At 44.8% G+C, this 72,089-nt stretch overlaps 1 protein-coding gene across 1 annotated transcript; it reads left to right on the top strand.

Moving 5' to 3' along the window:
• The first annotated feature begins 15,047 nt into the window (after positions 1–15,047).
• LOC120018388 (latent-transforming growth factor beta-binding protein 4-like) lies at positions 15,048–64,584 on the top strand. Its single transcript, XM_038961560.1, has 36 exons — positions 15,048–15,751; positions 28,586–28,822; positions 32,859–33,148; positions 33,579–33,681; positions 35,685–35,747; positions 38,042–38,164; positions 41,677–41,853; positions 45,333–45,695; positions 46,796–46,912; positions 49,272–49,400; positions 49,709–49,834; positions 50,086–50,211; positions 50,398–50,517; positions 50,685–50,804; positions 50,888–51,007; positions 51,141–51,260; positions 51,402–51,641; positions 51,917–52,036; positions 52,200–52,319; positions 52,440–52,559; positions 52,648–52,767; positions 53,947–54,072; positions 54,205–54,330; positions 54,728–54,856; positions 55,066–55,191; positions 55,798–55,923; positions 56,143–56,286; positions 56,587–56,844; positions 57,207–57,275; positions 57,505–57,633; positions 57,759–57,905; positions 58,179–58,331; positions 58,545–58,839; positions 60,544–60,827; positions 61,072–61,221; positions 63,091–64,584. The coding sequence occupies exons 1-36, from the start codon at positions 15,472–15,474 to the stop codon at positions 63,222–63,224; spliced, it is 5,730 nt and encodes a 1,909-aa protein (XP_038817488.1). The 5' UTR covers positions 15,048–15,471; the 3' UTR covers positions 63,225–64,584.
• Positions 64,585–72,089: the final 7,505 nt, after the last annotated feature.

The raw sequence follows: 72,089 nt of genomic DNA, 5'->3' as shown, positions 1-72,089 counted from the left end.
GTGTCTCTATACAATAAAACCATGTCTTCTAGAGAGGAAAAAAACACACAGTGGAGAAGTTAAGTCCAGCAGTGATTTAATGAGTCTTGGAAAGGACGGAGAGTTTTCTCTCGTCTTTGGCTCTGCTCCTCGTCTCATTCCTGAGTTCACATTTCACTAACCCTGCTTCCTCATCCATGTAAACAGTTTGATCTCTGCAGGCTTCAACACCACAGTATGTTGGATTTAAACTAATCACTTCTCTATGGTTGTGTCCCAAATGGCACCCTATTCCCTGTGTAGTGCACTACCTTTGACCACAGCCCTATGGCCCCTGGTCAAAAGTAGTGTACTACATAGGGAGCCATTTTGGGAAGCAGACTATGTGGAGGAATTAGTACACTGCTTTGACTCAAACCATGGAATGGGAGCACGTTTGTGTTTACTGTGAACCAAAGTAGTCTAATAATGTACAGTATGTATGCATTACTATGGCCATTCTATAGGATTACATGTACTCTGCTAGACTGTGCTGCTGTAGGTCAGATTGATGGAATAGGTACAACCACTGTCCATTGACCATCTATCTCTGCTCTGTTTGCTGTCCAGTCTAAGTCAAGTTAAATGCCTCAGACCACCAGGCCGGCTCCCTGTCATCACACACGGACACGCACACACTCGTCTAGGTTTAGTCTGGTCCCGAGACAGTTAGACATAAGCCCTATTTCTTCTTAGAGTATGACCCCAGTGCCTCTGCATAGTTTGACTTCTCCTTATCTCTATTCCCTTGTCTCTTAATGATTCTGCCCAGCAACAACACCCTTGGATCAGGTTATTAGATTGAATTTTAGCGACGTGTCCAAATAGTTTCATAATGTTTTTAAGTAAACAAATTCACTGTCCAAAGCTTTTAAACCTCTTATGGTGGCACGTTGCTCCAACTTGGTTTCAAGTTACTCTGAGTTGATTTAGGCATGTTTTTGGAACACTCTTAAAGGGGTCCTACTCCAACTATTCTCATTGTTTTTCACTCAACGATGCTAATGCTAAACTGTAACTAAGTAAATATCTTGGGTCACTGATTCACCAGGTCCATGGTACTCAACAGGTATCCATAAGAAGGTAAATGCATCATGTAGTGTAGGTGAATACTCCTAACAGGCCCATGCAGTGCTGTGCTTGTCTCAGAATTCCACAGAATGATATAGGCATCTGAAATGATGCCGAACCGCGAGCCGTCAAAAAAAAAAAAGTGCTGTAACCTGGGGACGGCATTGCGCAAGACATGAGTGGTGTGTTAAGTAAACAGTGATCGCATCAAAACATAGGGATTTGGTGGATATCCTTATTAAGTAAACATGGGAGGAGAATGTATTAACTTGGTATGGTGGAGCCTGTAACAGACTGAGGTCTGTCACCCCAATTATGATTTCCCAGGCTTGAATGAGCTGGCCTCCCATTTGTTTGGTTTTCATTCACCACACTCCTCACTGTAATGAAGAACACTGGCTTTATCCCTACTCCCACTATGCACCTCCGCTGCAGCTGTTTGATGTTGGATGTTTGTTTCAAGTTCTGTTTCCCCCCACACAAGTTATGGTCGGTCAAGTGCAGGTCAGGGTTACATGTTCAGCTGGGGAATATCGAAATGATGCTATCACCACAACATTTCCAACTTCAACGTTCAAGTGTCTCTACTACGAGAGATTCTTACATGGCTGACCAAACTGGCTCCTTTCGTGCACAGTTGATTTTGTCTATCTTCACCAGAGAGGTTCATGACACGCAGGTTAAAATACCAAAACCAACTGTGAACCAACTATATTAATTTGGGGACAGGTCAAAACACACATGAAACATTCAAATTCTATTTTAGCGCATGGCTATGCAGACGCCCGCAAGCAGTTTGAAGGAAATAATTGAATAAGATGTATGTGTAAATTGATTGCAACGCAAGTGGTTTGTTCAGCATGTTAGTGATTCACTTAGTTTTTTATTTGTATTTCCACAAGGGACATGTATAATCTATTGGTTCACTGGAGTTTGTCAAACTAATTTGGGTACTAGGATTAAATCAAGGCTTCAGTGCTGTTATTCATTTTACAAAACCAAATGGTTTTTCAAGGGTCAGCACTTGAGATGGTAGAGAGTAGTCTTGGGCCGTATACCATATATTGTATACCGGGGTATTTGGAAATAGCCACGGGATGGTTTTTCCATCCTGTGACTTTTTTAACTTTGAAGTTTTTTAATGAATTGTCATATTTGTATCTACTTTTTAAGTAAATACCTGCAGTCAACTTGTGCAATACGTTAGGAGGTAAAGCAGATCGCGTTCTTCATTTCACCTGTCACATTATTTTACATTGAGGCTGACCGTAGTTCCCCAGAACAGTTGAGCCAGCTGTCTATCTGGTTTAACTTGCTAGTTAGCTAAGTAAGTGGCTGAATTAATAAGGAGACGGGGCATCATATAGTGTTAGCTATCTGCCGTGTTTGAGAAGTCAAAGCTCTTTGGATGAGTTATCTGTACAGCTGCCATGGCTATCTTGATTTCCTAGAGTTTTTTTTTTCTCCTCTCCTTCTCGTCCCCCATCTTCTCTGAGCAGAGCAGGCAGGTCGTTGCCCTACTGTCACGTTGTGTAATGATAGAAGACAGGCGCAGGAATACAAAAATAGGGGCTTTTATTTCTCTACCCAAAATAGCGTACATCATAAAAATGACCGGGACGAATCCCAAAACAAACGTGTGCGTGTGTATATACAGTTGAAGACGGAAGTTTACATACACCTTAGCCAAATACATTTAAATTTTTACAATTCCTGACATTTAATCCTAGTAAAAATGCTCTGTCTTAGGTCAGTTAGGATCACCACTTTCTTTTAAGAATGTGAACTGTCAGAATAATAGTAGAGAGTGTAACGGCTGTCGAAGTCGTTCTCCTCCTCAGACCTCAGACGAGGAGGAGCATGGATCGGACCAACACGCAGCGAGGTATGTAGACATGATGATTTTAATAATAATAACGAAGACGAAAATACACTTGAACAAACTACAAAACAACAAACAACGTTAAACAGACCTGAACATGAGAACTTACATAACACGAAGAACGCACGAACAGGAACAGACTAAACAAACGAAACAGTCCCGTGTGGTGACGAACACAAACACGGAAGACAATCACCCACAAACAAACAGTGAGAACAGCCTACCTTAATATGGTTCTCAATCAGAGGAAACGTCAAACACCTGCCTCTAATTGAGAACCATATCAGGCAACACATTTAACCCAACATAGAAACACATAACATAGAATGCCCACCCCAACTCACGCCCTGACCAACTAAACACATACAAAAACAATGGAAAACAGGTCAGGAACGTGACAGAGAGAATGATTTATTTCAGCTTTTCTTTCATTACATTCCCAGTGAGTCAGAAGTTTACATACACTCAGTTAGTATTTGGTAGCATTGCCTTTAAATTGTTTAACTTAGGTCAAATGTTTCCGGTAGCCTTCCACAAGCTTCCCACAATACGTTGGGTGAATTTTGGCCCATTCCTCCTGACAGAGCTGGTGTAACTGAGTCAGATTTGTAGGCCTCCTTGCTCTCACACGCTTCTTCAGTTCTGCCCACAAATGTTCTATAGGATTGAGGTCAGGGCTTTGTGATGGCCACTCCAATACCTTGACTTTGTTGTCCTTAGCCATTTTGCCACAACTTTGGAAGTATGCTTGGGGTCATTGTCCATTTGGAAGACCCATTTGCGACCAAGCTTTAACCTCCTGACTGATGTCTTGAGATGTTGCTTCAATATATCCACATAATTTTCCTACCTCATGATGCCATCTATCTTGTGAAGTGCACCTGTCCCTCCTGCAGCAAAGCACCCCCACAACATGATGCTGCCACCCCCGTTCTTCACGGTTGGGATGGTGTTCTTCGGCTTACAAGCCTCCCCCTTTTTCCTCCAAACATAACGATGGTTATTATGGCCAAACAGTTCTATTTTTTTTTCATCAGACCAGAGAACATTTTTCCAAAAAGTACAATCTTTGTCCCCATGTGCAGTTGCAAACCGTAGTCTGGCTTTTTTATGGCGGTTTTGGAGCAGCGGCTTTTTCAATAATGAGTGGCCTTTCAGGTTATGTCAGTATAGGACTTGTTTTACTGTGGATATAGATACTTTTGTACCTGTTTCCTCCAGCATCTTCACAAGGTCCTTTGCTGTTGTTCTGGGATTGATTTGCACTTTTCGCACCAAAGTACATACAGTGGGGAGAACAAGTATTTGATACACTGCCGATTTTGCAGGTTTTCCTACTTACAAAGCATGTAGAGGTCTGTAATTTTTATCATAGGTACACTTCAACTGTGAGAGACGGAATCTAAAACAAAAATCCAGAAAATCACATTGTATGATTTTTAAGTTATTAATTTGCATTTTATTGCATGACATAAGTATTTGATACATCAGAAAAGCAGAACTAATATTTGGTACAGAAACCTTTGTTTGCAATTACAGAGATCATACGTTTCCTGTAGTTCTTGACCAGGTTTGCATACACTGCAGCAGGGATTTTGGCCCACTCCTCCATACAGACCTTCTCCAGATCCTTCAGGTTTCGGGGCTGTCGCTGGGCAATACGGACTTTCAGCTCCCTTCAAAGATTTTCTATTGGGTCAGGTCTGGAGACTGGCTAGGCCACTCCAGGACCTTGAGATGCTTCTTACGGAGCCACTCCTTAGTTGCCCTGGCTGTGTGTTTCGGGTCGTTGTCATGCTGGAAGACCCAGCCACGACCCATCTTCAATGCTCTTACTGAGGGAAGGAGGTTGTTGGCCAAGATCTCGCGATACATGGCCCCATCCATCCTCCCCTCAATACGGTGCAGTCGTCCTGTCCCATTTGCAGAAAGCATCCCCAAAGAATGATGTTTCCACCTCCATGCTTCACGGTTGGGATGGTGTTCTTGGGGTTGTACTCATCCTTCTTCTTCCTCCAAACACGGCGAGTGGAGTTTAGACCAAAAAGCTCTATTTTTGTCTCATCAGACCACATGACCTTCTCCCATTCCTCCTCTGGACCATCCAGATGGTCATTGGCAAACTTCAGACGGGCCTGGACATGCGCTGGCTTGAGCAGGGGGACCTTGCGTGCACTGCAGGATTTTAATCCATGACGGCGTAGTGTGTTACTAATGGTTTTCTTTGAGACTGTGGTCCCAGCTCTCTTCAGGTCATTGACCAGGTCCTGCCGTGTAGTTCTGGGCTGATCCCTCACCTTCCTCATGATCATTGATGCCCCACGAGGTGAGATCTTGTATGGAGCCCCAGACCGAGGGTGATTGACCGTCATCTTGAACTTCTTCCAATTTCTAATAATTGCGCCAACAGTTGTTGCCTTCTCACCAAGCTGCTTGCCTATTGTCCTGTAGCCCATCCCAGCCTTGTGCAGGTCTACAATTTTATCCCTGATGTCCTTACACAGCTCTCTGGTCTTGGCCATTGTGGAGAGGTTGGAGTCTGTTTGATTGAGTGTGTGGACAGGTGTATTTTATACAGGTAACGAGTTCAAACAGGTGCAGTTAATACAGGTAATGAGTGGAGAACAGGATGGCTTCTTAAAGAAAAACGAACAGGTCTGTGAGAGTCGGAATTCTTACTGGTTGGTAGGTGATCAAATACTTATGTCATGCAATAAAATGCAAATTAATTACTTAAAAATCATACAATGTGATTTTCTGGATTTTTAGATTCCGTCTCTCACAGTTGAAGTGTACCTATGATAAAAATTACAAACCTCTACATGCTTTGTAAGTAGGAAAACCTGCAAAATCGGCAGTGTATCAAATACTTGTTCTCCCCACTGTACATCTCTAGGTCTCCTTCCTGAGCGGTATGACTGCTGCGTGGTCCCATGGTGTTTATACTTGCGTACTATTATTTGTACAGATGAACGTGGTACATTCAGCTATTTGACAATTGCTCCCAAGGATGAACCAGACTTGTGGATGTCTACAATTGTTTTTCTGAAGTCTTGGCTGATTTCTTTTGATTTTCCCATGATGTCAAGCAAAGAGGCACTGAGTTTGAAGGTAGGCCTTGAAATACATCTACAGGTACACCTCCAATTGACTCCAATGATGTCAATTAGCCTATCAGAAGCTTCTAAAGCCATGACATAATTTTCTGGAATTTTCCAAAGCTGTTTAAAGGCACAGTCAACGTAGTGTATGTAAACTTCTGACCCACTGGAATTGTGATACAGTGAAATAATCTCTGTTAACATTTGTTGGAAAAATTACTTGTGTCATGCACAAAGTAGATGTCCTAACCGACTTGCCAAAACTATAGTTTGTTAACAAGAAATTTGTGGAGTGGTTGAAAAATTAGTTTTAATGACTCCAACCTAGGTGTATGTTAACTTCTGACTTCAACTGTATACATACTGTATACATGTACACATACTAATCAGGGTAAATAGGAACCAGATGTGTGTAATGAGACAAGACGGTTGGTGGTAATGAATCCAGTTCAGTGACGCCTAGAAGGCCGGTGACGTAGACCTCCGGAGCTGGTGAACGGAATGAGCAGCAGTCCTGGGGGAATCCATGACACCTACCGACTCCATACTCCACACAGACGCAGTTTGTACACATGCTGCTCCAGTGTTGTTCCTTCAGACAAGCATTCATCAAAACCTTGTTCATTAGCACAATGTCTCTCGTTCACATTTGCTTATAAATTACCAAACTCATCAAAAATGACATTTGGTAGCTACTTCCTATATTCAGTACCAGTCGAACGTTTGGACAAACCTACTTATTTTTCTTTATTTTTACTTTTTTCTACACTGTGTATTAATAGTGATGACATCAAAACTATGAAATAACACATGGAATCATGTAGTAACCAAAAAAGTGTTAAACAAATCAAAATGTATTTTATATTTGACATTCTTCAAAGTAGCAACCCTTTGCCTTGACAGCTTTGCACACTCTTGGTATTCTCTCAACCAGCTTCATGAGGTAGTCACATGGAATGCATTTCAATTAACAGGTGTGTCTTGTTAAAAGTTAATTTGTGTAATTTCTTTCTTTCCTTAATGCGTTTGAACCAATCAGTTGTGTTGTGACAAGGTAGGGGTGGTATACAGAAGATAGCCCTATTTGGTTAAAGACCTAGTCCATATTATGGCAAGAACAGCTCAAATAAGCAAAGAGAAATGACAGTCCATCATTACTTTAAGACATGGTCAGTCAATCTGGAACATTTCAAGAACTTTGAAAGTTTCTTCAAGTGCAGTCGCAAAAACCATCAAGCGCTATGATGAAACTGGCTCTCATGAGGACCGCCACAGGAAAGGAAGACCCAGAGTTACCTCTGCTGCAGAGGATAAGTTCATTAGAGTTACTACCAGTCTCTGAAATTGCAGCCCAAATAAATGCTTCACAGAGTTCAAGTAACACATCTCAACATCATCTGTTCAGAGGAGACTGCGTGAATCAGACCTTGCTTGGGCCAAAAAACACGAGCAATGGACATTAGGCCGGTGGAAATGTGTCCTTTGGTCTGCTGAGTGAACGGATGATCTCCGCATGTGTGGTTCCCACAGGAAGCATGGAGGTGTGATGGTGGGAGGGTGATTTGCTGGTGACACTGTGATTTATTTAGAATTCAAGACACACTTAACCAGCATGGCTACCACAGCGTTCTGCAGCGATTTGCCGATCATTAGTTTTTTTTTAACAGGACAATGACCCAACACACCTCCAGGCTGTGTAAGGGCTATTTGACGGAGAGTGATGGAGTGCTGCTTCAGATGACCTGGCCTCCACAATCACCCGACCTCAACCCAATTGAGATGGTTTGGGATGAGTTGAGTCATCTAAAGTGACTGGCCACCCCTCAGAGCCTGGTTTCTTCCTTGGTTCCAGCCTTTCTAGGGAGTTTTTACTAGCCACCATGCTTCTACATCTGCATTGCTTGCTGTTTGGGGTTTTAGGCTGGGTTTCTGTATAGCACTTTGTGACATCTGCTGATGTGAAAAGGGCTTTATAAATACATTTGATTGATTGATTGAGTTGTACCGCAGAGTAAGGGAAAAGCAGCCAACAAGTGCTCAGCATATTTTGGAACTCTTTCAAGACTGTTGGAAAAGCATTCCAGGAGAAGCTGGTTGAGAGAATGCCAAGAGTGTGCAAAGCTGTCATCAAGGCAAAGGGTGGCTGCTTTGAAGAATCTCATGTATAAAATATATTTTGATTGGTTTATCACTTCTTAGGTTACTAAACTCAGCAAAAAAGAAACATCCCTTTTTCAGGACATTGTCTTTCAAAGATAATTTGTAAAAATCCAATTAACTTCACAGATCTTCCATTTATGTTAGTCACATGTCTGTGGAACTTGTTCAGTTTATGTCTCAGTTGTTGAATCTTGGTATGTTCATACAAATATTTACACATGTTAAGTTTGCTGAAAATAAATGCAGTTGACAGTGAGAGGACGTTTCTTTTTTTGCTGATTTTACATGATTCCTTTGTGTTATTTCATAGTTGTGATGTCTTCACTATTGTCCTACAATGTATAAGCCCTTTGTGTACTAAACAGGTAATAACGAAAATCCTGGGATGTCAGTCCTCGGCCTAGTCAGTGTGTCTGCCCCATCAAGCTAATAAACTGATAACTGTGTATAAAAAAAATAATAACATGGATGAACATGTCATGGGATTTCTTTCATTTCTTGGCAGATGCTGTAGGAGAGTTGATGCTGATCAAATAAGTATCTAATTGAATGAACAGGCTGTTGTTGCTTGCTTAATACACTACAATAGTGTATCTGATGTACCCCCATGTAATAATACAGTGAGTAAATCTTTAGGCCAGGGATTTTAGCTGGCTGGCAGTCTACTGTAATAAATTACTGTCAGTATTAACAGACGCACAGCACACACTCTTAGTTACCGTACTTGTTGACGTTCTCTGTAGTCTCCCCTGCCCAGTCTGAAGTAGGCCCAGTCTGCTGACTGTCTGTTCTGTCTCCTGTCCAGTCTGAAGGAGGCCCAGTCTGTTCACTGTCTGTTCTGTCTCCTGTCCAGTCTGCAGGAGGCCCAGTCTGTTGACTGTCTGTTGCGTCCCCTGTTCAGTCTGAAGGAGGCCCAGTCTGTTGACTGTCTGTTTTGTCTCCTGTTCAGTCTGCAGGAGGCTCAGTCAGTGCTGCTAAAGAAGGCATTGGCCCGTGGGGGCCGAGGCGACAAGATGACCTCCATCCTGATGAAACACATCGAGACAGAGCGGAAGAAGCTTCAGTCAGCCTCACCGTCAGACCTACAGGACACCCGGACCACCAGTGTCAAGAGCTTCCACACCCAGAAGGGCCAGTACACCATCCACGTGAGCCCACCTGCAGGTGAGTACAGACAGGCCCTTCACTTAGACACCCAGCCTCTCTTACTTTGACCACCCTATGTGCTGATAATGTAGGTTGTTGTGATGAGTAATATGATAATGGTCAAGGCAGCAAATGATCAGATATCATATTGTGTCAGGTTCCTGCTTGTTGTGATTAACAGGGTGTTGATATGGAATGCTTTGCTCCCAGTGGTCTGGTGGTGACAAAGTAATGTGTTCTAGAATGGATATCGTGTTGGTACACCTATGAACATAACATGGAATTTTCCATGAAAATGTACCACATCATGAACAAAACGCCCTGATGTTATTTGAATGATTTAGCCCATTTCCTAGTTGTTTACACTTAGGGAATGGGATAAGGTTTATCGGGGAGTAGATGCGAGTTTCAGACCAGTACGGACCCTGATAACCCATTGTGACCAATCCCTGCCATTGTTTTCCTTGGCCCACTGGCATAGGTACAGTAATGGCCCAGATGATAGACGATGTTTAACTAATGGGATCCCCCAAATCTCCTGCCCCTATGACCTCATGGCATGTTGAAATGGCTTTCTGTGGTGGTGGATGGGAACCAACCTAATCTAAAGGGTGAAACTGGCATATTATTCACGAGGGCGGACACAATCTCCCACAACGTCTGTGGCACCAGTGACCTATAAGATGTTCCAGTCCCTTTAGCTCAGATTTTAACTCCATAGTACTGGAATCTAACAGGAGAAAATTACCTGTTTGCAACTGGCATTAGTTTGCCTGCCATAATATGTAGAACCATGCTTTAGTTTATGTACTGAATGTACTTCAAGTTGTCTGGTGTGGTATTCATTTTTAGATGCGACACTAAGCTCTGACAACTTTACACTACTGATTTGTAGGGTAGTGTAATGGTCACTCAGTGCTATTCAAGACATGATCCCATAGCAAAATAGCACATTAGTTGCACTTACCCAACACCACAAGCAAGAGCACTATATTTCTCTCAGCAACCTGGTTTGCTTTTAACAGTGTAAGGCCCATTCTAAGTATTGTACAGTTGTGTCTATATACCACTACCTTGCCCTACTCTCTTTTAATATCCAATAGGTGACCGTCACTCGAACAGAGCATGTTGTCTCGCATGGAAAGAGAGAGTATGACTCTATAATGCTTGATTTTCCCCTCAAAACCCAATTTAAATGTCTGCTATAAAGCTTTAATCCAAGTTTCCAAGTCAGAGGAGTAAGGGTCAGGTTTGACATTTTTTCCTATTTTCCAGAAGTGAGACAATGCCTTGAACATTTGGAGTAATCTGTCATTCCACAAGAGCTGAGGGTCCTGTTTTTTTGTATCCCCTGACCTCTTTAAGTACCCAGGCACTTTTAGTTTTTTTTTCCTGCAAATGTTTGTGTCAGAGGTCCTTCTCTAAATTCCTCCATCGGTTTAATAGCGTTAGTACTTTCCCCCCCTCGTCTCTTGCGTGGCAAGCAGGAGCATTGTGTATGAATAAAGCCATTGTAAGCACAAGAGAAATAATTAATTCCCCCTCCCTTTGCAATCCCCTATAGGCTAAGATTTGACCGGGCCATTGACCAATGAAGTGATCTTCTTTTAAATTGTATTTTTACCTTTATTTAACTAGGCAAGTCAGTTAAAGAACAAATTCTTATTTGCAATGACCCGTTTTGTCCTCCCTGTCATTTCAGTTTTCGCACCTGTCAATCACACTTGGTAATCTCACTAAAGAAACTTAATTTTAAAACAAACAAAGAATTAGCACACCCCATTTAAGGGCCAAAGTCTGCTATGTAATGTGGACAGTTATTTCCAATCGTTCAATCTCTTCATAATGTTGATCTGCTGTTTCGCCTTGAACCTGATTAAACCAAGTCTGGAGAAAAACCCTGCAAACATAAAGGCCCTCCAGGACCAACTTTAAAGGCCATTGCCAAAGGCCACCATCTCTCACGCAGACGTATACACACTCAACCTAAAAATAAAGAAATGTAATAATTTATCTGAGCAAACCAGAAACCTTTCAATATATAAATTCAAACAATACTTTAAAAGCATTTAAATATAATACATAGGAAAGTTGTGCTGGACTATGGTAGATGAAGAATCAATCTATCTTTTTAGACTGTTAGAGTATTTACCTGGTCAATATGTCAGTGTATTATTTGTCTGTAACAGTGTGTGTGAAAATGTGATTGTATTTTAATGTTTAAGGACTCTTGGAAGGTTAGTCCAAATGAGGACTAAAATAAATCCAAATCAAATCAATCCTCCATAAAGATAAACCACACACACACACACACACAGAGTATAACACTTCAGTTCCATTCTTGATACTTTACAGAGCCACTAGACTGATTGATAGTATTTTGGTAGCTGTTGCTTCCATGCGTGGAGGGGCAATCTGTTGTAATACTCCTATCTGTAGAAAATGTGGATGCGTGTGTGTGTGTGAGTAGGACAGGACTGGTCTTGACAACTGGCAGAGGGATTGAGTGCACTGAGACAGAGACTCAGGCTGCACTAAACGTCCTGCACGGTGATATGTTGCGTTCGGATTCGTACAATTTACTGGCTATTTAACAGCTTTTTACTACAGTTCCAGACAAAGGTTTGGACACACCTATTCATTCAAGGGTTTTTCTTTATTTTTACTATTTTATACATTTTAGAATAATAGTGAAGACATCAAAACTATGAAATAACACATATGGAATCATGTAGTAACCAAAAAAGTGTTAAACGAATCAAAATATATTTGAGATTTGAGATTCTTCAAAGTAGCCACCCTTTGCCTTGATGACAGCTTTGCACACTCTTGGCATTCTCTCAATCAGCTTCATAAGATAGTCACCTGGAATGCATTTCAATTAACAGGTGTGTCTTGTTAAAAGATCATTTGTGATCATCTCATGAGGACCGCCACAGGAAAGGAAGACCCACAGTTAACTCTGCTCCAGAGGATAAGTTCATTAGAGTTACCAGCCTCAGAAATTGCAGCCCAAATAAATGCTTCAGAGTTCAAGTAACAGACACATCTCAACATCAACTGTTCAGAGGAGACTGCGTGAATCAGACCTTCGTGGTCGAATTGCTGCAAGAAAAACACTACTAAAGGACACCAATAAGAAGAAGAGACTTGCTTGGGCCAAGAAACACGAGCAATTAACACTAGACCGGTGGAAATCTGTCCTTTGGTCTGATGAGTACAAATATGAGATTTTTGGTTCCAACCGCCATGTCTTTGTGAGACGCAGAGTAGGTGAACGGATGATCTCCCCATGTGTGGTTCCCATCGTGAATCATGGAGGAGGAGGTGTGATGGTGTGGGGGTGCTTTGCTGGTAACACTGTCAGTGGTTTTTTTAACTAACATGGCTACCATAGCATTCTGCTGCGATACGCCATCCCATCTGGTTTGAGCTTAGTGGGACTATCATTTGTTTTTCAACAGGACAATGACCCAAAACACACCAAGAGGCTTTGTAAGGGCTATTTGATCAAGAAGGAGAGTGATGGAGTGCTGCATCAGATGACCTGGCCTCCACAATCACCCTACCTCAACCTAATTGAGATGGTTTGGGATGAGTTGGACCGCAGAATGAAGGAAATGCAGCCAACTAGTGCTCAGCATATGTGGAAACTCCTTTAAGACTGTTGGGAAAGCATTTCAGGTGAAGCTGGTTGAGAGAATTCCAAAAGTGTGCAAAGCTGTCATCAAGGCAAAATTTGGCTACTTTGAGGAATCTAAAATCTAAAATATACTTTGAATTGTTTAACACTTTTTTTTGTTTACTACTTGATTCCATATGTGTTATTTTGTCATTTTGATGTCTTCACTATTATTCTACAATGTAGAAAATAGTAAAAAATAAAGAAAAACCCTTGAATGAGTAGGTGTTTCCAAACTTTTGACTGGTACTGTATAGCTAATAAGTACCAACCTTGGAGCATTTTTATGGCAGTATTTGAAAGGTTATAAGTGAATACTAATTGGACTACAGTTTTTCCACTGGCTAATATCCCTAATAAAACACTCAAAAAGGAGGCAAAACAACCTGCTGTGACCTCATTGACCCGTACTAGAAAACTTTGTGAACACCTGTCCTGAGCAGACACCAATACCTCCTCCTCCTCCCCCAGCAAGACAGGAACACACAGTCCAGACCCAGACGGCTCATCCCAGCGGTAGCATGGTAATTTACTGTTTGTCCTAGCCTACACCAAGGCCCTCCCCTCTCTCTCTCTTTCTGGCAGTGTATCCCAGCCTCCAAGTCCTGGCCCAGAATGACGCACCATGTTGCGCTACAGGTGCGGATCAGACCAGTGGTGCAATGCCTCCACAGGTGGTTCAGACACTTCATATAAGGGATGACCATTGACCACAGTACCAATGTACCTGTAGTTTCTTTCATATTTTTTTGTTTGTAGCAGACGCTCTTATCCATAACGACTTACAGGAGCAATTAGGGTTAAGTGCCTTGCTCAAGGGCACGTCGACAGAACCTCGAGGATTCAAATCAGCAACCTTTCAGTTACTGGCCCAACGCTCTAACCACTAGGCTACCAGTTCTCTCTGGGTTCTAGTTTGGTCCATTCCCATGAGCTATATTACGTCATTCTCCCAGATTTGTTGATGACCCATATAAGCTTCAAGTCAAACATAACCCTTTCAGTACTTAACCTTACCAAGCCTTTGATGTGGTCTAGGGCCTTTTGTGAAGTTGACTGGCGCATGCCTCGCTCGCTGTCCTCACATGTCTTACAGGTTTTATACTGATGTAGTAATACTGGTGAAACTGGAGATATGGTCTGTAATGGGGCACCTGTGTTTGAGCCCAGTCCAACGCAGCTGTTTGTCTTCTAAACTCAACAAGGAATTTCTGCTTAGCTTTGTTTCGGGGTTAATTATAAGTGAATATAAAGAACACGTCATGTTTGTAAATCTAACGACCATACAGTTTTAGCTAATAACTTTTTGACATTACAATGAATTTCTTTGTCAATTGGTTTTATATTTTCCATTCTTTACCATTCCTTTCCTAGCTAAATAATGAGGTGTTTCCATCAACCTCCTTTTTTCAAATGGGGTTGGGATGTTTCCGGGGTTTATATTCATGAATGACCATAAAAGGATGATTTAACATTTGTCTCCTATAGTTTTCTCAGGTAGTGAAAGTGATGTGATTTCACCCTTGATGGCCTACAGGTCCAAGTGCTTACAGCGGTAAGAGTGATGTGAGCCAGTGCAACGTGGATGCACGTGGATGGCACGTGCACGTTTCTTTCCACTGTTGCTCAGGCGTGAGCTGGCTCGGTAGGGCAACAGGTTTAATGCACATTGTGTATGTCACAGAAGAGCCTGTGGGGCTTGTGAAATGACATCTCTGAAAATGTGTAGCAAAAGGAAAATAATTTCCCTCCTCTTCCCCCCTGCCTTATGAGCAGAAAGAGAGAGATGACTTCACCACCACAGTTTACAATGCCAGCGAGGACCTGAAACTCAAACCTTGCCTCACCCCCCCAAGCCCTCCTTGTGGTCTCTTCCTCAGATGACAGGACGGTCCATGTTATGAAACTAGAGGGGGGAGTGGGGAGTATAAGGAAAAGGAGGGAAACAAAACAGATTACGGTTACAGCATAACGGTAGGGCACAGAGACATGATCAGGGGCTGCAGTGAAGAGTTAACAGTACAGGGTGATGGATTGGATCCCTTATAAACATTGTGTTTGGAGGCTCGACCAGAGCATTCTCGCTATACTGCTTCCAATTAAGTGGACAGGCACTAAGAAAGCTTAAAAAAAACACACTGTGCTTCTCTCGTCAAAGTTCCTCATTTCTTGGGTTGGTGTGTTTAGGAAAAAAGGAAAGGAAGCGTTGGGTCTGTTCTTTTTTTTTCTTCCTTTCCCTCCTCGTCCTGCGCCAGTTGCAAGAGAGAGTGTGATTGAACAAAGCGTACGAATAAGCGTGGAGTTCACTGGCCTTCTCTCACATCTCTTCCTGCCGTACTTGGCAGCTCTTCTCCTGGATCTCTGTGGTGTCTCTTCTCCGTGGGATGCATTGACAGTAATCGGAAGGCACCATGCTCCAGCTCAGACCCAGGTTCAGGCTCCTACCGCTGCTCTACCTCTGCTTCGTCTTCTTCCCCCTTCCAGCCAGAAACCAGACCGCCGGCCACCGAGGAGGAACAGCAGCAGGAAGGAGAGGAGCTGAGCGCATCAAGGTGCTCTTCACCCCGACCGTCTGCAAGGTGCGCTGCACCCAGGGACGCTGCACCAACTTTTGCGAGCAGGGCAATGTGACCGCTCTCTACATCAGTGAACAGGGGGACCGGGCTGCGGTGGGACCGGGCTTCAGAGTCTGTAAGTTATCTCATTTCTTACCTCTGTTTACCATCTCTCTCTGTACGCATGCAGTATACTGTAGTCTCTCCTAGTCATATAAGTAGCAAGAGGAGTCACTGAGACCTCCCACTCTGGGGTCCAGACAGAGTGACATTAGGAGTAAGCCACTGGGACTGATGAGCTGGAGGTGTGGTTGTAGCATCACTGTGATTTTTAGGTCAGTGGTGGAGACAGGTTTGGGAGAATGGTATGGGTTAGACCTTAAATGTGGACAGGTTGGAGGAATGAGAGAGTAGCCCCTTGGCTCTGCTGGCCTCCTTTACAGGTATTCACACCGTCTTGAGAGGCGACCATCCAGACATGTGCATACAGTGTATATTTACCAAGGCTCAGAGCCCATCCTTACATGAGATCCACCTCAAATAGTGACGTGTGTGTGTGAGGGGGATAGGCAAAAACAGAGATTGTCTCCCTTCCAGCACCTTGAAAAATATATGACCAAACATCAGGGTTAATGTACTCTTTGATGGATCCATTCTACATGCCAGCGAATCTCTGTCTCCTCTGACTGTGTGTGTGAATGTGTGATCTTATGACAGTGAATAATTTGTTCTTTGGATGTTCTTTGCGTGTATTCTGTCTGTTGCCATATTAATAGTGTTGCCATCTGTATGGGCAAGACAGACAGAGAGCTATCCGCTATCTGGTCTCAGTCCAACCATGAAACATTACGACTTGTTTTCTTTAAAGATAATGGTCCATATTTCCATAGAAATTACACTGAACAAATATAGAAACGCAACATGCAGCAATTGAAAGATTTGACTGCGTTACAGTTCATATATGGAAATCAGTCAATTTAAATAAATTCATTAGGCCCTAATCTATAGATTTTACATGACTGGGAATACAGATATGCATCTGTTGGATACAGATACCTTTAAAAAAGGTAGGGGCATGGACCAAAAAAACAGTCAGTATTTGGTGTGACCACCATTTGCCTAATGCAGCGCCACACATCTCTTTTGCATAGAGTTGATCAGGCAGTTGATTGTGGCCTGTGGAATGTTGTCCCACTCCTCTTCAATAGCTGTGCGAAGTTGCTGGATATTGGTGGGAACTGGAACACGCTGTCATACATGTCAATCCAGAGCATCCCAAACGTGCTCAATGGGTGACATGTCTGGTGAGCATGCAGGCCATGGAAGAACTGGGACATTCTCAGCTTCCAGGAATTGTGTACAGATCCTTGCGACATGGGACTGTGCATTGTCATGATGAATGGTACGATAATGGGCCTCGGGATCTTGTCACAGTATCTCTGTGCATTCAAATTGCCATCGATAAAATGCAATTGTGTTCGTTGTCTGTAGCTTATGCCTGCCCATAGCTATCCAAGTGGCTGGTCTCAGATGATCCCGCAGGTGAAGAAGCCGGATGTGGAGGTCCTGGGCTGGCGTGGCTACACTTGGTCTGAGGTTGTGAGGCCGGTTGGACGTACTGCCAAATTCTCTAAAATTACGTTGGAGGCTGCTCATGGTAGAGAAATTAACATTAAATTCTCTGACAACAGTTCTGGTGGACATTCCTGCAGTCAGCATGCCAATTGCATGCTCCATCAAAATTTGATGTGGTATTGTTGTTTGACACAACTGCATATTTTAGAGTGGCCTTTTAGTCCCCCCAGCACAAGGTGCACCTGTGTAATGTGCATGCTGTTTTAATCAGCTTCTTGATATGCCACACGTGTCAGGTGGATGGATTATCTTGGCAAAGGAGAAATGCTCACTAACAGGGATGTAAACAAATTTATTTACCAAATTTGAGAGAAATCACCTTTTTGTGCGTATGGAACATTTCTGAGATCTTTTATTTCATGGGACCAACACTTTACATGTTGTGTTTATATTTTAGTTCAGTATACATTCCATATCTGACTTTCCCTTCAAGTCATTTTGACGGAAGTTATTCAAGTGTGCCTCTAGCGACCCACATTGAGACTCTGGGCATGCCAGAGAAGACATGAGAAAAATAGTTTTGTAGGACAGTTGGATTCAGCCGATTCTCTGTTGTTTGTTGTTGCTGAGTGTCAAGAAGACGCACAAGCCCAGTCTCCTACTGTATATCACTGCTCTCACACTTAACCCCAAGCCCAGTCTCCTACTGTATATCACTGCTCTAATACTTAACCCCAATCCCAGTCTCCTACTGTATATCACTGCTCTCAACATGCAGGTGCACAGAGGAGATATATCATGTGGTCTTAAACCACATGCAGGGTTATATTCATGCTCCGTGGCAGAAAGAAAATACAGGGGAGGAAATAAAGTGGTATTCTTACCGCCCCTCCCCCTTCTCTCTCACAATCTCTCTTTATATACAGTGGGGAGAACAAGTATTTGATACACTGCCAATTTTGCAGGTTTTCCTACTTACAAAGCATGTAGAGGTCTGTAATTGTTATCATAGGTACACTTCAACTGTGCGAGACGGAATCTAAAACAAAAATCCAGAAAATCACATTGTATGATTTTTAAGTAATTAATTTGCATTTTATTGCATGACATAAGTATTTGATCACCTACCAACCAGTAAGAATTCCGGCTCTCACAGACCTGTTAGTTTTTCTTTAAGAAGCCCTCCTGTTCTCCACTCGTTACCTGTATTAACTGCACCTGTTTGAACTTGTTACCTGTATAAAAGACACCTGTCCACACACTCAATCAAACAGACGCCAACCTCTCCACAATGGCCAAGGCCAGAGAGCTGTGTAAGGACATCAGGGATAAAATTGTAGACCTGCACAAGGCTGGGATGGGCTACAGGACAATAGGTAAGCAGCTTGGTGAGAAGGCAACAACTGTTGAATTATTAGAAAATGGAAGAAGTTCAAGATGACGGTCAATCACCCTCGGTCTGGGGCTCCATGCAAGATCTCACCTCGTAGGGCATCAATGATCATGAGGAAGGTGAGGGATCAGCCCAGAACTACACCGCAGGACCTGGTCAATGACCTGAAGAGAGCTGGGACCACAGTCTCAAAGAAAACCATTAGTAACACACTACGCCGTCATGGATTAAAATCCTGCAGTGCACGCAAGGTCCCCCTGCTCAAGCCAGCGCATGTCCAGGCCCGTCTGAAGTTTGCCAATGACCATCTGGATGATCCAGAGGGGGAATGGGAGAAGGTCATGTGGTCTGATGAGACAAAAATAGAGCTTTTTGGTCTAAACTCCACTCGCCGTGTTTGGAGGAAGAAGTAGGATGAGTACAACCCCAAGAACACCATCCCAACCGTGAAGCATGGAGGTGGAAACATCATTCTTTGGGGATGCTTTTCTGCAAAGGGGACAGGACGACTGCACCGTATTGAGGGGAGGATGGATGGGGCCATGTATCGCGAGATCTTGGCCAACAACCTCCTTCCCTCAGTAAGAGCATTGAAGATGGGTCGTGGCTAGGTCTTCCAGCATGACAACGACCCAAAACACACAGCCAGGGCAACTAAGGAGTGGCTCCGTAAGAAGCATCTCAAGGTCCTGGAGTGGCCTAGCCAGTCTCCAGACCTGAACCCAATAGAAAATCTTTGGAGGGAGCTGAAAGTCCGTATTGCCCAGCGACAGCCCCGAAACCTGAAGGATCTGGAGAAGGTCTGTATGGAGGAGTGGGCCAAAATCCCTGCTGCAGTGTGTGCAAACCTGGTCAAGAACTACAGGAAACGTATGATCTCTGTAATTGCAAACAAAGGTTTCTGTACCAAATATTAAGTTCTGCTTTTCTGATGTATCAAATACTTACAGTGGGGCAAAAAAGTATTTAGTCAGCCACCAATTGTGCAAGTTCTCCCACTTAAAAATATGAGAGAGGCCTGTAATTTTCATCATAGGTACACTTCAACTATGACAGACAAAATGACAAAAACAAATCCAGAAAATCACATTGTAGGATTTTTAATGAATTTATTTGCAAATTATGGTGGAAAATAACTATTTGGTCAATAACAAAAGTTTATCTCAATACTTTGTTATATACCCTTTGTTGGCAATGACAGAGGTCAAACGTTTTCTGTAAGTCTTCACAAGGTTTTCACACACTGTTGCTGGTATTTTGGCCCATTGCTCCATGCAGATCTCCTCTAGAGCAGTGATGTTTTGGGGCTGTTGCTGGGCAACACGGACTTTCAACTCCCTCCAAAGATTTTCTATGGGGTTGAGATCTGGAGACTGGCTAGGCCACTCCAGGACCTTGAAATGCTTCTTACGAAGCCACGCCTTTGTTGCCCGGGCGGTGTGTTTGGGATCATTGTCATGCTGAAAGACCCAGCCACGTTTCATGTTCAATGCCCTTGCTGATGGAAGGAGGTTTTCACTCAAAATCTCACGATACATGGCCCCATTCATTCTTTCCTTTACACGGATCAGTCGTCCTGGTCCCTTTGCAGAAAAACAGCCCCAAAGCATGATGTTTCCACCCCCATGCTTCACAGTAGGTATGGTGTTCTTTGGATGCAACTCAGCATTCTTTGTCCTCCAAACACGACGAGTTGAGTTTTTACCAAAAAGTTCTATTTTGGTTTCATCTGACCATATGACATTCTCCCAATCTTCTTCTGGATCATCCAAATGCTCTCTAGCAAACTTCAGACGGGCCTGGACATGTACTGGCTTAAGCAGGGGGACACGTCTGGCACTGCAGGATTTGAGTCCCTGGCGGCGTAGTGTGTTACTGATGGTAGGCTTTGTTACTTTGGTCCCAGCTCTCTGCAGGTCATTCACTAGGTCCCCCCGTGTGGTTCTGGGATTTTTGCTCACCGTTCTTGTGATCATTTTGACCCCACGGGGTGAGATCTTGCGTGGAGCCCCAGATCGAGGGAGATTATCAGTGGTCTTGTATGTCTTCCATTTCCTAATAATTGCTCCCACAGTTGATTTCTTCAAACCAAGCTGCTTACCTATTGCAGATTCAGTCTTCCCAGCCTGGTCTACAATTTTGTTTCTGGTGTCCTTTGACAGCTCTTTGGTCTTGGCCATAGTGGAGTTTGGAGTGTGACTGTTTGAGGTTGTGGACAGGTATCTTTTATACTGATAACAAGTTCAAACAGGTGCCATTAATACAGGTAATGAGTGGAGGACAGAGGAGCCTCTTAAAGAAGAAGTTACAGGTCTGTGAGAGCCAGAAATCTTGCTTGTTTGTAGGTGACCAAATACTTATTTTCCACCATAATTTGCAAATAAATTCATAAAAGATCCTACAATGTGATTTTCTGGATTTTTTTCCCTCATTTTATCTGTCATAGTTGAAGTGTACCTATGATGAAAATTACAGGCCTCTCTCATCTTTTTAAGTGGGAGAACTTGCACAATTGGTGGCTGACTAAATACTTTTTTGCCCCACTGTATGTCATGCAATAAAATGCAAATGAATTACTTAAAAATCATACAATGTGATTTTCTGGATTTTTGGAAAATTACAGACCTCTACATGCTTTGTAATTAGGAAAACCTGCAAAATCGGCAGTGTATCAAATACTTGTTCTCCCCACTGTATCTCTCTCTCTCTCTCACCAGCTCTTTCTCTCTCACCAGCTCTCTCTCTCTCTCACCATCTCTCTCTCTCTCTCTCTCACCATCTCTCTCTCTCTCTCACCATCTCTCTCTCTCTCTCTCACCATCTCTCCCTCTCTCACCATCTCTCTTTCTCTCTCTCTCTCACCATCTCTCTCTCTCTCTCTCTCTCTCTCTCTCTCTCACCATCTCTCTCTCTCTCACCATCTCTCCCTCTCTCACCATCTCTCTTTCTCTCTCTCTCTCACCATCTCTCTCTCTCTCTCTCTCTCTCTCTCTCTCTCCATCTCTCTCTCTCTCCATCTCTCTCTCTCTCTCACCATCTCTCTTTCTCTCACCATCTCTCTCACCATCTCTCTCTCACCATCTCTCTCTCTCTCTCTCCCTTAGCCTCTTTATGTATTCACCCTTCCTCTTGATCTTGTTACCCAGTTTGTTGTAATCCTGCGTTAATCACTTCTGTAATTCGGAGTGCAACTTCTTTACACACTCACTACCTCCTAGACTGAGCCGTTAAGACAGACCGACACACAACTCCAAATACATCCTGGGATTAAGTGGAGATTAGCTGCATTTGTTCAGTAATAAAACTACATTTCAGTGACCAGACCACGGCTGCCTCGTGTCTGGCTAATCCGAGAGATTGTGTGTTTTTGTCTGTGTTTTGATACGCTGGGCCAGAATGATTGTACTTTCTCATAGTTTCTGAACAAGCCTTAGTTTTATGTTCTGAGCCAGAGTGCCTTAACCCTTCATGGGGGCCTTCTAGATGTTTGATAGTTGAGATGAGAGGAGTTAGTTGCATAATGTTTGGAAATTATGGACGGACACGACTAGGGCCGTTGCGCATTTTATTTTTATTGATTTATTTAACTTTTTATTTAACTAGGTAAGTCAGTTAATTAAGAACAAATTCTTATTTACAATGACGGCCTACAAAAAGGCAAAAGGCCTGCGGGGACAGGGGCTTTTTATTTATTTATTTGTATTTTATTTAACCTTTATTTAACTATGCAAATCAGTTAAGAACAAATTCTTATTTACAATGACGGCCAATCCCGGCCAAACCCGGACGACGCTGAGCCAATTGTGCGCTGCCCTATGGGACTCCCAATCATGGCCAGATGTGATGAAGACACCACAACACAGAGAGACCTAAGACAACAACATAGCATGGCATATGAAGCTAATCACAGCCACGTGTTTCCTGTACTAGCATCATGTGCATCAGTGCTGGCTTGTTACCATCATCACATCATTTATATAACAACCTCTGGTTTAGAGGGGGTGGGAATGAATGCACAAGATGACCATGTGATGTCATGCTTAAAATGACTGCCTTGAAGATGGCTCTTGAATTACCTAGATTATATAATATCGAAGTAAACTTGGAGTCACACGATGACATATTGTGTGGTCCTCCCACTACGTCGGGAAAGCATGCAATTTATCAGGCAACAGATGAAATAAGTGATGATGAACTTCACAGGGTGGTGAAAGTGCACGGTGATGAGCTTGATGCTCCTTTCCAATAAATATCCAGGGTCTTATTCTGGTGACATGATAATGACGCTTGGCTGTCGTTTGACAAATAAAAATTATCTTGTTCTTTTGTCCATAAAATCTCATCATGTAGGCTATACGTGTGCTCTAGCCAACAGCGTGCAGATAGCGCGCAACATTCTTGGTGAGAAAATCATCAGTAGAGTTGAATGCACAGAAACTCATTTAACTTTTCTTTTTTTTCTTCTCTCGGTACGTCGGAATTTAACCGCAAAATGTATTTTTACGTGCACTACGTCATCACGTACAGCCTTTTATCTGCAAAAAGTACATTTGATGGAAACACATCTCTGGTGGAAAATGTGCATATTGTTTTCATGCGGATTTTTGAATATTATCATTCAAATCTGTCGCCTATTGGATGTAAACCTAGCTAATGTAAATAGCCCGGGTAGGCATTTGATTAACTGTTCAGCAGTCTTATGACTTGGGGGTAGAAACTGTTCAGGAGCCTTTTGTTCCCAGACTTGGCGCGCCGGTACCGCTTGCCATGTGGTAGCAGAGAACTGTCTATGACTTGGTTGGCTGGAGTCTTTGACAATTTCTAGGGCCTTCCTCTGACACCACCTGGTATAGAGGTCCTGGATGGCAGGAAGTTTGGCCCCAGTGGTGTACTGGGCCGTACGCACTGCCCTCTGTAGCACCTTGCGGTCGAATGCCGAGCAGTTGCCATACCAAGCGGTGATGCAGCCAGTCATGATGCTCTCAATGGTGCAGCTGTAGATCTTTTTGAGGATCTGAGGGCCCATGCCAAATCTTTTCAGCCTTCTGAGGTGGAAGAGTCATTGCCGTGCCCTCTTCACGACCGTGTTGGTGTGTTTGGACTATGATAGGTTCTTTGTGATGTGAACACCGAGGAACTTGAAGCTCTCGACCCACTCTACTACAGCCCCGTCGATGTGAATGGGGGCGTGTTCGGCCCCTCCATTTCCTGTAGTCCACGATGAGCTCCTTTAACTTGCTGATGTTGAGGGAGAGGTTGTTGTCCTAGCACCACAATAGCCAGGCCTCTGACCTCCCTATAGGCTGTCTCATCGTCGTCGGTGATCAATCAGGCCTACTATCGTTGTGTCGTCGGCAAACTTAACGATGGTCTCGGAGTCGTGCGTCCTGTAGGCATGTTTCTCAATGCAAGCCTATGTCTACAGTCAACTTTGAACATTGCATTCATTCATAATAACCCAGACTTGGTAAGCTTTAAATAGCTGCCAACCCAGTTGTTTGTTTTCCCATCACCTGAGTAATGAGTAATACCCCATATCTTGTATAAACGGGCTCAGGGAAAGTCACCTCCCCTTTTGTCCACTTACCACACGTCTGGTCTATAGGCTTGTTCCTAGACTGAATGATGTCAGCGCGAAGTCACACTTGCGTACAAACAAGACCCCCCCCAATGCACACATACCATGTTAGTGGCCGGTAACATGTCAGGTGGGGTAGCATGAAACAGACAGACCAGGAACAATGACTCACTCTCCCCTAGCACCATGCATGTTAAATTAGACAGACAGTAGACAGTGCTCCACTGTACACTAGTGTAAATTACACTATTGTTTTGTCTTGCCATACTTACAGTATAGTCTCTCTCTCTCTCTGGTCCTATTGGCTATGACCCAGTCGATGCCCTCTATCACAGACATGTGAAAAATGTCTGGTCAGGCAGAAGTGGCCAACAGAGCCCAAAATATCTCTGTGAATATCTCAGTGCATGTTTAACCATTCAAAGAGAGACCTAACTATCCAACTATTCAAGGTGCTATGGCAAAGTTGATCTGGGGTGGTTTGGATAACTGCCATTCTGATTAGTTTTATTGTTGCAGTTGGACCTCATGATCTCATGCTGATTGCCAGCTGCACTGAGGCAAACTACATGAAACACTACAGTGAGTCTATTTGCAAGTAAGCATTTCATTGTACCGTGTACACTACGCTGTATCCTTTGAGTATGATGAATAAACTTTGATTTGATTCCAAATTCCAGCTGCTTTGTTTGAGTAAAGTTGCATTGCTGGTATTAATTCTGCGTTCACCTGATACATTACAGCAGAAAGCTGAAGAGTAATTATCTTCCTCACCCACATTGAGGAGTATTCAGGGTTGTCTTGCTAAAGGTACAGGCCGGGTGTGCATGAGGACATCATGGGTTAAGCATCTCTGTTCAAGCTGTGGAAACTATGGCCAGCTGAACCTTCCTTCTCCTGCATGCAAATAGGGAGCCCAAATGGCATGTTTCTTTGAGTTGCCTCAAAACATCTCCCTGTACACACACACACACACACACACACACACTTTATTATTCTTTCCAGGGAGGGCTAATGCGGTCAGCCTTGAAGTACATACAACATCCTCCAAGGATGTAGCTGTAAAGCCTAGCTGTAAAGCCTGGGGAGACAGGAAGTGATTTCACAGGGGGTTCCACTGGTGTCCCACCATCATTTAGACAGGTAATGTGCCTCTAAACACCAATTAAACAGCCTCTGGTGAAAACTTAATCTCTACATGGTGTGATAACCTGTTGTTCCACACTGGCCTGAGAGTTATACTGAATTACATGGATATGAGTGCAGTGAAAGACATGGGGATCTTCTTTGAGAAGAGAGGGCTGACGTCGTGGGTCTCATGGAGGGTCTGAGGGGAACTGGGTAGCTGCTCACATCACTGTTTTTCATGGGAGGCACCTGCACCTTTGTCTGGTTACCCATCCACACCGCTCTGGCCAAACGCCACGCCCACTAACATTTCTTCTCCACAATGAATCAGGTTTGCTTCCTCCCCAACGACTTCTCGAATGCGAACACATTCAAACCGTTCTGATTGGTCCCAGAAACCGATGGGTTGGACCAGAGCTGGTCTACATGAATCAGGAATCACGTCATTTTGACATCAGCACAAACGACTTCTAGGATGGTAAGTTCAGACTCATGTGTGGAGCGATTGATAGAGCAGCGGAATTAAATTCAGGATGAGTCGTCAGGCAATCTGCACCCTCCCCTCTCTCTTTCTGTCTTTCTCTCACTCTGTCTTTCTGCCTCTCTCGTTACCCATTCTGTCCCTCGCTCTGCCTGTCTTGTTTTGTCTGTTCTTCTTCTCTTGTTGTGTCTCTCTCTTTCGCTCTCTCTCTCTTTCTCTTTCGCTCTCTCTCTCTCTTTCTCTCTTTCTCTTTCGCTCTCTTTCTCTCTCTTTCTCTTTCGCGCTCTCTCTCTCTCTCTCTTTTGCTCTCTCTCTCTCTTTCGCTCTCTCGCTCTCTCTCTCTTTCGCTCTCTCTCTCTTTCGCTCTCTCTCTCTCTTTCGCTCTCTCTCTCTTTCGCTCTCTCTCTCTCTCTCTCTCTCTCTCTCTCTCTCTCTCTCTCTGTCTTTCTTGATCTCTCTATACCTAATTTCTCCTCTCCCTGTGTAAAATCTGGTGGATGTATCCGTTGCATCTGGAGGGACGCACGCGTCCGACTCGTAGCAAACAATTAGGTCACCTTCTCAGTTTGCATACTGCACATCACCACGGCTGCTCATCACCACGGCCATGCCACAGCGGGGAATACACACACTGATACACTGCATATGCTCAACTCATGATTTCTCCACCGGAAACCTACTCCACACAGCAGAACGCTGCTGCTCTAGCCCCGGAAGCCGGACACAGGCTCTCTGCGATAGGAACCTAGAGAACTCCTAAGTGACTGTACTGTAAATTCCTCTTGTAAAAAGCCTTTTCCTGACAAAAACACCAACCTTTTTCCTGTTCCTCGCCATGGCCTCTGGAACAATGGGCGAGAGCATGACAGAAACTGAGAAAAGAGACCTGTTCGGTAGTTGCTGACACGCTCACTGGAGCCCAGAGGACTTCGTATTCAGACGGAAAATCAATTCTGTGCCACCCCTAGGGAAACTCAAAATGATGGATCAGTGTGTACTTTGGACAGCCTTCAGCTGCCGTCGTCTTTCCAGGTTCCGAAAGGCTCGGGGAAAGGTGAAGGCCTATAATCAGTGTGACTGTCGGGACCTCATACAGTCCAATAGTTGTGTTTTACAGTATCCTCTCCAAACCACTCTGATGAGATGTTCACCTCAGAGGAAACCGCTTTAGCTGAACCCTCTGTCTTGATTGCAGGCTCATTTGAGTGGTAAATTACCACAGAACACAAATGCAAAGAGTGTCCTCTTAAGGAACTAACACTTTTTTTCCCAATTTTGGCCTAAAATGACATATTCAAATCTAACTTCCTGTAGCTCAGGACCTGAGTCAAGAATATACATGTTCTTGATACCATTTGAAAGAAAACACTTTGAAGTTTGTGGAAATGTGAAATTAATGTAGGATAATATAACACATTAGATCGGGTAAAAGATAATACAAAGAAAAAAACATGCGTTTCCTATATTTTTTTCTCCATCTTTGAAATGCAAGACTTAGGAGACTAGGTGCCATTTAGATTTTGGCCACTAGATGGCAGCAGTCTATGTGCACAGTTTTAGACTGATCCAATGAACCTTTGCATTACTGTTCAAAATGTTGTATCAAGTCTGCACAAGTGTGCCTAATAGTTTTTTTGAGGTACGAAACTGTGCACTCTCCTCAAACAATAGCATGGTATTATTTCACTGTAATAGCTACTGTAAATTGGACAGTGCAGTTAGATTAACAAGAATTTAAGCTTTCTGCATATATTAAACATGTCTATGTCCTGGGAAATGTTCTTGTTACTTACAACGTCATGCTAATCACATTCGCGCACGTTAGCTCAACCGTCCCGTGGGGGGGACACCGATCCTGTAGAGGTTTAAGAGAAAGCAGGTTTATATTCTACCCAATGACAATATGGATAGAAAGTCACACAAGTAGGTTCATCAGTACATTCATATTTGTCTCTTTCTCGCTCGCTCGCTCTCTTTCTCTCTCTCCCCCTCACTCTCTCACCCCTCCCTCCCTCTATCATACTGCTTCAGATATTGTTTACTCACGAGGCTGAGTTGATCCTTCTGGCCCAGTGTATGATGGACAGACAGTTGGCCAAGGAGATGCATAATGGACTGATTATAGTTGCTGGAAAGATAATTCTGTTCAGCTAACTGCCAGGCATCTCTCTCTTTCTCTCTCTCTCTGTCTAGCTGCAGTGCCATGGTCAATTATTTTCCATGGACTTGGGCATGGGCCAGGGCCAAGTTTTCCAACGTTGTTATTATTATTATTATGCGCATTAATACAGCACAGTCATGTGATATGGAAAGCATGTGCTGGTGGACAGAGTAAGCAGAGGCATGGTTTTCATCAGAGTGCTGCTTGTCTTCACTTGTTTTCCATTCATTGTGATAAAAACAGGGGAAACATTGTGTGCTCTGTTGTTTTTGAATGGCATTGTTTACAGTGTGTACAAACTGTCTATCAATTGTATCTGTCACAAGGACATGTGTTGGATGTTTTCCCTTGTTTTCTTGGTTGGCCAGGTGGGCGTAAAAGTGTTCGACCCTGCCCTTTTTGTTTTGTAATGGGATCTGAATCGTGAGTTTGTGTTGTTACATTTGAACGGCAACAGGGAGGAACTCTTGGCCCTAATGGTAACCGAACCATGGAAATCACTACAGGACATCAAACAATATGGTTATTGTTTCTCTCAGTGCCGGAGTTCTATTTCAGTTGTTGATGTCTTGGACTCCATGTTTCTCCCTCACTGAGGTCAGAGTTTACAGAGCCGTTCTGTTTCCCTCCCTCCCTCCTCTGTTTCTCCTCCAGTCCTGTGCCCCATGTTGTGTCAGAACGGAGGGGTCTGCATCCAGAAGGACCGCTGCCTCTGCCCACCAACCTTCACCGGCAAGTTCTGCCACATCCCCGTGGCCACGCCCTCCACCAATGACATTGAGAAGCCTCCGCGCAGCCCCTCGGTGCTGGCCAGTCAGCAGCTGCTGACCCAGTCGGAGTACATTCTCCCCCTGCAGAGCCAGCAGCAGAGCCACAGTCAGCCCAGCGGTGGTAAGTGTGGCAAGGCCGGCCTCATTGGTGGCAGTGGTGGGATCTGCATGGTGATGAATTAAACAACGTATACGTTAGACACAAATCTTTAAAGCAGAGTCCAATGTCTCTAGTGAAGGAGCCTCTCCTTGACAGTAAGACTGGGATAAAAACATAAAATAGAACTCTAGAATGAGCACAACGACAGCTAATTCTCTGCATTTTGATGGACTGATACTGAAATGAAAGAAAACAGTGTTTTTTTTAAATGATCAAATGAACCATCATTAATTGCCTAATAATGCATGACAAATTATGCTTACGTCTGACATTTAGTCATCTGTGGTTTGGCTTTGAGTGTGCAAAAATGGTCAACTAAGGTTCACGCGTCACACAGTTACATAAAGTGTGTCTTTCCTGTAGATGAATTACATTCAAACTGCACCGTGTGTGCTGCGCTAAAGATGACAGTTCTACATGACTGTTTTCCCTTGGCCAGTGCTCAACACTTGAATTGTACCTATTGGTGCCAATAGGTAATAAGCCTTGAAACACGGACAGCAATTCCTCGAGGTCTCTGAGACATTCACAATCACTCATTTCCCATTGTTTTAACATCATTACAATGCATATGAGAACACTCCGATTCGGCTACTTACGAATACTTGCTCTCACTGACTTTCCAAATGTGAATTTTGGGTGTTATGACATTCTGACCAAATTGAATCAGTTGACATACAGTACGCTCTTAGATGGTGAAGTATATTTGTACAACATGAAGAAAAGCCAAACACTGACGTTTCCCTGCATGGCGGTACTGAGACCCTGGAAAATGCACGTCATCATATTTGCCAATCGCAACGAACTACGCAGTCGGTGAAATCTGAAGCTTTAACAGTTACACTGCAGTTACAGATGGCACTTGTTTCAGGATACAGTATGGTTGGTAATCTTCTGCTGCCTTTGAAGATGTTATCATAAGAATGTGACGCTGAGCGTATGTGTATTTATCCATGCTCTATAAAGCTCAATGACATCAGTGTGGCTTGTTTTCGCTCCAAGGGGGGGTGGGAGGGCTGGTGAAACACAACCAAAAGTTAATGACATTGAAATCTAAGCAGTATGCTGAGCTCGTACTAACAAATGAAATGTCAGGGTCAGTTATGTTGACGAGCTGCTTCTAAAAGTCCACGCTCTATTCCAGGACTGGGAGAGTGTTTTGGGAGTGGTGATCTGAGGGCTTACGCAAACTCACTGAGGAGGCCTACGTTGAAGTGGGGTCTTAGACTTAGCTGACCTGCCAATATAGTACCACAGTATGAGTCATAATACCCATAAAGCCTAGCGGTCAAACAAGGAAATGGTTCCAATAATTTTTTTCACCATTCATTTTTCCCATAGGGGATTTTAGAAACACTTAAAATAAGGGCTGTGTTTAGTGTAGGCTTACTGTGGCATGAGGTTTTGATAACTGTGTAAATCTCTCCAGGACAAGGTGACTTTTATCAATATATTCACCTGTATTTTACCCCCCCAAAATGGAATGCTAATTAGCTGCTAATGTGGCTATCATAAAGAACAACAAATGCCATAATGATCTGGACGAGACTGACGAATCGAGGCAAAGGTAAGGATCTCTGGATTAACTATCTAATGTTAGCTAAATTTAGTGATGAATAAATTGGCTACATTTCTTTAAATTGACAATTCTGTGAACTCTCTTGTGCAAGTTTTAAATTGACACAATACCTGTTAGCAAAGGTGTCAGATAGAGAAGATGTGCAGAGCTTGCAGGGATTCTGTAGTCTTGCATGATGTCTACTTTAATGCGAATTAGCATTTTCAAATCTGAATATATTGATGTCACCTTGTCCGAGAGAGATTTACATGGTTATCAAACGTCACACCAGGGTAAGCCTTCACAAAACAAATCAATAGTGGAAAAACGATTGGAATCATGTCCATGTTTGATTGCTAGGTTTTATGGGTATTATGATACCTACACTGTGGGGCTCTACTCTGTTAGTGTTTATCATAAAACGTCTTTGTCCATGCACATCTCGCAAATCCACTTATATCAGCAATATACTGTACCTCTTTCTGATGGCAATTTTGCTACACTGATATTTGTTCTAGTGCAGCCAGACGCTTACATTCTATTTCCTTGGCAACTTGTGATGCAATTTAGCATCACAACCACAGTTTGACAACCATCAATTTTACCACCACTTAGGGCTATGCAGCCTGTGGTGAACGTCATCCAGTCATTTCCTCTCTTCGCTTTAGGAGGAGTGTTTGAATGCTCTGTTCATCTCCTTGCGGCTAAACGGCTAACTTTTCATGCGTGAACCTTGTGAGGTCACCTTTATTTTTTTAGCGTGAAAAACAGACAAAGGACACCTCAGGTGGACAAAGGACACCTCTGTTGTGCTGTCAGGACCAGCTGTGAGGACGAGGTCGGCCATTACTGCAACACTGGCCCGTATGACACAGCCAGACAGTGTGAAGTTATGAACAGGCAATTAAAAACGGGAATGAGAACCACAGTGTGAAGTAGTGAACAGGCAATTAAAAATGGTAATGAGAACCTACATAGTACATTTTGTCACAACTCAAGTGGGGTGTAGACAAGCAGTGAGTAAATTCCAAATGACCTCAGAGTTAGTCTATGAACAGTTATGGGGATACCCTGCAGGGGTGAGACAATGGGATTGCTTGTTAACCACGGAGAACTGACGCCTGAGACATGTTTGGATCCAAGTGAGCCTTGTAAAATCCACAGCACGATCATAGAACAAAAGAACCGTTTGCACTCTCATTGTTTTGGGGCAAATGAAAACACAGTCCAAACTGCATCTGTAAATGAAACATTGTGTTGGCTGCATATCTCCAGGGCCCAGTGTAAACGGTTGCGTATAGCCCTGAATAGTAAACCAGGTGCTATGGGTCTGATATTACGGATGGGTAGGAAGTAAAGACTCCCAAGGTCCTGGGTCTTGATTTTAATGAGCCTTGTTCTCCGCGTTCTCGTTTTTTTCAGCCTAGAACAAATCGTGCACAACAGTTCCTTTAGCATAAACAGATCTGGGACATTCAGTCACCCAGAGTTAACGGATTATCTCCTTGCCTTTTTTAGTCTGTAAATAAAGCCCAAGAAAAGGTTGCGGTATGAGTCAGGGTCGGGCCTTCCGCTCAGTCTGGGCCTCTTGGCAGTGTAGTAGCGACACAGTGGGGGAAACGTTGTGACAATGCAGTAATAGCATGTTTTAGGAGAACAACCACTCAATTTTCAGACATACAGGGGCGTGGATACCCCACACACACCTTCCTCCAGATCTTACGATCTGCTATAGTAACAGGGCTTCACACTAGCTTCCTAACAAGTTGAATGTTATTTATTTTTTATTTCATCTTTATTTAAACAGGTAGGCCAGTTGAGAACAAGTTCTCATTCACAACTGCGACCTGGCCAAGATAAAACAGTAAAGACCGCCATGCAATATTTACCTTTGAATTTCAACCACATCAAAGACCGTGTCACGCACCAAAGGCACCTCACATACATGGCAGCTCCCATTCATATCCACTTTCTTAGTTAGCCGTCAGCACAAAAATGCAAAGTCAATCATTCAGCGGGTGGTAAATGTGAACGACCAGGACAGCGTTCAAGTGAGAGGTCCATCATAGGATGACCTCTGACCCCTGGAGGCACAGTGGGTCAGGTCAGGTCAGCCTCTGTGCAGAGACTTTGTGGAGTCAGTAATGTTTGCTAATGCTAACCCCCACTAGCTAACCCCTAACCTCCTCCCAAGTGGCGCAGCGGTGTAAGGCACTGCATCTCAGTGCTAGAGGCATCACTACAGACCCTGGTTCGATTCCAGGCTGTATCACAGCCACTGATTGGGAGTCCCATAGGGCGGCGCACAATTGGCCCAGCGTCGACCGGGGTAGGCCGTCATTGTAAATAAGAATTTGTTCTTAACTGACTTGCCTAGTTAAATAAAGCTTAAATAAAAAATACATTAAACCCCCCACTCTTCTCTATCCCTCCCACCAGCATCTGGCTCATCCATGGTGAAGGTGCGGGTGCAGCACCCACCAGAGGCCAGCGTGAAGATCCACCAGGTGCTGAAGGTGGGCTATGGGCCAGACACGGTTCGGGAGCAGTCGGAGACGGTGACCTGGTCAGCAGGCCTCTCGGGGGCCAGCACCAGTGTTCTGCCAGGGGAGAGGGCCGCAGCCACACCACCTAAACCCAGAGTCCAGGCCCAGACCCTCCACGGTAACTCCACCTACACAGAATCTTCTGTGTTCAAGTACTGCTTCAGGGAGGTCCACAACGGCCAGGTGAGACTTCGCAGAGGAATTTCTTCTACGATTGATACCTACAGATAACTGCCAAAATAAAGGAAACACTTGAGTAAATGAGGGAAGCAAAGTATATTGCAAGCATGTGCTTTCACAAAGGTGTGGAATTAACATCTCATCATGCTTAGGGTCATGTATAAAATGCTGGGCAGGCCCAGTTGCCCATTATTTTTGACTACCATGGCTAGAAGGTGCATTAAAGCTGTTCTGGTGCCTCATGGTGGCCCAACATCCTATTAAGACACTTTATGTTGGTGTTTCCTTTATTTTGTCAGTTACCTGTATATATGTCATATGCATCAAGTGATGTAGCTAAGTCTTAAGCAATCCATTAGAAATGGGTGGCATCTCTCATTGTGGTTGTGCCAGTTTAAATCCAATGCTCTTTTCTTCTCCTCTATCCCCTCAGTGCAGATCACCTCTCCCAGGACTCAGGAGTCAGGACACCTGCTGCAGAGGGATTGGACTGGCCTGGGGCATCAACGAGTGTGTCCTATGTCCCCCTAACACAGGTAAAAGACCCCCCCCTCCGCTCTAGTAGTCACCTGTCTGACTTTGCTCTTTTGTCCATGTCCCTCTTCTCTTCCGCTACACTTGTACTCTCCTTTCAGTCTTTCTATCACAAAGTGGGTTCATCCTTTTTCTCCCATTTCTTGCGTAGATGCCCCCCCATCTTCTGTCCCCTTTGTGTACCTACCCCTCATCTCAAAGCCAATCATTGTATACCAGAAACAAATGGGGAGGTCACTGCTGATTTAGTAATCCCAGGTGCAACAATAACAAATTAGTTACACCTGTATTACACTGATCATATGTACTTTTGTTTTTTGTTTACGTATACATGTGTATAGCTGATGGAATGTATTGTAGATGACACCTGTACCATGTTTGTATTTTGTATTATTGCGGAGTGACACTTAAATACATTTTTCGAAAATGTATGTCCCATGCTACAGTATAGCGGCTAGCCTACCAGCTTGTTCTTGTTCATCTCACCTTCACTACCTTATTCACATTGACTCTGGTTTTTCAAAAGACAGGAATGCTGTAGATTGGAGTGGAATTCCTTTTCGAAACCTTAAACCAGATGGCCTTGCTCTGTTGTCTGAAATGAAATAAGAACTTCCGTAATATCACATTATTAACCAGATATACACAGCACATAAAGTTGTTTTACTCCAGACCTGACTAACCGGACTGGAATGTACTTTTCTCTTAGCCATATTTGTCCATAAGTTGGCTTTACCCTCTCGCCTCCTAGACCATATCAACATCATGTCAAAAAGTAGTGAGCTAATGTTCTGTTTTCAACTTCTTTCATCACCGCTAATCATTTTAGGAACCCAGACAGTCATTATTATTTTTTAGGTAACTCTCCTCAGCCATGCCAGTGAAAGAATGTACTTACTTGTAATTACTTGTTTTAGATAGCAAAGCCCAGAAATCAACATGGTCTTGTTTGTATCTGTTCCTGTTAGACTAACAGGGAATTCATACTATTCCAGAGTATTATTGTTGCTATCAGTAATGGACGTATTATGTAATAGATTAACTCCATGCTTAGCCGCAGCCAGTAAGAAATATATAGTATTATGTCGGGTCATTGATAAATACAGAAATAAATCACCGGGCTGTTTATCTCTCTGTTCAACAGTCTGGAAAATATCATGGTTTTCCTCATTTTGATTTAAACTACGATGAAAACCTCATCAATTGCGATGTCTCCCTCCTTGCAAACAACTTCCCCAAACATTCCCATAAATAAATGGTTGATACCGAACAATAGAGGCCTTGTCCAAAACTCTGGCCAGGGATTACGGTCGTTTGAAGCACTAAGTACTTTAAACTTTCCATTTCCTTTGAGGAATGTCCTTTGAATCTTTACTCAGCGACCTCAAGTCACTTCACAACTTCCCACTTGTCTCCCAAGCCTGTAAAGGTCCTCCGAATAGAGCTTTGTTGGATGTGAGAGGAGAGACAGCTGGGAGGGAGATTGTTAGCAGACAGGTGACCAACAGTGTGTGATTTAGGCTGCCAACAGTCCAGCAAACAACTGGGAGTAACATAGCTAGCTAACTAGCCGGAGATGGGATTGTTAGCCAATGTTAGATGAGGGAGTTTTCCACTCTAGACTGACAGTGAGTCGTCATGCTCGTATGGTAAAAACCCTTTATTTGTTTCGCTTGGTTTAATTGGCCCAGAACGCTCCGGTGTATCCCATGGCTCCTGTACGCTTGGCTCTCTCTCTCTGGTGCTATATGCTGCTCGTCTTCCATGGTGGGATCAGGGACTGTATATACAGTACACACAGATTGAGCACTAAAATAATCTGAAATCTCGTCCAGGCTCTGCAGGAGAAACATAGGCAAGAAAAGATTGACCCATCACTCTGGTTGTAGACACAGCTATTGGCACTACATGCCTAGGTATCCCCTTTCCCTTTACATCAGTAGGGCTCACATAGGGTCTCTCGAGTATTGCTATTTAATCATCATTATGTGAATTGCCTTTTCAGGAAATGGAGTCGATGGGAGCTGTCCGGCTGGATTTGAGAGGATCAACGGCACCCAGTGTGTTGGTGAGTTCCATCTGTAGAATGATGGTGGTCGTCTACAATCGTAGATAAACGCGTTCCAAAAGGGTTCTTCGGGTGTTCCCATACCTTTTTGGTTCCAGGTAGAAATCTTTTGGGTTCCATGTTGAACCCTCGGTGGAAAGGGTTCTACCTGGAACCAAATAGGGTTCTTCTTCAAATGGGGACAGCCGAAGAACCCTTTTAGGTTCTAAATAGCACTTTTTATTCTAAGTGTACTTACATCCGATTTCAGCACGTTTAATCTCTTTGTGTCTGGAACAGGAGAACTAACCGAAAGAGATGTGTGTTGAAATGTTACAACATTTTATTTGACAGTATATATTTTTAAACAAATACCAGGTCAAATAGGTGTGGAAAGAGAAGCATTGCAATGGTCCATCTTCATAATATGGCCTCTCTCATTTTCAGTTGATGTTTTGAGTGGATTAATGTACAATATCACTTCATCAAGTCAGCAGCTGCCTCCTTAGCTTGTCATATTCCATATAGACTCCGCTCACCCACACACACATCGAAAAGCTCTTTGAAGCAGCTCATTATTCAACCCAGTCTTGCCACTTGGCCCAGAGATCTAGCGCTGAATAGTCTGAGGCGATAAACTCTGAAACACGAGCCATGCCTTGATTATCTGCCGCTATGGAAGGGCCGCTTCATCCGTCTCTGTAGAGCCTGATAAGATATGAGAGGGATAGGAGAAAACAGAGCACCCATCTCCCCTGATGGTAACAAGCAAATGCTATCATGCTGGCTATGAATCATTCAGGCCCGTTCAAAAACATGGGATGGCACTCAGATGGGGACATACCAATGTGGTTGCGCTCATTCATGGTGAATCTGCTATTTATCTGAGAGGGGCACATACCCAAAGGCAGGTCACAGTGACACAATGCATGTACTGTAGTTTTAGTTGACCCACCTGTTCATGAATTGCATATTGTAAAAACATCACCTGTGATTATTTAGAATAGGATTGGGGCTACTGGGATTATATTTGCACATCAGTTAGCAGCTGAAATAAAGAGAGAAGGGGAGAGAAAAACTACATTGATCTGTAAGTTAAATTCTATAACATAAAGGAGCCTCACTAACATGCCTCAATGGAAATACGTATTACTGTTATTTGGCAGGAGGAACTTTTTCATTCCTGCATCTATATGGAAACATTTAACATACAGTTGTAACTCAAATGGATTAGGTGCTGACAGGTGATGATGCAAACCATATATGCAACGTTGCCTTTGAATGTCTATTTGTAGCAAGAAGGTCTACAGTGAATTGGGGATGAGTTCAGTTCACTGCTATTACCCAACAGTTCAGTTCACTGCTATTACCCAACAGTTCAGTTCACTGCTATTACCCAACAGTTCAGTTCACTGCTATTACCCAACAGTTCAGTTCACTGCTATTACCCAACAGTTCAGTTCACTGCTATTACCCAACAGTTCAGTTCACTGCTATTACCCAACAGTTCAGTTCACTGCTATTACCCAACAGTTCAGTTCACTGCTATTACCCAACAGTTCAGTTCACTGCTATTACCCAACAGTTCAGTTCACTGCTATTACCCAACAGTTCAGTTGACTGCTATTACCCAACAGTTCAGTTCACTGCTATTACCCAACAGATGCAGTGTAAGTTAGGCCAGACGGTTGTATAACCTGACTGCTGGAAAACCATTTCTCCAGGAAAAGCATGGAGCCAGATTGTATGAGACATAATGACAACACCAGGCCCTGTTGCATCACTCACTCAATCCCCCTAAATCCCTGAGAGTCACACCTCGTGGTGTAAGCTGCTACGATATTGATGAGGACAGGGTTGGATAAACACTGATATGTTATGGTTTTCTTTTACACTCCCGTTGAATGTCGCCAGACTTTTTAGTGTTTCTAAGATTATGATTTCAGGTTGGGGCTAGTTCTTCCAAGTTCTCAGCTAAACCTACAGTTTACAAAGAGTATTTGTTTCACAGGGAATGAACTCTAAGCACAAATGTTTGCCATGTCTAGCCACCCTCATTGGGTTTCAAGTCAGTCACTGTTAATATCCCCAGAATATGAATGTTCTCTGTGACCAGGGCCTCCCCTGCAAGTACTGTATACAGTCTGTCACTCAGTCAAGGTTCAGCTCTCACTCTCAGTGATTACTCAGTTATTATCTCCCCGGCCTTCAGGAAGAGGGTACATGACAGTTTCCTGTCTGTGGATCCTATGGATGGATGGATGGATGGATGGGGTTAGGGAATAGGGATGTGACCCTGGTGTTTCCCTTCCTAGATGTTAATGAGTGTTTGCAGCCAGGCTTCTGTGAGAACGGGAACTGTGTGAACACTCGGGGGAGCTACAGTTGTGTCTGCAGGCAAGGATACATACTGGACGCCTCTCACGGGATCTGTATCTGTAAGTAGCCTACAGGGCTCTCCGCTCGAAGGAGAGGAAGGGAATACTGTGCTCGCTGTGCCGCGGGGTCTGGAATGAGCAGGAATAACGCATGGCTGAGGTGCTATGGAGCTGAACTGTACAAAACACTATACACACAACCTCACATACAAAAACGTGTTGAGTAAAGAGACCAGGTAAAAAAAAAAAAAAAATGTTTTTATAGATAATTTCCTGCAATTCTACACATTTTGCCATGGCTTATGCCGTGTTTTAAGCTATCTGAGTGATTCAAGCATCAGAACAAAATCAATGGGGGCCCCATGTCATGACATTTTTGGAGAATTTTAGATTCTCCCCGACTGTCTAGTTTTTATTTTGGTGATTGTTAGCTCTCAAAGATGATATTATAAAAAATATATACAGTACCAGTCAGAAGTTTGGACACACCTACTCATTCAGGGGTTATTCTTTATTTGTACTATTTTCTACATTGTAGAATAATAGTGAAGACATCAAAACTATGAAATAACACATATGGGATCATGTATTAACCAGAAAAGTGTTAAACAAATATATTTTAGATTATTCAAAGTAGCCGCCCTTTGCCTTGATGACAGCTTTGCACACTCTTGTCATTCTCTCAACCAGCTTCATGAGGAATGCTTTTCCAACAGTCTTGAAGGAGTTCCCACATATACTGAGCACTTGTTGGCTGCTTTTCCTTTACTCTGCGGTCCAACTCATCCCAAACCATCTCAATTGGGTTGCGGTTGGGTGATTGTGGATTGTGGAGGCCAGGTCATCTGATGCAGCACTCATCACTCCTTCTTGGTCAAATAGCCCTTACACAGACTGGAGGTGTGTTGGGTCATTGTCCTGTTGAAAACAAATGATAGTCCCACTAAGTGCAAACCAGATGGGATGGCGTATCGCTGTAGAATGCTGTGGTTGCCATGCTGGTTAAGTGTGGTCTGAATTCTAAATAAATCACAGACGGTGTCACCAGCAAAGCACCATCACACCTCCTCCTTCATGCTTCACGGTGGGAACCACACATGCAGAGATCATCCGTTCACCTACTCTGCGTCTCACAAAGACAAGACGGTTGGAACCAAAAATCTCACATTTGGACTCATCAGATCAAAAGACAGATTTCCACCGGTCTAATGTCCATTGCTTGTGTTTCTTGGCCCAAGCAGGTCTCTTCTTCTTCTAATTGGTGTCCTTTAGTAGTGGTTTCTTTGCAGCAATTTGATCATGAAGGCCTGATTCACCCAGTCTCCTCTGAATAGTTGATGTTGAGATGTGTCTGTTTCTTGAACTCTGTGAAGCATTTATTTGGGCTGCAATTTCTGAGGCTGGTAACTAATGAACTTATCCTCTGCAGCAGAGTTAACTGTGGGTCTTCCTTTCCTCTGGTGGTCCTCATGAGAGCCAGTTTCACCATAGCGCTTAATGGATTTTGCGACTGCTTTTGAAGAAACTTTAAAAGTTCTTGACATTTTCCGGATTGACTGACCTTCCTGTCTTAAAGTAATGATGGACTGTCATTTTAGATTATTCAAAGTAGCCGCCCTTTGCCTTGATGACAGCTTTGCACACTCTTGTCATTCTCTCAACCAGCTTCATGAGGAATGCTTTTCCAACAGTCTTGAAGGAGTTCCCACATATACTGAGCACTTGTTGGCTGCTTTTCCTTTACTCTGCGGTCCAACTCATCCAGATGGACATAGTCCATCTGTTAACAGCCCACCCAATTTACCTACCTCATCCCCTTACTGTTTTTATTTATTTACTTTTCTGCTCTTTTGCACACCAGTATCTCTACTTGCACATTATCATCTGATGATTTATCACTCCAGTGTTAATCTGCTAAATTGTAATTATTCGCTCCTATGGCCTATTTATTGCCTACCTCCTCATGCCTTTTGCACACAATGTATATCGACTCATTTTTCCCCCCTACTGTGTTATTGACTTGTTTATTGTTTACTCCATGTGTAACTCTGTGTTGTTGTCTGTTCACACTGCTATGCTTTATCTTGGCCAGGTCGCAGTTGTAAATGAGAACTTGTTCTCAACTAGCCTACCTGGTTAAAAAAATAATAATAATAATAATCTTTGCTTATTTGAGCTGTTCTTGCCATATTATGGACTTGGACTTTTACCAGGGCTATGTTCTGTATACCAACCCTACCTTGTCACAACACGACTGATTGGCTCAGACGCATTAAGAAGGAACTTTTAACAATGCACACCTGTTAATTGAAATGCATTCCAGGTGACTACCTCATGAAGCCGGTTGAGAGAATGCCAAGAGTGTTCAAAGCTGTCTTCAAGGCAAAGGGTGGCTACTTGCAAGAATCTCAAAAATATAAAATCTATTTTGATTTGTTTAACACTTTTTTGGTTACTACATGATTCCATATTTTTTTTATATTTTATAGTTTTGATGTCTTCACTATTATTCTACGATGTAGAAAATAGTAAAAATAACAAAAAAATGCTATATATAGCTCCATTATCATTTCTACATACTTTTATATATGGTTTTAATCATTTAAGTTTACACTGAAAATGTTGTAGTTACCCGAAAATCATTTTCTATCTTTTGGAGTGGCGGCAACGATTTAGCAGCTAAATTAATATAGGGGAAACTCTGTAGGACAGTAGACTGCCTCATGCAATAAATATTTCCATTATCTTTATTCATGCTCTGATCCCAAAAATGAGTTCAAATTCCACACACTTTTAGATCGAACAATATTCAGTAATACTTTACATTAACTGTGCTGTATTATATCATACATAAAACATACATTGCACATCATAAACATGACATTACAGCTCCTGAAGTTCTGTGACACTTGGCCTGCTTATTCTAACCGGCATTTTACAAAGGTTAGTGCTTCTGAAATGCTGGTTGGCCTGTGACCCCTGTGTGTTGCCTTTGGATCTGACGCAGTTTGTATCTGCTTGTCTGTGGGCTCCCTCTCTATCCAGTCCGCCCCAGCACTTGGCTCTAACTGCTGGAAACTGTCTGTTTTGTGTGCGTCGTTGACTCTGAGCGGTCATCTTTAAACAATGTGTTGCCAAAACGTTAATGGGAATGCTTTGAGCTTTTCTGTTTTCTTGCTATCTGAATCGATGATTTAACAGCGATTTATTTCTGACGTTTCTTCTTTTTTCTGACGTCATGTACTTCTGCAACTCATTGTCTGTCTTCAGTTGAATATTTCTGTGTTTCTTAACCCGACTAAAGCAACAGAATGCCTACTGTTTTCTAAGCTAAGATCAAGTACCAGAAGTACCAGAGAATCATGACACAAAAAGCAAAGACGAAGAGTACACCATCGTTATATTTCAAGATAAATTACCAATCAACAATCAGCATGTGTTGACCCTGCATGTTGGGTTTGGTGTATTCTTTTGCTTGAGGCCTTTTTGGAAATGAAGCTGTTTCTGTATGGCTATAATAAATGCTATCTTCTCTCTACCATTCTCCCATTGGCATGTCCTCCTCCTTGCAGCCCATAAGGTGATCTCGGAGGATAAGGGCCAGTGCTATCGTATCCTGAGCTCTGGCTCTGGCCCTGGTAGCTGCTACGTGCCTATCCTTAGGAACATCACCAAGCAGATCTGCTGCTGCAGCCGCGTGGGCAAGGCCTGGGGCAAGAACTGTAAGAGGTGTCCCTACTTTGGATCAGGTGAGCATCCCAATTCTGATTCAAACCTCCACATCATACTCGACCGGCAATGGATAATCATAATGCAGCTAATGACCAGTGTTAACATCTGCCTATGTCACAGTATGTACATTGATCAAAAATACAAACGCAACATGTAAAGTGTTGGTCCCATATTTCATGAGCTGAAATAAAAGATCCCAGAAAATGTCCATACTCACAAAAAGCTTATTTCTCTCAAATGTTGTGCACAAATGTGTTTACATACCTGTTAGTGAGCATTTCTCCTTTGCCAAGATAATCCATCTACCTGACAGGTGTGATATATCAAGAAGCTGATTAAATAGCATGATCATTACACAGGTGCACCTTGTGTTTGGGGGCTATAAAAGGCCTCTCTCAAATGTGCAGTTTTGTCACACAACACAATGCCACAGATGTCTCAAGTTTTGAGGGAGTGTGTAATTGGCATGCTGACTGCAGGAATGTGCACCAGAGCAGTTGCCAGATAAGCCATAAGCCGCCTCCAACGTTGATCTAGAGAATTTGGCAGTACGTCCAACAGGCCTCACAACTGCAGACCACGTGTATGGTGTCATGTGGGCGAGCGGTTTGCTGATGTCAACGTTGTGAACAGAGTGCCCCATGGTGGCAGTGGGGTTATGGTATGGGCAGGCATAAGCTATGGACGACGAACACAATTGCATTTTATCGATGGCAATTTAAATACACAGAGATACTGTGACGAGATCCTGATGCCCATTGTCGTGTCATTCATCTGCTGTCATCACCTCATGTTTCAGCATGATAATACACGGCCCCATGTTGCTGGAAGCTGAAAATGTCCCAGTTCTTCCATGGCCTGCATACTCACCAGACATGTCACCCTTTGACATTGTTTGGGATGCTCTGGATCGTTGTGTACGACAGCGTGTTCCAATTCCTGCCAATATACAGCAATTTCACACAGCCATTGAAGAGGAGTGGGACAACATTCCACAGGCCACAGTTCTATGCGAAGGAGATGTGTCACACTGTATGAGGCAAATGGTGGTCACACCAGATACTGACTGGTTTTCTCTGTCCAGTGTCTGTGTTCTTTTGCCCATCTTAATCTTTTCTTTTTATTGGCCAATCTGAGATGTGGCTTTTTATTTGCAACTCTGCCTTGAAGGCCAGCATCCCGGAGTCGCCTCTTCACTGTTGACGTTGAGACTGGTGTTTTGCGGGTACTATTTAATGAAGCTGCCAGTTGAGGACTTGTGAGGTGCCTGTTTCTCAAACTAGACACTAATGTACTTCTCCTCTTGCTCAGTTGTGCACTGGGGCCTCCCACTCCTCTTTCTATTCTGGTTAGAGTCAGTTTGCGCTGTTCTGTGAAGGGAGTAGTACACAGCGTTGTACGAGATCTTCAGTTTCTTGACAATTCCTCGCATGGAATAGCCTTCATTTCTCAGAACAAGAATAGACTGACGAGTTTCAGAAGAAAGTTCTTTGTTTCTGGCCATTTTGAGCCTGTAATCGAACCCACAAATGCTGATGCTCCAGATACTCAACTAGTCTAAAAAAGGCCAGTTTTATTGCTTCTTTAATTAGAACAGTTTTCAGCTGTGCTAACATAATTGCAAAAGGGTTTTCTAATGATCAATTAGCCTTTTAAAATGATAAACTTGTATTAGCTAACACAACGTGCCATTGGAACACAGGAGTGATGGTTGCTGATAATGGACCTCTGTACGCCTATGTAGATATTCCATAAAAAAATCTGCCGTTTCCAGCTACAATAGTCATTTACAATATTAACAATGTCTACACTGTATATCTGATCAATTTGATGTTATTTTCATGGACAAAAAATGAGTTTTTCTTTCAAATTCAAGGAAATGTTTAAGTGACCCCAAACTTTTGAACAGTAGTGTATATAAACTCAGCAAAAAAAGAAACGTCCTCTCACTGTCAACTGCGTTTATTTTCAGAAAACTTAACGTGTAAATATTTGTATGATCATAACAAGATTCAACAACTGAGACATAAACTGAACAACTTCCACAGACATGTGACTAACAGAAATGTAATAATGTGTCCCTGAACAAAGGGTGGGTCAAAATCAAATTACCAGTCAGTATCTGGTGTGGCCACCTGCTGCATTAAGAACTGCAGTGCATCTCCTCCTCATGGACTGCACCAGATTTGCCTGTTCTTGCTGTGAGATGTTACCCCACTCTTCCACCAAGGCACCTGCAAGTTCCCGGACATTTCTGGGGGGAATGGCCCTAACCCTCACTCTCCGATCCAACAGGTCCCAGACGTGCTCAATGGGATTGAGATCCGGGCTCTTCGCTGGCCATGGCAGAACACTGACATTCCTGTCTTGCAGGAAATCACGCACAGAAGGAGCAGTATGGCTGGTGGCATTGTCATGCTGGAGGGTCATGTCAGGATGAGCTGATGTACCACATGAGGGAGGAGGATGTCTTCCCTGTAACGCACATCGTTGAGATTGCCTGCAATGACAACAAGCTCAGACCGATGATGCTGTGACACACCGCCCCAGACCATGACGGACCCTCCACCTCCAAATTGATCCCGCTCCAGAGTACAGGCCTCGGTGTAACGCTCATTCCTTCGACGATAAACGCGAATCCGACCATCACCCCTGGTGAGACAAAACCGCGACTCGTCAGTGAAGAGCACTTTTTGCCAGTCCTGTCTGGTCCAGCGATTGTAGGTTTGTGCCCATAGGCGATGTTGTTGCCGGTGATGTCTGGTGAGGACCTGCCTTACAACAGGCCTACAAGCCCTCAGTCCAGCCTCTCTCAACCTATTGGGGACAGTCTGAGCACTGATGGAGGGATTGTGCGTTTCTGATGTAACTCGGGCTGTTGTTGTTGCCATCCTGTACCTGTCTCACAGGTGTGATGTTTGGATGTACTGATCCTGTACAGGTGTTGTTACACGTGGTCTGCCACTGCGAGGACGATCAGCTGTCCGTCCTGTCTCCCTGTAGCGCTGTCTTCGGTGTCTCACAGTACTGACGTTGCAATTTATTGCCCTGGACACATCTGCAGTCCTCATGCCTCCTTGCAGCATGCCTAAGGCACGTTCACGCAGATGAGCAGGGACCCTGGGCATCTTTCTTTTGGTGTTTTTCTGAGTCAGTAGAAAGGCCTCTTTAGTGTCCTAAGTTTTCATAACTGTGACCTTAATTGCCTACTGTCTGTAAGCTGTTAGTGTCTTAATGACCGTTCCACAGGTGCATGTTCATTAATTGTTTATGGTTCATTGAACAAGCATGGGAAACAGTGTTTAAACCCTTTACAATGAAGATCTGTGAAGTTATTTGGATTTTTACGAATTATCGTTGAAAGACAGGGTCCTGAAAAAGGGACATTTCTTTTTTTGCTGAGTTTATATATATATTAGTGTGTATATGTCTGGGTATGAAACTAATACTAACTAATTCAATCCTGCTTGTGCCGTTCTCTGTTTGCTCGTGAAAGTTGCTTTCAAGGAGATCTGCCCAGCAGGGCCTGGCTACCACTACTCTGCCTCTGTCATCCAGTTCAACCAGAGGTTGCTGGAGCAGTACGGGACTGGAGGTCCACCTGTCATATCCCAGAGAACGGGACAGAACAGGCCACAACAACCAGCCAGTAGTGGTGCACAGACTCCCCAAACTAGTCACCAACAATCTTCAGGCTCTCTCACTCCCCAAACCAGGCCTCAACAACCAGGTATCACTACTCTGCTCACAACTCCGACCAGACCCCAACAGCCAGGTGGTGGAGGCTCCCTGTCCTCCCAGGGCAGACCACACATCCCAACCAGCTCTGTTACAGCAGGACCCACCCGGGTGGTGACAGGTGAGTAGACAGTAGCCCCTAGCCCCTAGCAACCACAAGGAGATTCCTCAATATGAAGAGTTTCATTCCAGAACGCAACATTTCCATTTTCAGAAATGTTTGTAAATTGACATTAATTAAAACCACATCTTATGAAAGAGATCTATGATTTTTTTCATTTTACCATGACATGGGCTAGTGAAAAGGAAGACATGATATATATATATATAAGGTAATTTTATTTTAGAGAGAAAAATTATCATGCTTTGTGGCCAAACGCTATATATCCGCTCCAACCAACAGAACTCCAATAGACAAAGTGTCCAGATTGGGTTTTAAACAGTTACATGTAATAAAGTATTGAAACGTAAATATACAAATTATCTATTTGTTTAAACTAAATTGTGCAAATATCATAGTCAATTTGTATTCAGAGGGTGAATAGTGTAGTGTATACTATGTGAGTTTTCTTTTTGGACATTTTAAGCAACTTTTGGAACAATTGTATTGTGGTTTTACAGGTTTTTTCATGAGGATAATTCAATGAAAAAATGTTTGAATTTGATTATATACACTTTTGGAAAGATTTAATGAATAATAAGGACAATGAAAGTCTGTCGCAATTCATTTGCAAGAATGGATTGATTCTTATTGTTGGAGTGACACAGCACGCTGTTTGCGGCCTCCGTATATGTTTGCAGCCTGTAGTCTATTGTTTCCCGTCGCTGGATCTAACTCTCTAAACACATGTCTCTGGATATAGCACATTTTGGTATGAAACAATACGGATATTTTGCGTTTTGCAACCCAAAAAAAAAACATTCTAAAGTAAATGTTTTTAAAGTATGAGAACTGCCATAATTCATACACATAGAAAAAATGCAAATATGAAAAATTAGCATTTATCGCGTTTTGGAATCAAACCCTTCATATACTCTTGTCATTTCCACATAGCAACATCAACTACTGAGACAGAATTAGAACGTTTAAAGTTTGATGTTTGTGTCCAGAAGGCTGTGAGAATGACAATTCATATCAAGCTGCCTCTTCTCAACAAGCGGAAGCTCTAATGTGTCTAGACATTCTCAGTAAATGTTTAGGTCCGGTTTTGGTTTCTCCAGCTCGGCCCCCCACTCAGACCCAATGGCCTCCAGTTGACCGACGGCCAGTATCTCCAGTGAGACCCGCCCAGCCCCTCCCATCTCTGGTCACGCCCCGCCCACCCATCCCCAGGCCAGGTACCGTAAATCATACACCACAACGCCACAGCCACAAAGTGTTTCATCTTGATACAGTAATGGCTCCAAGATTAGGTCAACTGCAGATAAATGCTGGTTCAACTTTCTGGCCTCTCACACTGCCAGCTCTATGTCATTCCCTGTTAGAACTCTTAACTATGGTACTTCACACCTGAATCAAGAACAAAGAAGTATATAGTTTGGAGTCTGTACTATGGAGTGAGAAAAGCTCAAAGTTCTCCATTGAAGTACGACAACTGGTCTTCCTGTGTCCGTTCTGCTCTCATTTTATGTGATAGCACTTGAAAGCATGAGTTCACATTTAGAATGGAACAGAATAATGAGTGCTTACGAATCACGGGTAGATGGAGTTGAATTCTCTGGTAGCGTCGATTTTTACTGCTGGTTTTATCCACCTTCAAAGACATCAGATGTGTTTCTGGCTCTGGCCTTTTCTGGCTCCACTAGAGAACTTAGCCGACCCTGTCCCACACACGCATGCACACACACACCTCCACTTCAACGTCAACAAAACAAAGGAGATGATTGTGGATTTCAGGAAACAGCAGAGGGAGCACCCCCCTATCCACATCGACGGGACAGCAGTGGAGAAGGTGGAACGTTTTATGTTTCTCGGCGTACACATCACGGACAAACTGAAATGGTCCACCCACACAGACAGTGTGGTGAAGAAGGCGTAACAGCACTTCTTCAACCTCAGGAGGCTGAAGAAATTTGGCTTGTCACCTAAAACCCTCACACTTTAACAGATGCATAATTGAGAGCATCCTGTCGGGTTGGATCACGGCAACTGCACCACCCACAACCGCAAGGCTCTCCAGAGGGTGGTACGGCCTACACAACGCATCACCGGGGGAAAACTACCTGCCCTCCAGGACACCTACAGCACCCGATGTCACAGGAAGGCCAAAAAGATCATCAAGGACAAAAACCACATGAGCCACGGCTTGTTCACCCCACTACCAAACAGAAGGCGAAGTCTGTACAGGTGCATCAAAGCTGGAACCGAGAGACTGAAAAACAGCTTCTATCTCAAGGCCATCAGACTGTTAAACAGCCATCACTAACACAGAGAAGCTGCTGCCTACATACAGACTTTATTGGCCACTTTAATAATGTTTACATATCTTGCGTTACTCATCTCATATGTATATACTGTATTTTATATCATCTATTGCATCTTGCCTATGACGCTCTGTCATTGCTCATCCATATATTTATATGTAAATATTCTTATTCCATTCCTTTACTTAGATTTGTGTGTATTAGGTAGTTGTTGTGTAATTATTAGATTACATATTAGATATTGCTGCACTGTCGGAACTAGAAGCACAAGCATTTCGCTACACTCGCAATATCATCTGCTAACCAATTGTATGTGACCAATAAAAATTTGGTTTGGATTTGATTTGACACACACACACACACACCTCAACTTCAAAACCTCAGTCGATAAAAGGCGTTTTACATTCTTTAATGCACTTTGCAATACAAAGAGAGATTCAAAGAGGGAGTACCCTCACGCAGGAACTCTGGCTCAAGATATAAGCAGTAAACAGATGGGTACAATGCTCTGTTTGTGTCGCAAAACGTTTGCCTAATGTTAGCCAACTGCTCACCACCGGACTGTTAGTTTATCACATGTTGGCAGGTTTGAATCTCAAGGAGGGGCCGTCAAAGAGCTGCTAACTATTTTTCTTGTGAGGGAGGTGACAGTTTTGTGCTGTAACCTGGAATTTAACACTGTTATGCCCACAGCCTGGAATCTGCCCCATAACAAATGAGTTCTGAGACTATAAATCCTCATAATGGTCCCTGAGAAATATATGAGCTGCACTCTTAGAAAAAAAATAAGTGCCATTTCGAACCTTAAAGGGTTGTCCCCATAAGAGAACCCTTTAAAGGACCTTTTTAGGTTCTGGGTAAAACCCTTTTGAGTTCCATGTAAAACCCTTTCCATAGAGGGTTCTACATGGAACCCAAAAGAGTTCTACCTTGAACCAAAAAGGGTTCTCCTATGGGGACAGCCGAAGAACCATTTTTTTCAAAGAGCGTGGAATGGGATGAGTGTATGTCAGAGCTTCGTTGTTCAGCTCTTCAATGTAAACAGAGATCAGGCAGCCAGATGAAATCAGAAGCTCCTCACATCATTCGCCGTGGCTGTGTCATCCCCTCTTCCCTCTCACAACCTCAGGCGGCTGATATGGATGAGATGACTACTAAGATCACACTTTGGAGTCGTTTTTGAAACGGTGACAGACAAGCTGTGTGTGTGTGTGTGTGTGTGTGTGTGTGTGTGTGTGTGTGTGTGTCTACGTGCATCTGATTGGGCGTGCAGTGCGTGGTGTGTGTGAGACCATGCCCCAGGTGTGTGGACAGGGCCGTTGTGTGGACCAGCCCGGAGGGAGACATACCTGCATCTGTAACGAGGGATACCAACTCAACGCTCAGCAGACTCGGTGTCAAGGTGAATGTCGTTTTGTTAGGGCACTGTTGCTAGTTGAACTATTTAGCTACTATTGGGAAGCATCAAACACACATACACATCCCAATGTTGGCTATTCCTGATGCTGTACTGGGCCTCAGCTGTATTTATAGTGTGCGGTCATTGAACATGTGCTAGCTATTATGGATGAGTCAGTTTCAGGCTGGTTACGGTACCACAAGCATCTCACTGCAATCCCCTCCCCTGAGGGGCCGCTTGATTACAACTTGTAGGGTTGGTCAGGCTCCTCTTGACCTCTTTAACCCCAATCATTCCCCCTTTCCTTTCAGACATAGACGAGTGCACGGCGTCTTCTCCGCCCTGCGGAAGCGGCCGCTGCCAGAACACAGAAGGGGGCTACAGGTGCAGCTGTCCCTCTGGATACCAGCCGGGACCCCAGGGCACCAGCTGTATAGGTACAGCCCCGCCCCACTGTACACACCACTCACACACACACGGTCGCTGGCCACGGCAGCTGTGCGCTTGACGTTTATTCAGACAACAGCTACTCTGTATTGTTGGGTATAGAGAGAGACCTGGCATCCCCCTGGAATGCCTTGTGATCTACTTGGAGGTCAAGGGTTAGGAAATGGGGTCTGGTACTCTGGTCAGTGTTCTCTGAGAGTCCCTCGTGGTGTTATTGTTTTCTTCTCATCTGGATCTCTAGATGTCAATGAGTGCCTCCGCACCCCCAGTCCCTGTTCCGTTGGGGAGTGTGACAATACACCAGGCGGCTACAGGTGTGTGTGTCCTGCTGGTTTCAGAGCCAACTTCAAACAGACGCAGTGTCAAGGTAAGAGGGGACGCGTACTCAACATCAGCAGTCAATAAGTATTATTTTCATGATTGTGACTGTTATAAGGAATGTTATGTCGATTGTGATAGCTGTACAGTAGTCCTTGTCATCATTCTAGACGAAAATAGACAACTGTTAACTGTCAAGTCTTTGAGTAAAGGACAAACTTTTTTGGTGGCACAGATATTGACGAGTGTCGGCAGGTTCCGAACCCCTGTAACAACGGCCGCTGTGAGAATATCCCTGGTAGCTTCAAATGTGTCTGCCGCACTGGGTACAAGCTAGAGGGCAACACATGTAAAGGTAAGGAAGCTATCTCTGCATCTATTCAACATTATTTCACTACTGAAGGTGCTGTCCTGTATATGTTGCCGTCTTCACTCACCAACGATTGTGTGATGTTTGTGAAATGATACTATTTGTCAGTTGGACATATTCAACTTCCTGTCTATCATTCTCCCTTTCCCCAGATGTGGATGAGTGTGAGGACCCCTTGAGGTGTCCTGTTCAGGCCTGTGTCAACTCTCCAGGATTATACAAGTGTGTGTCTTGCCCGCCAGGCTTTGGCCTGCTCAACGAGCAATGCTCAGGTAACACCCCTTGTCCTGAAGCAGTCATACACAAAACCAAATAATAACCTTTCACTAACGGTCTGTGTCGCCCCCTGTTGTAGATGTTGACGAGTGCCGTCAGACCCCCAGCCTTTGCACCAATGGTCGTTGTGAGAACACTCCTGGGAGCTACAGGTGTGTTTGCCACACAGGATACAAACTGCAAGGCAAGACCTGCACAGGTACCAGCGATGACTCCACCCAATGTATTTACCTACATTCCCTCTTTTTGAACCTGTCAGCGAAAGGAACAATCAATCTATGGAAAATAAAATTCTGCCCGTCTATTAATGTTCTGGCTCTTATCTGTTTCAGATGTGGATGAGTGTGAGGACCCTTTGAGGTGTCCTGGTCAGGCCTGTGTCAACTCTCAGGGTTCTTACAACTGTGTGTCCTGCAAGCCAGGCTTCAGCATGATCAATGGACAATGCTCAGGTAAAATCCCATTGCCTCTGTGTGTTCTGAGGTATGCCTGTGATTATTTTTTTTTCATCCATCCATTCATTAGTACATCCATTTAGAGTGTATTTGAAATTGGCAACTACCTTTTCAGCAATCTCCTCTCCATTCCTACAGATATAGATGAGTGTGGTCAGACCCCCAGCCCGTGCACCACCGGTCACTGTGAGAACACCCAGGGTAGCTACAGCTGTGCGTGTCTCACTGGCTACAGACTACACGGTGATACCTGTAGAGACGTGGATGAATGTGCAGACCCGTCCCAGTGCCCTGGCCAGGAGTGTGTGAACTCCCTGGGCTCATACAAGTGTGTGTCCTGCAAGCCAGGCTTTGGGCTGGTCGACAGACACTGCACAGGTAGGACACAACATGGCCTTTGTCAACGGGTCCGGGTTAGGGAGGGTTTGGCCGGTAGGGATATCCTTGTCTCAGTATGTAAAAAGAAATGTAAAAATGTAATAAAATGTATGCACTCTACTGTAAGTCGCTCTGGATAAGAGCGTCTGCTAAATGACTAAAATGTAAATGTAAATGTCAACACTCATTCATGTAGATCCGATCACTTACACAATAAGCCGTTTGTAAGCATAAGTATTTTTTTAAATCTTTCGTTCTTTTTGTTGTTGTTGCAGATGTTGACGAGTGCCTCCACATCCCCACTCCCTGTGCTTACGACCGTTGTGAGAATACGGCTGGAAGCTACAAGTGTGCGTGCCGATCTGGCTTCAGGCTACAGGGCAACACCTGCGGAGGTGAGACTGCACGTTGAACATGCACATTACTTCAGCCGATGAAGAGCAGTCAAATGTGTGACTTCCTTTAGCACGTAATCGAGTGAAACGCTACTAGATGTGGCCTTTGTTCTGTCGACTTCATTAAGAGATTGTAAAGAATAACATCTGTTGGCTTCTCCAGATGTGGATGAGTGTGAGAACGCTCTGCAGTGTCCTGGTCAGGAGTGCATCAACTCTGAGGGCTCCTTCAAATGTGTGGCATGTAGCCCAGGCTTTGAGGCTGGAAACGGACAGTGTACAGGTGAACAACCTTCTCAACCACACACACACACACAGAGAAACACAGAGACAAACACACACACACACATTTGTATTCCATATTGTTAATTGTATCAATACTGATGTTAATTCTTTCACACAGATATCGATGAGTGTCGCCAGACCTCCAACCTATGTGCCAACGGTCGCTGTGAAAACACCCCGGGTAGCTACCAGTGTGTTTGTCGCACCGGGTTCAAACTACAGGACAGCATCTGTATTGGTAAGGCTGCATGTGTCTGTCTTTTACATGATGACTCATGCTCCATATCACTCTGTTAGATGTGTGACCTCCACTTGCTTCATTTTAGACATTGATGAATGTGAAGACCCCTCACAGTGTCCTGGGCAACGGTGTGTGAATTCTGAAGGCTCCTACAAGTGTGTCGCCTGCAAAGCTGGCCACGGTATGCAAGATGGGTTATGCGCAGGTAAGACTAGCTGTCTGTTAGGCAGTATATCAAGTAAAATCAAGGCATTCTGTCCATGTAGTCGACATGTTTTTTCAAGGTGTTTTGCTGCTCTCACACTTGCCTGTTGCATTTGTTTCTGGGAAGGAAGGCCATGGCTCTTTTACAGCCAAGGGGAGGAGGTGATTTGTAAACGGCGGCAGATTTCTGTCTAATAAGGAAACACGTTTTCAAAGAGATTAAATGAGTCAATGTTGAACTCTGCAGAATGAGACAGGAGATGCTTCTCACCAGACCAAAATTAGCGCCAAACTCTTTTTCACACACGCCTTCCACTTGAGATTGCGTTCCATTCATACTGCTTTATGGAATCAGACAATCATATCACTAACACTGTTGGTGTTATTGGTGATGCAGCTTGACTAAGACAGTCGCCATAGTAAAGTTTGCTGCAGAATCGAGCCGTTTCAACAGCTGTTTATATAAACTGCACAGAGCAATGTGACCGGGCAATTTTTCATTATCCTACAGTAGGTGATGAGTGAGCAAAGGGGGTTGGCCACCCATTGGCCTTCTAGCCCCAGTTCCACACTGCAGTCAGCACTCTCCTCAGCATTCCTCTCCTCTTCTCTCCTCACTTCACCCTTGCTGGCTTCTGTTACTCCTCTTACTCACTTCCAAGCAGTTTTTTGTCCCGTGGGACACACAAATCATCAGCCCTAGTATCATTTCAGGACACCGTGCTCCATCCCACCAGGGTTCATTGCCTCTACCTAAAAAAACAAGAGACCACATTAAAAATGCATATGAATGTACTGTTTCTGCTGTGATATGAGAATCACTCAGAGGTATTCAATAGAAGTCTGGCTGTTGGACTGGGCCGATGTGCGCCAATAGAGTCTGCAACAGATGTTTAGACTTCAAAGGGGATAGCGTGTAAATCAAAAACACCTTGGGTATGGATGTAACACTTGGGAATGGATGGATGACTCGTTGGCGAGGTTTCACTGTCAAAAGGTTATATCCATAAGGGACAGAATCGATTGGTGCTGTGTTGATTTAAGAGAAACCACTTGAATGCTGTTTAACCCCTATTAGGGGGGACAGAAAGGCCTATACATGAAGCAGTGGTGTGTGTGTGTGTGTGCGTGCCAGTACCAATGAGCACCCCCCCTCTCTCCCTTCCTCTCCCTTCCTCAGATGTGGATGAATGCCAGAGCCCTGACACCTGTGGTGTAGCGAGGCTGTGCGTGAACACGGACGGCTCCTACCGCTGTGACTGTCAGCCAGGCTACAGAACCGCTGGCCTCGGACGCCAGTGTAGAGGTCAGTACCGACGACGGTGATAAGCGCTACAATGTCAGTGATGTGATTTGATAATGTGTATATACCACGCTGCGGGTCGCTGTCTCTTTTCTGTGTCATATTGTAGCGCGGGTTTGTCTTGTCTCTTCACAGACGTCAATGAGTGTCTAGAGGGGGAGTACTGCTTCCCAAAGGGAGAGTGTGTGAACACAGAGGGCTCCTACCGCTGTGTGTGCTCCCAGGGATACACCACCAGCAGCAACGGAAGCTCCTGCCTGGGTGAGGCCTCTACGCCATCTCGTACACACGCACACACACCTAAGTCCCACTGGCATTGCTGTAGGCTACTCTTAAACCTGCAGAATGGAGAAGTCTCTACTCATGACATAGACACAACACGTATGGGTTGTTTACTCTGCAATTTAAACTGCCCATTAACTTTGACAACTCTTAGCAGGGCTATACTAGTAATCACTTATAATTATAATCACTTCTACAAATAATCACTTATCGGCTACTTTACACAGATGATATTGCTCATAGCCTCTCACACAGTGAATGACATCAAATGAAACGACATGGGCACAACGTCATGATAAAGGATTGCTTAGCTTGGCGGTAGGCACAGCGGGGTTGTCTGTGGTGATGTAATGGCGTGTTGTCATTGCGGGTCCAGATGTGGATGAGTGTGCCAGGTCAGGCCCGGGGGCGTGCCAGGATGGGCGCTGTGTCAACACAGAGGGCTCCTACCAGTGCCAGTGCCAAGTGGGATTCACCACCAACCCAGAGAAGACAGCCTGTCTGGGTAACTCAACACCTCAACTACTCTGCACTGTTCATCATCCACCGTAGACAGACCATTGAAAACGTGTGTTCCTTACGAAACTACGTGTCCCTTTATGTAACACGCACAGCTTTCGAGCCTATGGGGATGCTGAAGTGTGTGTGTGTGTGGGTGTGGGTGTGGGTGTGTGTGTGTGTGTGTGTGTGTGATCCCCCCTCTCTCTCCCCCAGATGTAGATGAGTGCTCAGAGGGAGCAGTGTGTCGGTCACAACGTTGTGAGAACACCATTGGCTCCTACCGCTGTATCACCTCCTGTGAGCCGGGCTACCGGGTCACCCGCACCGGAGAGTGCGTCGGTCAGTTCCATCTCTTCATCATCCTCATCGACTTCATCCTTTACTAAGTCTGGTCCACATATAAGAATGTATTTTTTTGATTATTCTCTTATTTATTAATCCACTTTATTTATTATGCTACTGAGAGGTCCAGTGGAACTCAATCAATAGAGATTGAATGCCGTCCTCACTATACTGTCATACAGTTTAGCCATGATAGTTTGTGTAGGAATGGTTGGCAGGTTGGACACAGATGTGGGATTCAGGCTGAGGGCGGGCCGTAAGGGGTTGGTCATCATGGCAGCTGTGTTTGATTGATGTGTTCGGGTTGGAGGCTTTCACCGTGCAGATGCTCAGTCACAAGACTGCCGTTCGCCTTTCCTTGCCAAGATATGCATCTGTAACACACACAGACCGACACACACACACACATTATGAAAAAGATCTAGGGATGGATCTCATTGTGTTGTTTTCACCAAACTGTTGCTTTATACCTTTAAATAATTGAATCAAGTGTATCCTTCTAACTATAATAAAGACAGTGACCATGCTAGAGACCATATTTCAGATTCATATAGGAGTGATGTCATCTCTCTCCCCACTTCTGTTTCTTCTTCTCTCCCACAGATATCAATGAGTGTGCCAATGAAACTGTATGCGGGGAGCATGCATTCTGCCAGAACCTAATTGGAACATACCAGTGCATGTGTGACCAGGGCTACACAGCCACCAGCGATGGGAAGGGATGTGTGGGTACGTCTCAACACCGGTGCACGAGTCTCTGATAAGAGTACAAACGTTACCATTCTGCTGTCCTATCATCTGTCATTGTCTTTGCTTGATTTAGCCTACATGGTTATACCTTTTCGACCCATATTTTTCTTTCTCTCTCTCTCGCTCTCCTTTCTCTCCATCTCTTTCTCACACACTATTTCTCTCTCTTTCTCTATCTCTCTCTCTCTCTCTCTCTAGATGAAAACGAGTGTGAGACTATGCAGGGCGTGTGTGGCGCGGCGCGCTGTGAGAATGTGGATGGTTCCTTCATGTGTGAGTGTCCAGGAGAGGGGGAGGAGTTTGATACGCGCTCAGGACAGTGCCTCAGCACACCCCGACCAGGTACTGTACGCTGTCCAACACTATTGTGCTTTTCGAGGATTATCTAGATAAGCTTGTTTTTTACCGTACGAAAATCTACATTTCTACTCCCTGATGGGAATAACACTTTCCCTGCTTCAAATGCCATCACAGTTTTATTGGCATTTAACATCAGTTTGTGCAACAAGTGCCCATTCAAATACCTTGACGTTGCTGCCCCCTGCTGTTCATGAGGGAACGCTACATTGTCTTGGTGGTCAGCAACGCAGCCGTAACCACACGCACCTCAACCCTCAAACATCACATCCACGTGTCTCACAGGTCGTCCAGCATTCCCTGGCGGCGGCTCCTCTTCTTCGTCTTCCTCCACCACCGGTCTCGGTCCCCAGCGTTGGCTCGATGCGTCCCAGCTGCCCCCTGCCCGGCCTGGCGAGTTGAGGGAGTGCTACTACAACACCGAGGAGCAGAGCTCGTGCAGCGTGCTGGCCCGCAACACCACCCAGCAGGAGTGCTGCTGCACCGTGGGCCAGGGCTGGGGCATGGGCTGCCAGTATGACCCCTGTCCTCAGCTAGGCACAGGTAGGGACCAGTGATCAACACTGATGTCAATAGTATGTCTATGGTATGACTATGTCTCTCGCACAGGAGGATGGTGGCATCTTAATTGGGGAGAACAGTCTCGTGGTAATGGCATCAAATACATCAAACACATGGTTTCCATGTGTTTGATGCCATTCCGTTTGCTCCATGTCGGCCATTACGTTGAGCTGTTCTCCCCTCAGCAGCCTCCTGTCACCTCTAGGGTGTATAAGACTAAAGTCAATATGTATGTCTATGGTAGACTCCTGGAGTTACATCCCCCTCAGAAAAAGCTATCCCTGATGTCGTGAAGTGTTCCTTTCTGATATGTCTTGTTGTTGTTTCCTGTGGGTGCTGTCCAGCCGAGCACCAGGCGTTGTGCCCCAGCGGACGAGGATATGTTACCGGGCCAGGAGCATTTAGCTACAAAGGTAACTACACTGCAGGTAGCGGTTAGAGCATTCGGGCCGGTAACCCGAAAGGTTACTAGTTCAAGTCCCTGAGCCGACTAATTGAAAAATCTGTCGATCTGGCCTTGAGCGAGGCACTTAAACTCTCATTTCTCCAGAGTTGCTGTCAATAATGGCTGATTTTGACACACATGATTTGTAGTCATGCTTGACCTGTACCTATAATCCAGGCCTTTCTCTCCTCTCACAGATGTGGATGAGTGTAAGCTGTTCCACCCTGAGGTGTGTAAGAGCGGTGTATGTGTCAACAACATCCCTGGCTACTCCTGCTACTGCACCATTGGCTACTACTACGACGACGTGTTTCTGGAGTGCATCGGTTAGCGGCCTTTCTTTATCAGTGATATTGGGCTGTTTTGACCCAGACTTTATAATTTATGATTGAACTTAATGGGATGTACATAATGGGTAGGTTCCTAAAATCTCATCTCTCTCTCTCTGTAGATGTTGATGAGTGTGAGGCAGGGGAGGACAGCTGTCCAGGGGGAATCTGCCTCAACATATTAGGCTCATACTTCTGTTCCTGCGAGCCCCCTCTTGTGTTGGACGACACTCGGCGCAGCTGTGTCAATTCCACTGGCCTCGCCGTGGGTAAGACTACACACACTGGGAGACGGGAGTCCCCAATCACTCTCACCTTATGAGTCCACACTACTCAAATGTCACTTATTAGCTCAAGCTGTGAGATCTCTCACAATCTCTCTCCTCCTTTTCCCCATCTATCATTTCCTCGTTTTTCCCACCTCCCCTTCTCCATCTTTCTTTGCCTCTCTTTATCCATCTTGCTTTTTATTCATCTAACTGTCTCTCTTTTTCATCTCACCCTTCCCCTCCTAATTCCTGTCTTATCCCTACTGTCTCCAGATGAGAACCTATCGTTCTGCTGGGAGTATGTCACAGCAGACCTAGTGTGTCAGAGCCCCCTGCTGGGCAGACAGGTCACCTTCACTGAGTGCTGCTGTCTGTATGGAGAGGGCTGGGGACTGCAGTGTGCTCTGTGTCCTGCCAGAGACTCAGGTACTACTGGACTGACCGCACACTCACTGATGCGCTACTACGGCCACGCTGAATGTGGATGAGTATTTACATTGAACAATCCGCTGTGTTAGCATTTTTTTCATAAGATGGAAGCAAAATGGCGCCCTGTGTTGCGAAACAGTGTTGTGTTTATGGGCATGTTTAAAGTGTCATTTTTGGTCTACGCCTCTTTTCCTTCTCTCCCTCTGTCAGAGGACTATGACGCTCGCTGTAACGTCTTCCTGAGGCTCCCAGAGTTCCCTCCCCCCTTCCCTGACCGCTACGGGCCGGACCCAGGGCCAGGACCCGGCAGAGGAGGAGGAGTGGGGTATCGCGTGCCCTATGGACCGGACTCCTTCCCAGACCCCATCCCCCGCAGGCCTGAGTACCCCCAGCCTGACTATGACGACTACACACCACCAGGGGGCAGCAGGTCTGGCTTCAGAAGCAGAACGCCCAGCACGTTCAGCGTCCCAGAGAGCCCATACAGACGGCCCTCAGGATACATGTAACACGCTGCCCTTTTCACCACAGTCACTCATTCACATATACAGTGGGGCAAAAAAGTATTTAGTCAGCCACCAATTGTGCAAGTTCTCCCACTTAAAAAGATGAGAGAGGCCTGTAATTTTCATCATAGGTACACTTCAACTATGACAGACAAAATGAGAAAAACAAAATCCGGAAAATCACATTGTAGGATTTTTTATGAATTTATTTGCAAATTATGGTGGAAAATAAGTATTTGGTCAATAACAAAAGTTTATCTCAATACTTTGTTATATACCCTTTGTTGGCAATGACAGAGGTCAAACGTTTTCTGTAAGTCTTCACAAGGTTTTCACACACTGTTGCTGGTATTTTGGCCAATTCCTCCATGCAGATCTCCTCTAGAGCAGTGATGTTTTGGGGCTGTTGCTGGTTAACACGGACTTTCAACTCCCTCCAAAGATTTTTTATGGGGTTGAGATCTGGAGACTGGCTAGGCCACTCCAGGACCTTGAAATGCTTCTTACGAAGCCACTCCTTCGTTGCCCGGGCGGTGTGTTTGGGATCATTGTCATGCTGAAAGACCCAGCCACGTTTCATCTTCAATGCCCTTGCTGATGGAAGGAGGTTTTCACTCAAAATCTCACGATACATGGCCCCATTCATTCTTTCCTTTACACGGATCAGTCGTCCTGGTCCCTTTGCAGAAAAACAGCCCCAAAGCATGATGTTTCCACCCCCATGCTTCACAGTAGGTATGGTGTTCTTTGGATGCAACTCAGCATTCTTTGTCCTCCAGACACGACGAGTTGAGTTTTTACCAAAATGTTCTATTTTGGTTTCATCTGACCATATGACATTCTCCCAATCTTCTTCTGGATCATCCAAATGCTCTCTAGCAAACTTCAGACGGGCCTGGACATACTGGCTTAAGCAGGGGGACACGTCTGGCACTGCAGGATTTGAGTCCCTGGCGGCGTAGTGTGTTACTGATGGTAGGCTTTGTTACTTTGGTCCCAGCTCTCTGCAGGTCATTCACTAGGTCCCCCCGTGTGGTTCTGGGATTTTTGCTCACCGTTCTTGTGATCATTTTGACCCCACGGGGTGAGATCTTGCGTGGAGCCCCAGATCGAGGGAGATTATCAGTGGTCTTGTATGTCTTCCATTTCCTAATAATTGCTCCCACAGTTGATTTCTTCAAACCAAGCTGCTTACCTATTGCAGATTCAGTCTTCCCAGCCTGGTGCAGGTCTACAATTTTGTTTCTGGTGTCCTTTGACAGCTCTTTGGTCTTGGCCATAGTGGAGTTTGGAGTGTGACTGTTTGAGGATGTGGACAGGTGTCTTTTATACTGATAACAAGTTCAAACAGGTGCCATTAATACAGGTAACGAGTGGAGGACAGAGGAGCCTCTTAAAGAAGAAGTTACAGGTCTGTGAGAGCCAGAAACCTTGCTTGTTTGTAGGTGACCAAATACTTATTTTCCACCATAATTTGCAAATAAATTCATTAAAAATCCTACAATGTGATTTTCTGGATTTTCTTTTCTCATTTTGTCTGTCATAGTTGAAGTGTACCTATGATGACAATTACAGGCCTCTCTCATCTTTTTAAGTGGGAGAACTTGCACAATTGGTGGCTGACTAAATACTTTTTTGCCCCACTGTATCATGTAAGACGCAACATATATTCTCATCAAACATGTTGGATTTCTCCCTCCCAGTCCTGAGCGGCACTATGACGAGGACGACTACGGCCCGCCTGATGCTCCTCCGAGACCCCATTTCCGGACCCTCCCAGACCCTCGTTCTGAGCTTGCCTTTGGGGCGCGACCCCTTCCCCCCAGCCGAGAGGGCCTCCCTCTGAGTCTGGCCCCCCTCCCGGACAGTGACCCCTATAGTGAGGAGGAGAGGCCAGAACCCTGGCGTGTGGGACCCCCTTTCCCTCCGTTCCCTGACAGACAGGGGCCAGGTGGTGGTGGTGGTGGCCCACGGAGAGTCTATGAGAGTAAGCCCTCTCTTATTGTGCATTACTGGATTTACTGTTGTAACTGTAGCCCCTAGGGCTTTCAATAGGTCAAATTAGTAGTCTTGCTGGAAGGCACTACTATCATTTTGCAAATGCTGCTGCATTACCCAAAATATTTCACATTCATTTTAATATGTGAACTTAACCTAGGCCCTGTGAAGAATGCTTGTTTGATTAGCTATCTGTTCATAGTTCTGACCATCTCCTCCTCTCCCCGCTCCAGGACGATATGAGCCGTATGCAGGCCTGAGCACAGAGGACTGTGGGATACTGCACGGCTGTGAGAACGGCAGGTGTATCCGGGTGGCGGAGGGATACACGTGTGACTGCTACGAGGGCTACGAGCTGGACATGACCTCCATGGCCTGCATAGGTAGGTATCCCTCCTCACACAATCCACAAGACAAACCCTTCAACTATTCGCAATTGTCTATATGCAAAACTCCCTGCCTTTCACTTGTCCTTCGGACCTTATGCCTTTAAATCTATTCTCAGATTGACATTTATGTTACAGTAAAATCTTTAGATTTACCAGTGCAATGGAGAACCTAGAAATGTCATAGATTTTGTATAGATTTACCGTTTTACACATCTACCAGAACATACAGTGCATTCGGAATGTATTCAGACCCCTTCACTTTTCCCACATTTTGTTACATTACAGCCTTATTGTAAAATGGATTCATTTATATTTTTTCCTCATCAATCTACACACAACACCCCATAATGACAAAGCAAAAAAAACAGTTTTTTAGACATTTTCCCACATTTATTAAAAATAAAAACAGAAATACCTTATTTACATAAGTATTCAGACCCTTTACTATGAGACTCGAAATTGAGCTCAGGTGCATCCTGTTTCCATTGATCATCCTTGAGATGTTTCTACAACTTGATTGTAGTCCACCTGTGGTAAATTCAATTGATTGGACATCATTTGGAAAGGCACACACCTGTCTATATTATAAGGTCCCACAGTTGACAGTGCATGTCAGAGCAAAAACCAAGCCATGAGGTCGAAGGAATTGTCTGTAGAGCTCCGAGACAGGATTGAGTGAGGCACAGATCTGGGGAAGGGTACCAAAAAATGTCTGCTGCATTGAAGGTCCCCAAGAACACAGTGGCCTCCATCATTCTTAAATGGAAGAAGTTTGGAACCACTAAGACTCTTCCTAGAGTTGGCCGCCTGTCCAAACTGAGCAATCAGGGGAGAAGGGCCTTGGACAGAGAGGTGACCAAGAACCCAATGGTCACTGACAGAGCTCCAGAGTTCCTCTGTGGAGATGGGAGAACTTTCCTGAAGGACAACCGTCTCTGCAGCACTCCACCAATCAGTCCTTTATGGTAGCCTGGCCAGACGGAAGACACTCCTCAGTAAAAGGCACATGACAGCCCGCTTGGAGTTTGCCAAAAGGCACCTAAAGGACTCTGACCATGAGAAACAAGATTCTCGGGTCAGATGAAACCAAGATTTAACTCTTTGGCCTGAATGCCAAGCGTCACTTCTGGAGGAAACTAGGCGCCGCTCATCACCTGGCCAATACCATCCCTACAGTGAAGCATGGTGGTGGCAGCATCATGCTGTGGGGATGTTTTTCAGTGGCAGCGACTGTGTAACTAAGGATCGAGGGAAAGATGAACGGAGCAAAGTACAGAGAGATCCTTGATGAAAACCTGTTCCAGAGCGCTCAGGACCTCAGACTGGGGCGAAGGTTCACCTTCCAACAGGACAACGACCCTAAGCACACAGCCAAGACAACGGGACAAGTCTCTGAATGTCCTTGAGTGGCCTAGCCAGAGCCTGGACTTGAACCCAATCAAACATCCAACCTAATAGAGCTTGAGAGGATCTGCAGAGAGAATGGGAGAAACTCTGCAAATACAGGTGTGCCAAGCTTGTAGCGTCATACCCAAGTAGACTCGAGGCTGTCATCGCTGCCAAAGATACTTCAACAAAGTACTGAGTAAAGGGTCTGAATACTTATGTAAATGTAATATTTCCTTATTTATCTATTTTTGAAGCAAAAATGTCTAAAAAAAATGTGTTTGCTTTGTTATTATGGGGTATTTTGTGTACCGTAGATTGACAAGGGGGAGAAAAAACACAATATGATCCATTTTAGGCTGTAACGTAAAACAAAATTTGGAAAAGTGAAGGGGTTGCACTGTACACACATTTGGACGTTCACTGATTCACATGCATGTGTTTTCAATTGTGTCTTTGTTCTGCTTCTATGCCCAGACATCAATGAATGTGTGGATCCTGACAACGCGTGTGCGAACGGCCAATGCATCGACACAGACGGCTCCTATCGCTGTGTGTGTCACCGAGGCTACGTCATGTCTCGTCGGCCCAACCGCTGTGTGGCGGCATAACACAGCTACTACTTTGAACATTGTCTTCCCCCACTCATCAGTCCTATCTGCTACTGGGGAAGTGTTACATCTGGCCTATACACGCTCTGTCAGGGGCTCACGAAAGTACCTGTCCATTTTCTGACCTGAGAGAAAAGCTGAGAGGGTTGTTCTCTGAAGAAAACGTCAACTTACTAACTGACGTACAGTGTCTGAGATAGATTTGAGTCCATAGAACTCTGATATTAATACGGTTTGAGTTCTATACAGCACACACAACTCATTATACATACACATGAGCTCAACTAAGCACAGACACTCGAGACTGCTATTTTAAGCAGGTAAATAAATATGTCCATTGGCCAAACCTTTCCTTTGATGTTGAAATGCATAGTTGTGAAAAAGAGGTTAACGTACATTGTGCAGAATCCTAACGATAAGAACACGTATCTAAAGGTAGGATCCAGCCCATTGAGATTGCTCACTTTGAGCTCGATCATGATCAACACACCGTGTTCTATGTCTAGACCTGAGGCAGACAGGAACCATTGAATGGAGCCAGTGTAGTCTCTAAGATAAAGACGACAAGCTACCGCCACAGACGAGCAGAGCCTTTGTCTAAGACAGAATCTCTGTCTGTGGATGTTTTGTTAACGAACGCTCTCTTCAGCTGGAATGTACAGAAAACACATCACGACATCGCTGAACCAAATGTCTATTCCTCTAAAATGTCAGTGACTTGTATTCTCTCCATTTGTTGATTTTACAAGCCCACTGATGTTTATGATTGCTTCTTGTATTAATTTATGCTGTTTAAAGTTAAGTTGCTCTTTATGTATTGATAACTTTTATTATTTTATAGAAATGTATATGCGGACGAGGAAGCTACACATCACTGACGTGTCTGTACATTTACTTCTTTAGACTTTTGTAGCCAATTTGGATTTTTTTTTTTTTTACATGAGAATCGAATGTACCTGAAAACTGATATAAGATAGTTGACTTTGTATTCACAATTTGAAATGTTGTTTGTGTGATCAAAACACAATCAGTGATAAAATACCATGTACATATTTACAATTGAGAACTTTTTTACCAAATGGTATCTGTTTCAGTGAGTAGAACCTTCTCTGTAAATGTTCCTACTTCCTGATGTAGTTTACAAGCTGAAACAAACCCGAAAGCATTTCCACCTTTCAGCACCTAAAGATGTATAACACTATGCACTGTATTTGTGGATGACGTAGCTGTTGTGTACTTTTTACTCACAACTTTGTACATTTTTTAAATTTGTTTCAGGTATTTGTTAATTGTTTTGTCAGTGATTTTTGTATCATTATTGCTATGAAAACTATTTGAAAATATATTTGCACACTTTCCATTCCAAGTGGCTTTTGGATCTCATTCATTGTGACATTCATCGTATACACTTTTACTTTACAAGGTAGTTGTTATAAAGTAGTAACATATTGGAAGCTGGTTCAGTATTGGGAGTAAACCAGTGGTGTAGGTATAACACAGTATTTTGATTTAGCCTGACGACTCAAACTAAATTATTCCGCTGTTCTGTCGTTCACTACATACAGTGGGGCAAAAAAGTATTTAGTCAGCCACCAATTGTGCAAGATCTATCACTTAAAAAGATGAGAGAGGCCTGTAATTTTCATCATAGGTACACTTCAACTATGACAGACAAAATGAGAGAAAAAAAATCCAGAAAATCACATTGTAGGATTTTTAATGAATTTATTTGCAAATTATGGTGGAAAATAAGTATTTGGTCATGTCACGATCGTCATAATAAGCGGACCAAGGCGCAGCGGGAAATGAAGTCATCTTCTTTTATAAAGATGACGAAACACGAAACAAACACTTTTACAAAACAACAAATGACCGTGAAGCTACAAACGTAAGTGCATACACAAGCTACAAACGTTCAACATAGACAATTACCCACAAACAGCTAAAGCCTATGGCTGCCTTAAATATGGCTCCCAATCAGAGACAACAATAACCAGCTGTCTCTGATTGAGAACCAATTCAGGCAACCATAGACTTTCCTAGACACCTACACTGAACACTAACCCATCTACTCTACTTAACCCCCTAAACCATACAACCACCCTAGACAATACAAAAAACACATACCTTCCCCATGTCACACCCTGACCTAACTAAAATAATAAATGAAACAAAGAATACTAAGGCCAGGGCGTGACAGTACCCCCCCCCCAAAGATGCGGACTCCGGCCGCAGAACCTGAAACAGAAGGGGAGGGTCCGGGGTGGCCCCCCATCATGGCGGCGGCTCGGGCGCGGGACGAGGCCCCCACTCCACCATTGTCAATACCCGCTTTGGTGGCGCCTCTGGAGCGGCGGCCCTTGTAGAAAGTCCCGGACTGAAGACCATCCCAGAGGGCGCCACCGGACGGATGGGTAGCTCCGGACTGAGAGGTAGCTCCGGACTGAGGGGTAGCTCCGGACTGAGGGGGGGTAGCTCCGGACTGAGGGGGGGTAGCTCCGGACTGAGGGGGGGTAGCTCCGGACTGAGGGACTGCAGCTCCGGACTGAGGGACTGCAGCTCCGGACTGAGGGACTGCAGCTCCGGACTGAGGGACTGCAGCTCCGGACTGAGGGACGGCAGCTCCGGACTGAGGGACTGCAGCTCCGGACTGAGGGACGGCAGCTCCGGACTGAGGGACGGCAGCTCCGGACTGAGGGACGGCAGCTCCGGACTGAGGGACTGCAGCTCATGGCTGGCTGACGGATCTGGCTGCTCCTGGCTGGCTGACGGATCTGGCTGCTCATGGCTGGCTGACGGATCTGGCTGCTTATGGCTGGCTGACGGATCTGGCTGCTCATGGCTGGCTGACGGATCTGGCTGCTCATGGCTGGCTGACGGATCTGGCTGCTCATGGCTGGCTGACGGATCTGGCTGCTCATGGCTGGCTGACGGATCTGGCTGCTCATGGCTGGCTGACGGATCTGGCTGCTCATGGCTGGCTGACGGATCTGGCTGCTCATGGCTGGCTGACGGATCTGGCTGCTCATGGCTGGCTGACGGATCTGGCTGCTCATGGCTGGCTGACGGATCTGGCTGCACATGGCTGGCTGACGGATCTGGCTGCTCATGGCTGGCTGACGGATCTGGCGGATCCTGGCTGGATGACGGCTCTGGCGGATCCTGGCTGGATGACGGCTCTGGCGGATCCTGGCTGGATGACGGCTCTGGCTGGTCATGGCTGGATGACGGCTCTGGCTGGTCATGGCTGGATGACGGCTCTGGCTGGTCATGGCTCGCTGACGGCTCTGGCTGGTCATGGCTCGCTGACGGCTCTGGCTGGTCATGGCTCGCTGACGGCTCTGGCTGGTCATGGCTCGCTGACGGCTCTGGCTGGTCATGGCTCGCTGACGGCTCTGGCTGGTCATGGCTCGCTGACGGCTCTGGCTGGTCATGGCTCGCTGACGGCTCTGGCTGATCCTGGCTCGCTGACGGCTCTGGCTGATCCTGTCTGGCGGAAGGCTCTGGCTGATCCTGTCTGGCGGAAGGCTCTGGCTGATCCTGTCTGGCGGAAGGCTCTGGCTGATCCTGTCTGGCGGAAGGCTCTGGCTGATCCTGTCTGGCGGATGGCTTTAGCGGCTCCTGTCTGGCGGAAGGCTCTAGCGGCTCCTGTCTGGCGGAAGGCTCTAGCGGCTCCTGTCTGGCGGACGGCTCTGAAGGCTCATGGCAGACGGGCGGCTTTGCAGGCTCAGTACAGACGGGCGGCTTTGAAAGCTCAGTACAGACGGGCAGTTCATGCGGCGCTTGGCAGACGGACAGTTCAGACGGCGTTGGGCAGACGGGCAGTTCAGGCGCCGTTGGGCAGACGGGCAGTTCAGGCGCCGTTGGGCAGACGGCAGACTCTGGCCGGCTGAGACGCACTGTAGGCCTGGTGCGTGGTGCCGGAACTGGAGGTACCGGGCTAAAGACACGCACCTTCAGGCTAGTGCGGGGAGAAGGAACAGGGCATGCTGGACCCTGGGGGCGCACATTAGGCCTAGTGCGTGGTGCCGGAACTGGTGGTACCGGACTGGGGACACGCATCTCAGGGCTAGTGCGGGGAGCAGCAACAGGGCACACTGAGTTCTCGAGGCGCACTATAGGACTGGTGCGTGGTACCGGGACTGGTGGTACCGGGCTGAGGGCACGCACCTCAGGGCGAGTGCGGGGAGAAGGATCAGTGCGTACAGGGCTCTGGAGACGCACATGAGGCTTGATGCGTGGTGCCGGAACTGGTGGTACCGGGCTGGGGACACGCACCTGAGGACTAGTGCGGGGAGCAGCAACAGGACGCACAGGACTCTGGAGACGCACAGGAGGCTTGGTGCGTGGTGCCGGTACTGGTGGTAATGGGCTGGAGACACGCACCATAGAGCTAGTGCGTGGAGGAGGAACAGGGCTCCGGAGACGCACAGGAGGCTTGGTGCGTGGTGCCGGTACTAGTGGTAATGGACTGGAGACACGCACCATAGGGCTAGTGCGTGGAGGAGGAACAGTGCGTACAGGGCTCTGAAGACGCATATTAGACCTAGTGCGTGGTACCAGAACTGGTGGCACCGGGCTGGGGACACGCATCTCAGGATGAGTGCAAGAAGCAGGAACAGGACACACCGGGTTGTAAAGATGTACTGGAGACCTGGTGTGTATAGCCGGCATCAAATCTTCCGGAACTTTAACACAAGTTTCAGGCTGAGTACGAGGAACTGACACAGGTGGCATTGGACAGCTAACACGCTCCTCAGGGAGAATGCCATGCATACTCTGCCAAATCAACAGCTCTCTCTCTTCACTCTCCTCCAATTTCGTCAACAACTCCTCGAATGTCTCATAATCTCCCCTTCGTTCACTCTCCTCCAATCTGTCCAATAAATCCTCGACAATCTCAGACTCACCCCTCAACTTCGCCGAATGCTCCAAATGTCCCCCCCCAAGAATTTTTTGGGGATGTCTCTTGGGCTTCCTACCGTTTCGCCGTGCTGCCTCCATTCGCCGGTATCCCTCCTCGCACTGCGCCAGAGAATCCCAGGCGGGCTCCGGCACTCTCTTAGGGTCGATCGCCCATCTGTCGATCTCTTCCCACGTAGTGTAGCCCAGATCCTTCTCCTGTTTCCGTGCTGCCTCCTCATACCGCCGCCTCTCGGCTTTAGCTGCCTCCAGCTCTTCACGAGGGCGGCGATATTCTCCAGGTTGAGCCCATGGCCCTTTACCGTCTAGTATTTCCTCCCATGTCCAGAAATCCTGTGTAGGTGGGTCCTGTTGTTTTCTCCCGTTACACCGCTGCTTGATCCTTTGTTGGTGGGTAATTCTGTCACGATCGTCATAATAAGCGGACCAAGGCGCAGCGGGAAATGAAGTCATCTTCTTTTATAAAGATGACGAAACACGAAACAAACACTTTTACAAAACAACAAATGACCGTGAAGCTACAAACGTAAGTGCATACACAAGCTACAAACGTTCAACATAGACAATTACCCACAAACAGCTAAAGCCTATGGCTGCCTTAAATATGGCTCCCAATCAGAGACAACAATAACCAGCTGTCTCTGATTGAGAACCAATTCAGGCAACCATAGACTTTCCTAGACACCTACACTGAACACTAACCCATCTACTCTACTTAACCCCCTAAACCATACAACCACCCTAGACAATACAAAAAACACATACCTTCCCCATGTCACACCCTGACCTAACTAAAATAATAAATGAAACAAAGAATACTAAGGCCAGGGCGTGACAGGTCACCTACAAACAAGCAAGATTTCTGGCTCTCACAGACCTGTAACTTCTTCTTTAAGAGGCTCCTCTGTCCTCCACTCGTTATATAAAAGACACCTGTCCACAACCTCAAACAGTCACACTTAAGTGGGAGAACTTGCACAATTGGTAGCCAACTAAATACTTTTTTGCCCCACTACTTTGTGGTGACGAGGGGCACAAGGGGCGTTGTAGAAAATAAAGCCATCGGCGATTGGATCGTCTCTAACCAATCAGAGTATCAAATGCCAATGACGAATTTTGAAACCGCCGCATGTGTTCTAGCTTTGGCTCAACCTATTGGTTTCTGGACCAATCAGAATGTGTTCCCATTTGGTGAAGGGTCGCAGAGGTACTCAGATCCAGACTCATTGCGGAGAAGTAGCGTTTAGCCGGAGTGTGGGTAGCCAGGCTAATTTTGATTAGCATCATTATCACTGTCCCTATCTTGCACTGTCATAACAGCAGTTTCCACCTCTCTCACTCATGGTCTGTGGCTAGGCCTCTAATCCATTTACCTGCTACTCTAACCCTAATTCCCAGTAGTGTTTATAAGGATCCCATGTCTAATCTATTTTATAGGCCAATCCTTCTCCACCACACACTACAAAGCTGATTAAAGAGGTTCACTTCGTACTTAATTATCTCTTGCGGATTGCCAGTGCTAGCGGAATATCTGCTTTTTCTGTCTGTTCTCTCTCCTTATCACCTACCCCGAATCTGGCCCAAATGACTGGAAGACCGGTGTTAACACTTACCACTTGCTGGCAGATACTGTAAGTGGCAGCTTCAGAGTAATTGTACTGCCTCATTATTATTGTGTTTACCAATAACCAGCCACAACCAAATTTGCTGTTCCTTTGTTGTTGTTTATCTGTTGTTTATTACAAATATAGCCCACTTGAGTTGGTCTACAATTACACTGAGTATACCAAACATTAGGAACCCCCCTTCAGCCTCAATTAGTCGGGGCGTGGACTCTACAAGCTGTTGAAAGCGTTCCACAGGGATGCTGGCCCATGTTGACTCCAATGCCCACAGTTGTGAGACGTTGGCTGGATGTCCTTTGGGTGGTGGACCATTCTTGATACACAAGTGAAACTGTTGAGCGGGGAAAAACCCAGCAGCGTTGCAGTTCTTGAAACAAATCAGGGCGCCTGGCAACTAATACCATACCCTGTTCAAGGCACTTAAATGTTTTGTCTTGCCCATTCACCCTCTGAATGGCACACATACACGATCCTGGTCTCAATTGCCTCGAGGCTTAAAAGTCCTTATTTAACCTGTCTCCTCCCCTTCATCTACTCTTACTGATGGGGATTTAACAAGTGACATCAATAAGGGATCATAGCTTTCAACTAGATTCACCTGGTCAATCTATGTCATGGAAAGAGCAGGTGTTCTTAATTTTTGTACACTCAGTGTATATCACTCAGCCTTAAAACATGTAGTCACTATGGAGCCTCTATTAAAGCAGTAAGAGTACCTTATAAACAGGCATTAGTATTATTACAGTTTTGTAAGCGGACTTTCAGCCTGTTACAATGTAATGATATGGAATCAGGGACCAGATGAGCTAATAGTAGGCTCATGTTCCGCTGGCTCCATCACACAGAGAGAGAGAGTTCAGTCCTGTCTGTACCATTGACCTGTACTCTGACAGAGCATGAAAACTGGTCCCAGGCCTCAGTACACTCCCAGGGAGCTACAGTATCACTTGATTTCACCCACTTGCACTGATGGTGCTGTTTGTGTTAACAGGGTCAACTGAGTCTCTCTCTCTCTGTGTGTGTGTGTGGGGAGAGGGGTGGGGGCATCTTGCTGATGCAGCCGTTGTTGGATTAGGGCTGAGGAGGAATAAGAGAAGTGTCAGACTAGACAGTAATCCTATCTCCCTGTACTGGGGGCCTACTGTGGTCAGAACCGGGTCAGTGTGCTGCTGTGCTGTAATACATTTCACAGCTGGGGGATGACAAGGGCAGGGAATGTGTGCCAAAAGAGAAACTGCATCAGTGGTCTACTGTGGGAACCTTTCATCACAAATAATTTGGAGATGGTGGAATACCATGTGTAAATATATCAGGGAACTGGCCAAAATCATATTTGTTTGGAATATCCACCAAAATATGATTTTGTATTGTATTGGTTAAATAATGTCTAATATATTGCTTCATCTTTTCCTATAAGTTCCATTATTTTTCTTTTTTTGATCATTATTTTGTGGACACAACAGTGGACATAATTCAAAGTGATGATGACCGCAATGGCTCACTTATTGGGATCCAGCTAATACCAGTAATTCAGGTGAAGAAGCTCTAACTTGCGTTCTTTGTCCTGATCTTTTCCACATGCTGATTGTGCCCACATTTTTGGACAGGTGTAGACCATCAAAAGGACTCATTGTAATCTGATTGTGATCAGATCATCCTGCCCACCTCCAGAGGTAGTCAGACACACGTTGTGTCTGGATATCTTACAAGTGTAGACAGATCTGGACATAGAAACAATTTAAATCATAATTATTTTGCCCATTGAATGAATGATTACATCAATATGTTTCTTACAATAAATAAATACATATTATTTTGAAAGAATAGCTGTGAAATAGCTTGCATAAAAGGGACCAGGAAATGTGGTCACAATGCAGACACAGTAGAAGGATAACAGAAACATTTTAATACCATGTGTAGACACATTTCTGGAAATGTGCGCACAATCAGAATGCAGAGAAGATCAGAAAAAGGACCCATGTTAACACCAGGTATAAACGGGGCTTAGGTGTCTGATGACTGGATTTGGATATTCTAGCTCCTCACAGGGTTTTCAAAAATCAGGGTTGTCCAAAAGTGCTGCTTCAGCACCCCTGCCAATGCACTGGCAATGGATGGCTCCTAATCCTCACCCTCTAGCCACCCTAACCCTCCTACCTCATCACCCCCTCCCCTCTCACCAGCTGTAAGCTCTGTCCTGTACATGTACCTGACCTACTGACCAGTTCCAAGTAAGAGTCCCCTCTCTCTTTCCACTCCCTCCCTCCCCTCCCTTTATCTAGTCTAATTCTATCCCTTGGTTTTCCGGTCTGTTCTA

This window comes from Salvelinus namaycush, chromosome 23 (genome assembly GCF_016432855.1).
Source record: "Salvelinus namaycush isolate Seneca chromosome 23, SaNama_1.0, whole genome shotgun sequence".
NCBI lineage: Eukaryota > Metazoa > Chordata > Actinopteri > Salmoniformes > Salmonidae > Salvelinus > Salvelinus namaycush.
This window is presented reverse-complemented; position numbering and strand designations above follow the sequence as displayed.

Coding starts and splice junctions, on each gene's coding strand:
- LOC120018388 (XM_038961560.1), top strand. CDS start 15,472: ATGCTCCAGCTCAGACCCAGGTTCAGGCTCCTACCGCTGCTCTACCTC. Junction 33,682..35,684: donor CCTATGTCCCCCTAACACAG/GTAAAAGACCCC, acceptor TTGCCTTTTCAG/GAAATGGAGTCGATGGGAGC. Junction 41,854..45,332: donor GTGTCCCTACTTTGGATCAG/GTGAGCATCCCA, acceptor TGCTCGTGAAAG/TTGCTTTCAAGGAGATCTGC.